Genomic DNA, 72,089 nt, shown 5'->3' with positions numbered 1-72,089 from the left:
TTTTTATTATTTTTCAAATGTATGTTTTATTTCAAGTATAATTTATCATTAATGTTTTTTAAAATTTTTTTAACATGTATTCATTTTTGAGAGTGAGAGAGACAGAGCATGAGCGGGAGAGGGGCAGAGAGAGAGGGAGATACAGAATTAGAAGCAGGCTCTAGTCTCCAAGCTGTCTGCACAAAGCCCTACGCGGGGCTTGAACTCACAGACGGCAAGATCATGACTTGAGCCGCTCAGCCGACTGAGCCACCCAGGCGCCCCTATCATTAATGTTTTTTAATCATTAGACATCCAACATCTGAAATTGAATTACGATGTATTTTGAAATAGAACCGAATTAGGTCAATACACAACAATGGTTTAGGATGTCTTTCAAATCTACTTTACATGTTTGTTTATTTTGAGGGGAGGGGAGAGGGGCAGAGAGATCAAGAATCTCAAGCAGGCTCCCTGCTGTGAACACAGAGCCTAATGCAGGGCTCCACCTCTTGAACCAAACCACAAGGTCATGATCTGAGCGGAAATTAAGAGTCTAATGCTTAACCGATGAACCACCCAGTTGCCTCAAATCTACTTTAATTCCTAAATTCCTCCATGTTTTTTTTTGTGTGTTAAAGAAACATGGTTGATTTTCTAGTAGAGTTTATGATAATCTGAAAACCCCACTAGTCTTTTCCATGTGAGTTAAAGACAGCTACAGTCTCCCTCTGCAGTATTTATGGCAACAAAAAAAGGTTAACACATTTCAGGCATTTTGACACTAGATCCTAAAACCGCTCACCACAAACTTACTATGCCAGAAGTAGAAAAAGTGTCATATTTGATATGAGGAAACCAAACTGTCCTCCTTAATTTCAGTCCATTTAATTCTTTCTTTTTTTTTTTAAGCTTCTTTATTTATTTTGAGAGAGACAGAGAGAGAGAGAGAGAGAGAGAGAGAGAACCAGCGGGGGAGGGGCAGAGAGAGCCGGGGACAGAGGAACCGAAGCGGGCTCTGTGCTGACAACAGAAAGCCCAATGTGGGGCTTAAAGTCACAAACCTGGAGATCATGACCTGAGCCGAAAAAGTTGGATGTTTAACCCACTGAGCCACCCAGGCACCCCCTTTATTTTATTCTCTGTAAAGTCCTAGGTTCTGAGGGATATGATGCTGGCAGGCATTTTTGGTAGATAGATGTGAGAGGCACAAATGTGTGGACCGTTGGTATATGCAAAGAATCTGCCTGGAAATGCTACTATAGCACTATTTGCAAGGAATGGATGTTGGCAGTTGCATCATCAGCTAATTCAGGCGGTATATAGGATCTACCACCAGGCCATTGGATTGGCCTTTTTCTGGATTATGAGTAGGGAGGGGTTTCATTTTATAACTTGAACGATAGATTATATTTGTTTACACTTACGGATATGTTTACAAGGAAACTTATGCCTTATTTCTGTATTGGAGCTCCTTGAAAAGTCTTTTGCAATCCATGTAGTCAGAGATGAGTCCTATGTTCTTGGAAGATACTTCTAATAAAAAGTATTGCGACTCCAGGGGTGCCTGTGGAGGACAGTTGGTTGAGCATCTGACTTTGATTTTGGCTCAGGTCATGATCTCGAGGTTCATTGGTTCAAGTCCCATGTCAGGCTCTGTGCTGGCAGTGAGGAGCCTGCTTGGGATTCTCTCTCTCTCTCTCTCTCTCTCTGTGCTCCTCCCCTGCTCATGCTCTCTCTCTCTCTCTCAAAATCACTAAGCAAACTTAAAAAAAAAAAAGTGCAACTCCATTTTTGATATTTCAGTGCTGCTAATTTTAAGCCTCACCCCATTCTCTTCCTCTTCTGACTGACATCTGGGTGAACTGTTTAAGTAACGCCTGGTTCTCCCTCCTTTGGCACAGGTGAGATGTTCAAACCAAACATAATATGTCCTTCTAGAACTGGCACTGCAGCCCCACCCTCTCAACACACAGACCCCAAACTTGTCTTCTTTCCCTGTTTTCTAAAACCATTTTTGAACCTTCAATGGGTAGCCATCTTGCTCCCATAAAGTCTTGTGAATAATGAACCTTTTCAAATCTCCTGGTCTGTGTAACATTGGTTACATTGGTTTTGACATTTGGACCAAATTTTGAGAGGGATGGTCATATCAATACTGAGGATACTGTACAATATCTTTTTAAAAACTAAGGAATTTTTGTTATTTGTGTCCAACTACCAGAAGACAGTCTTGTCACTCTGTTTCCAGAAACTTACCTGTAATATGGCATTTACCGTGCCTGTTCATGAGGAAGATGTAGAAATCAATATAAATTATTTTGCAGTTCTAAAGTAATTAATCAGACTTCAAGAAACACCTACCACAAAAAAAATCTCATTCAGGCTTTTGATGGAAGAGGCAGTAAAAGCTTGAAAAATGGATGAGATCGATCTACACAGATGGATATTTAAAAACTTCAGATATTGGGGCACCTGCATGGCTCAGTTGGTTGGGCATCAGACTTTGGCTAAGGTCATGATCTTGCGGTTCATGAGTTTGAGCCCCACATCGGCCTCACTGCTGCCAGCCTGTCAGTGCATAGCCTACTTCAAATCCTCTGTCCTCCTCTGTCTGCCCCTTCCCTTGCCTGCACTCTCCCCCACCAAAAAAAAAAAAAAAAAAAAGCCCACAAAATTCCAGATATGGGTGCCTGGGTGGCTCAGTCAGTTAAGCATCTGACTTCAGGTCAGGTCATGATCTTGTGGTTTGTGGGTTGGAGTCCCTCATCGGGCTCTGTGCTGACAGTTCAGAGCCTGGAGTCTTCTTCTGATTCTGTGTTTCCCTCTCTCTCTGCCCCTCCCCTACTCATGCTCTGTCTCTCTCTCTCTCTCAAAAATAAACATTAAAAAAACATTTTTAAACTCCAGATATATTTCAGTGAAAAAAGCAACATGCAGAAAACTGCACAAACTTGCTCTCATTGATGTAAATACAAACGAAAGAGTGTTTCTTTGTTTGTATATTGGTGTATGCATAAGACATTGGTGGAGGAATACTGAAGGAGCTTTTTAAAATTTATTTACTTACTGTTTAATTTACAACCAAGTTAGTTATCATATAGTGTAACAATGATTTCAGGAGTAGATTCCTTAATGTCCTTTACCCATTTAGCCCATCCCCCCTCCCACAACCCATCCAGTAACCCTCTGTTTGTTCTCTGTATTTAAGAATCTTTTATGTTTTGTCCCCTCCCTGTTTTTATACTATTTTTGCTTCCCTTCCCTTATGTTCATCTGTTTTGTATCTTAAAGTCCTCATATGAGTGAAGTCATATGATATTTGTCTTTCTCTGACTGACTAATTTTGCTTACCATAATACCCTCTGGTTCCATCCACATAGTTGCAGATGGCAAGATTTCATTCTTTTAGATGGCCAAGTAATACTCCACTGTATGTGTGCATATATATATATATATATATATACCACTTCTTCTTTATCCATTCATTCCATTCATCTATCAATGTTCATTTGGGCTTTTCCCATACTTTGGCTATTGTTAATAGTACTTCTATAAACATGCATAAACATGCTGCTATAAACATGCATGTGCCCCTTCGAAATAGCATACCTATATCTCTTGGATAAATATCTAGTAGTGCAATTGCTGGGTCGTAGGGTAGTTTTATTTTTAATTTTTTGAGGAAACTCCATACTGTTTTCCAGAGTGCCTACACCAGTTTCCATTCCCACCAGCAGTGCAAAAGAGATCCTCTCTCTCCACATCCTTGCCAACATCTGTTCTTGCCTGAGTTGTTAATGTGAGCCATTCTGACAGGTGTGAGGTCGTATCTCATTGTGGTTTTCATTTGTATTTTCCTGATGATGAGTGATGTTGAGCATTTTTTCATGACCATCTGGATGTCTTCTTTGGAGAAGTGTCTATTCATGTCTTTTGCCCATTTCTTCACTGGATTATTTGTTTTTTGAGTGTTGAGTTTGATAAGTTCTTTATGGATTTTGGATATTAACCCTTTGAAGGAACTTCTTAAAAAAATGTAAAAATGTAAAAATATATATATATATATATATATATATATATATATATATATATACAGTAAGCTCTATACCCAACATGGGGCTTGAACTCATGACCCTGAAGTCAAGAGTTGCATGTTCCACCAACTGAGCCGGCCAGCTGCCTCTAAAAGACCTGAATTGTAATGCTAGAGAGAAGCCAGAGGGAATAATGTATTTCATGTCTTCTTAGTCTCCTTTGATCTAGAAGAGTTTTGAGTCTTTCTACTTCATTTAAAATCTTTTTTTAATTTTTATTTATTTTTGAGAGAGAGAAAGAGCATGGGGGGGGGGGTGGGCAGAAAAGAGGGAGATACAGAATCAGAAGAAGGCTCCAGACTGTGAGCTCTCAGCACAGAGCCCAATGCAGGGCTCAAACCCATGAACCACAAGATCATGACCTGAACCAAAGTCAGATGATTAACCGACTGAGACACCTAGGCACCCCTGTCTGTCTATTTCATGATATTGATATCTTTGAGAAGTGCAGGGTAGTCATTTTGTGAATTGTCCTTCAGATGGATTTGTCTAATGTTCCCTCCCAATTTGGTTCAGGCGTGCCTCTGAGCAGAATCAGCAGAGAACTGATGCTAAACACTCGGTGCATCATATCAGAAGACACAGGCTGCGGTCACCATCATCACTGGAAATAAAAGCTGAGGTCACTGTGGCTGAGCTGGTGCCTGCCAGAGGGTTCTCCACTGAAAAATTACTGTTATTCTTCCAAATTAATCTTGACAAAGTTTTCATTAAACATGGGGATGGACTAAAGCCTCTCATCCATGCAAAAACTCCAAACATTTCTCTCCCGGGCCTTCTTCCTCAGGAAGCTGCAGAAGAATATAATCTTGCAGGACAACGGACTAACCTCCAAAAGAGAAGCACGTGGGAGGCTGGGAAAGGGAAATCGCCTCCAGGGAGCCGCCAAAGGAATCCTCCGGGTGACGTCTGGGAGGCAGCCCGTGACAGCTTCTCTGGATCAGAGCTGGTCAGAGGCTCCCCAAGGGGCTTCCGCAAGATCGACATGCTGGAAAGCCAGGTGCATTGGAATGAATGGAGGGCATATTTAGACAATTTTGAATATAGTTTGGAAATAAAATAAGCACAAGGAAGTGGAGGAAAAAACAAATAAATGAGACAATGGAAAATATGGGAGATTATGGGAAAATACCGTGTGTGTAGAACAGAAAAATAATCAGTACATCTTACATGGCTCACATTTGAATGGTATTGAAATATGTTATGGACTGAATTATATGCTCCTCCCCAATTCATATTTGAAGCCTTGACCCCCTAGTACCTTAGAATGCAACTGTATTTTGGAAAGAGGGCCTTGAAAGATGTAATTCAGGTAAAATAGGGTCATAAAGATGGAAACTTAATCAAGTATGACTTGTGTCCTCAGAAGAAGAGAAGGAGACACTAGGGTGAGAGTACACATACAAGAAAAGGCCAAATGTGGGCACAGTAAGAAGGCAGCCATCTGTAACCTAAGAAGAGAGTTCTTAGGAGAAACCAAACCTGTTATATACCTTGATCTTGGAATTTTAGCCTTGAGAAAAGTGAGAGAAAAAATTTGTTTTTAAGCCACCGTGAGGTGGTTTTTGTTATGTCAGTCCTAGCAAACTAATACAAAATATAAAAGTAGTAGAAAGGTAGAAAAAGAATTTTTTAAAGAAAAAACTAATTTAGGACTGTCCGAAATCCTCATTTTTCCAAGTAGGATGTTAACAGATAATGCATCAAACTCAATATGCATAGGTAACACTATTAGCATGATATTTGGATTCTAAACTGGAAGGAACAAAGGAAGGAAGGAAGGAAGGAAAGGAGGGAGGAAAGGGAGGAGCAGAAAAAGGAAGAAAGAATAAGGAAGAAAGGAGAATGAAAAAGAAAGAAAGAAAGAAAGAGAAAGAAAGAAAAAGAAGGAAGGGAGGAAGGAAGACAGCTGTGCTGTCAGATCAGAGACATTGACTTTTTCTTATCAGCCAAGTTGCTTTCCTGCCTTCTATATACCTGTATACCTCAGCTTCTTTATCTGTAAAATGTTTTCAATGCTTTTGTTAAAAAAACCTTTGTTTAATGTTTATTTTTGAGAGGGAGAGAGACAGAGCATGACCGGGAGAGGGGCAGAGAGATGGAGACACAGAATCCAAGGCAGGCTTCAGGCTCCGCATTGTCAGCACAGAGCCGACACAGGGCTCAAACTCACAAACCGTGAGATCATGACCTAAGGTGAAGTTGGACGCCTAACCGACTGAACCACCCAAGTGCCCCAATCTGTAAAATGCTTTGAAAGCCTACATCACAGAAAAGGGTTTACTGAATGTGTTAACAGATAAGTAGAGCATTCTGAATAAAAATAGTTAATAATTGCCCAAGTATTCTCTTGTAGCTGCTTCTTATATTCTTCTCCTTAAAGTATAAATGTGATACTTATATAATTATTAAGTCCTCTGTGTCCTACTTAAAGCCTGCATAAGGTAGCACCCTAGGGACAAATGACTGTACACTTTAGGGAGGAGGTCAATTCAGGAAAAACTAAAGTGATGTAGATGAAAATGTCTCAAAGAAAACTGAAGGGGTAAATTCCACTGAGGTGTGCCCTCTGGTGATAATTTATTTTATTGCATATATTCTCAAAGTACCTGTAAAGTTACACTTTCTCTACTTAATTCCTGTCGCAACCCTTGTAGATGTGCAGAGACTACAACTGAGATTACAATATGCACTTGACTCATAAGACATATTCTCTGGACAGGCAAAATTAACCTTCACCAATCAGTTTGGAGAACTGGGTGCCCAATTCCCAATATACCTACCTAAATTTGACACTGATAAGTATATAAAAATTCATCTTTGGAAATGAGAAAAATGGTTGGTAAGAAAGAAACAATTCTGTTGTCTAAGAATTTTTTCAATTTCTACTTAATTATCATAACATTTTTGTACATTAAGCATTATTAACATTCTTTTATATAAGACAGAGATCAGTTTCTGGTTTTTAAGTGATAACATTACAATACCCACCAGAATTCCTGGGCCAGTTTCAATGACTGGATTTTATTTGTTTATTTATTTGTTTATTTGCAATTTGTGTACTTCTTTTTATTTTAGGGAAAAAGAGTGAGGGGGAAAGGGAGGCAGAGAGATAGAAACAGTGAATCCCAGGCAGGCTCCGTGCTCAGTGCGGAGCCTGATGTGGCCCCCATCCCACCACCCTGGGATCATGACCAGAGTCGAAATCAAGGGGTCCAATTCCAAACCCGAGAGACTGGCCTCCTTAGCATTTCTGTTGACATTTTTCCTAGGGGGTTGGTGAAATGAGGATGTGGGGAGGCCAGATGGAGGCTACTGTTGTATTGTAGGTGAAGAATGCTGTAGACCTGATCCAGACTGACACCAATGGATTACAAAGTGGAGATATATACACTGGCGATTGATTGCCTGTGGAGAATGAGGGAGTGCAAGGAGTCTCCAGGTTCATGATTTGGACATTTGGGTGATTTGAGTTACCATCTGGAAGTAGGAAAACACTACAGAAGAGTAGGTTTGGGGAGAAATTGAAGTTAAATATTGGTCACATTGGGCTATTACACTGGATTTCATTGAGAAACCCCAGCAGAGAAGTTCAGTATGCAGTTGGAAGTCCTGACATTTATGGGATAGGTCTTAGCTAGAGGTAGTGAGTAGCCACCGCGATACAAAGTAAAGCGATTGGACTAGATGAAATCCCGATAGGATTTTGACAAAGGAACAGAGAAAGGCACATGGCCCTTTTAAATATTCTGACGCTGCACAATTGCCAAAGGGTCTTCCTCTGCTTATCTTTCAACCGGAAAAATAAACCAATGCATTATACGTGAATCTATTCCTGTTGCTTTCCAAAACAGTATAAATACACCCACACGTGGACACCCTCACACAGGCACAGATGCTATTTCTGGTTCACTCTGAAGGGAGTAACAATCAAGAAGCTACATAGGTTGGTGGAAAAAGACCTAAGCTCTTTAACCAGATTGTTGGGGTTAGATCCACCACTTACAAGATTGGGTTCAGAGCTGGCTGTAGAATGGCTATAATATTAATGTGGTGAAAACTAAGTAACTTAATAAAAACCAGGTGCTTAAAATACTGCCTGGCACTTGGAATGCACAAATGACATATCAGCTATTACTATTTTTTTTTTAATTTTTTTTTCAACGTTTATTTATTTTTGGGACAGAGAGAGACAGAGCATGAACGGGGGAGGGGCAGAGAGAGAGGGAGACACAGAATCGGAAACAGGCTCCAGGCTCTGAGCCATCAGCCCAGAGCCCGACGCGGGGCTCGAACTCCCGGGCTGCGAGATCGTGACCTGGCTGAAGTCGGATGCTTAACCCACTGCACCACCCAGGCGCCCCAGCTATTACTATTTTGAGTGGTAAATTCCTTCATCTGTGATACGGTAGAGAAACTAGATGCAATGGTTCTATCTTGATATGCAGAAGGCTGAACATATTACTCATGACACTGTCTTAAAAAATATTGTTATTTCCATATCAAATATATTTTCTGGACCAAAAGACTTAAAGAATCATGTTTTTTTGTCTCTTCCTTTCTTTTTTTAAAAAAAATTTTTAACGTTCATTTTTGAGAAAGAGAGAGAGACAGAGCATGAGTGGGGGAGAGGCAGAGAGAGAAGGAGACACAGAATCTGAAGCAGGTTCCAGGCTCTGAGCTGTCAGCACAGAGCCTGATGCAAGGCTTGAACTCATGAACCATGAGATCATGACCTGAGCCAAAGTCAGATGCTTAATCAACTAAAGCACCCTGGCGCCCTGTCTCTTCCTTTCTTAACAAGAAGCCCTTTGTCATTACCTCTTTCAGTGCTCCAAAACTATTTCCAAATGTTATCAGTAATCTGGTGTTCAGCAGTGAAGTAGTTTCTATACATAACTTTAGGTTTTTTTGATCTTTTGTGAAGTTGATCTTGCCGACTGTTCTCAGAAAGCACCTTTCAGTCTGACAGGTTAACTTTTCCCCTCTGAGAAGTGGGTGATTCCCAGATTTCTTTCCCCAGCTCTTTTCTCTGTTGACACTTTTCTTTCCTTATCCCAAGTCTCCTTACTCCAGAACAGGCTCCAACAGACAGTTACATCCTGTCGCACTGCATGGATATTCTTGGGAGCAGTGTGTGAAAGCTTACCCAGACTTCCCAATATGCTTAACAGCAAAACCTCTTGGTTAGGATAGACAGGAAGCTCTGATATGTTCTACCCAGGGCTCTTGGTGACTTTATTCACACAGAAGCTGAAAACTATCAGAGGCGTATTGCTAACTCTGGCTGGTCTTTTTCCTGATCTCATAAACACCAGCTAGGCATCTCATTTTTTTTTTTTAATTTTTTTTAACGTTTATTTATTTTTGAGACAGAGAGACAGAGCATGAACAGGGGAGGGTCAGAGAGAGGGAAACACAGAATCCGAAACAGGCTCCAGGCTCTGAGCTGTCAGCACAGAGCCCGACGCGGGGCTCGAACTCACGGACCGTGAGATCATGACCTGAGCCGAAGTCGGCCGCTTAACCGACTGAGCCACCCAGGCGCCCCAGGCGTCTCATTTTTAATAACTCATGCATGAGACTTTTTATGGCTTTCACTACATGTAAGGCCCTAAGCCAGAAGCCTGAAGTACAGAGATCGCATTTGGAGCCCCCATCATCAGAGAACTGACAGTCCAGAGAATGGAGAAACATAAGCTATATAATTTAAGGACTTCCTCAATGTGGATGGCTGTCCATTCAAGGAATAAGATAAAACAAATTGCTTCCTCAACCTAGGTCATCAGGCTCCTAAGCATTAGGATTCTTAAGTTTTTTCTTTATCTTCCCAGGAACATACTATTAATATACAAATATGTAAGCCTAGGAATTTTTTGTTTTTTTCATTTGTGTTACAATACAAACACACTATGTCCTTTGCTTTAACACTTAAGTATATCTAGAAATAGTTTTGATATTTGCATATGTAGATCTATTTCTCCTATCATTTCATTAATTTATTTAACTTTTTTAATGTTTATTTTTGAAAGACAGTGGGGGGGGGAGGGGCAGAGAGAGAGAGGGAGACACAGAATGTGAAGCAGGCTCCAGGCTCTGAGCTGTCAGCACAGAGCCTGACACTGGACTCGAACTCATGAACAGAGAGATCATGACCTGACTTGAAGTCAGACGCTCAACCAACTGAGCCACCCAGGCACCCCATATTTCTTCTATAATTTTAAAACATTCACTGCCTCCTTGATATAAAGACAAATGGGATGTACTTGTGGTAGAGGTGTTTTGTTTTTTGTTTGTTTTTTCGAAGAACCAGTCATGTAATATTGTTATTTATAAATATTAGAAATGCAAAAACAATTACAATACCTTCTGCAACTTCTCCAGGAGAAATGGGGAACCACAAATACAATATTATAATTTTAGAAAACAAGGGTAAATGTCTTATGGTAGTTGGAAAACAAAAACAAATATACCATGGTTCTTGGGATCAGAGTATCCCAAGAATTAACCCGGGATTATATAATATTCTAAATGCAGTTACAGTTACTGCACATGGGCAGAACCCCACTCCATCCGTCAAAACTTAGCTTTGGCTTCAAGACTGCTAATGCCACTAAAGGGAAGCAAGAAATTCTTCTCTACCCTCAAGGTCCTTCAGCTGGACTAAGAATTAAACTTAACATGAGACAGATTAACAGGAGGGAAAAAAAAGCGTGCACACAGAGACCCAATATTAAAAATGAAACCTAAAGAAATGGCAAAAGCAGGCACTTTTTATACATTTTAGACAAAGAGGCAGTAAATTTGTGAGGAGTTGGGGGCACCTGGGTGGCTCAGTTGGTTAAGCATCCAACTCCTGATTTCGGCTCAGGTCATGATCTCATAGTTTGTGAGTTTGAGCCCCTCATCGGACTCTATACTGACAGTGAAGCTTGGGATTCTCTCCCTCCCTCTCTCTCTTCCCTTCCCCTGCTCACTCTCTTTAATTTAAAAAAAAATTAAATTAAAAAAAAATAAAGGGGCACCTTGGTGGCTCAGTCGGTTGAGCATCCGACTTCTGCTCAGGTCATGATCTCATGGTTTGCCAGTTCCAGCCCCAAATCAGGCTCTCTGCGGTCAGCACAGAGCCCACTCCCTCTCTCTCTCTGCCCCTCCCCTGCTTGTGCTCTCTCTCTCAAAAATAAATAAACATTTAAGATAAATAAATAACTTTTTGAGGAGTTGACAGGACAAAGAAAACTTATATTTGAGAGTTTCAATTAGTAAGAAATTCTAAACAGAATTTGGGCTAAGGTAGTAAATTAGTGAAAAGTAACAAGGGTACTTTATACAGCCTTTTTGGCTCTAAATTTCCCATCTCTGGTGATAAGTATGGCTCTTTATCTCCTGGTACAGGGATGGGAGGGAATCTTTTACATGGGAGATTAATTTCCTGCTTTCAGGGGCACAGGAAGGTGTGAGTGTCCTTCTTGCATGGCTGTGTTTTAATTGGCTATTTCTTTATTTATTTTTGAGAGAGAGAGAGAGAGAGGGAGAGAGAGAGTGTGTGTGCGTGTGAGCAAGCAAGTGAGGTGCAGAGCCTGGAGTGGGACTTGTGCTCACCCAGAGCAGGGCCTGAGTTTACAAGATGTGAGATCATGACCTGAGCCAAGTCAGATGCTTAACTGACCGAGTCACCCAGGTGCCCCCCCCTTTTTTTTTTAATTTTAGAGACAGAATGCGAGTGGGGTTGGGCGGGGAGAGGGGAAAGGGGCAGGGAGAGAGAGAGGGAGGGAGAGAGAAAGACAGAGACAGAGACAGAGTGAGACTCTTAAGCAGGCTCCACAATCAGCTCAGAGCCCAACATGGGGCTCAATCCCATGATGGCCCTGGGATCATGACCTGAACCAAAATTGACAGTCCAACTGAGCCACCCAGGCGCCCCTAAGTAGCTTTAATGTGAAATAACTAATATGCCATTTGATATATTTTGGGGTGGCTTGCCCTGGCTCCTATACCACAAACACACCAAGTGAGTATCAAATGGTTTATTACTCACATAGTGAGCCTCTTTGTGGAGAGCATTGTGGCTACCAATCCAAAATGGCTTGAGAGAAGGGACAAAGATGACCCGCTGGGGGTTCTTTTGGTGGTTGAGGAGAGGCACTGGGGGTAAGAGCCTCTGCAGCAGGGACTTTCTTAATTAGAACCACCTCACCAAGTCCAGTGAAGGAACATCCAGTCTGTCCTAACAGCTTATCCAGGTGCGGGGCAGGGGGTGGAGCCAGAGGGGTAAGGGTTAAAAGACATCAGCTTCAAACATCAAAATGAACTCAGACTCTTTAATGCAAGCATTTTCCACTAACATAGGGAGAAGATGGAACAGACAGAATGATTTACAAGGTGGTTCAGGATTCATCTTTGACTAGACTTATCGTAAGCGATTTTGAAGAAGGCCCAATGGAAAAATAAGGCATAAGTTTTTCTGAAAAAAATTCACTGAACGTATATAAATGTGAATTATTACTCAAATTGTAAAACGAAATTTCTCCTAACTCATAGTCCAGAAAAATGCCAATGTGCTTGAGGTTTACTGAATCCTCTGTGCCATCCGTAGTGGTCCAGAACTGGATTTGCCAGCAGCCATTGTTTGGCACTGGTGATATAAGAGCCCTTCTGGGGAAAGACTCCTTACACACACCCAAGGACCATTCGCCTAGGCCTCTTATTTCTACCTGCCAAAAATGCCTGCCAGCATCAAATCCCTCACAACTCAGGACAGCTGGGTAAGAAGTAAATGTTTGGGGATTACGAGCACCACTCGGTTTCATCTTTTGAAACGTTGCCGTCTTCCTATCTTGCGAGATAAGAAGGTTGTGATGAGCAGTTTCGGGATCGAGGGTCAAATCGACCTGAAATATGCTGATCATTTTCTGCAGCCCAAAATACTGTGGGGGGAGACTGCAAATCTCCTTCCTTAATTTATATGAAAAGGCTGCTGGGGTCTCTAGGTGTTCGTACATGTTGTGGATACTTTCAATGCCGGTCAGTAAATCTAGGTCTGTCTGCAAACACTTCTCGGTTATTGCACTAAGCAGACTCCTGAGTGTGGAATGGTAGTCTGACATCTGGTTTTTGCCTTCAATTACTTTTTCTTGAACATGGTTCTCTTCAATTAATAACCTAATATGAATTGCACCCTGCTCCTTTCCCAAGAAATGCCTAAATTGTTCAAATTCAGAGTGCAGTTTGTATCTTCGGTTTTCGACCTTCCGTCTCAACTGAAATAATTTTGAGACTTGCATTTTTAACCCCTTTTCGGCATCTTCAACCTGCTTCTTCAGGGGCTCAATGTAGCTTTTGAGCTTCTTCCTGTGGTGGGCCGCAGCTTGCTCAATGGGCGTCAGGGGGTGGTCCTGGTGGTCGGAGGAGGCTTTGCACTGGGGACACAGCAGCTCCAGGTCCTTCTCACAGAACAGGGCCAGGACCTGATTGTGCTTCTCACACAGGGGTCTCTCGTCCTGCAGTTTCCTCTTGCTCCTGGCGCCGGGAAGCTGCCGGACAAAACCAGTCACGTGACATAACTGCGTGTTCCTCCTGAAGTTCCTGTCGGGGCAGTGGTGGAGGCAGACAGGACAGGGGAGGATGTGCTGGAGATCCTCCCAGCACTGCTGGATGCACTGGAGACAGAAGTTGTGCCCGCAGGCAATGGTCACTGGGTCTCTCAGGTAATCCAGGCAGAGGGGGCAGCTGGCCTCTGCGTGGAGCTCAGCCAGGGAGGCTGCAAAGGCCATTGCGTGGTCAGGGTGTGTGTCTGAGGAAACTCCCTTCAGAAAGGCCTGGATCTCTGGGAGCTAGGAAAGTCAGCAGCCGATGACTCTTCGGCCCTCTCTCTGTTCCTTCAAAAGCTGCCAGGAGGTGCAGGTTTCCCGGATGTGCAACACACTGTAGCCACTCGAGCCTGTTTCCGCTCCTTTCCCTTCAGCTCTGCAGCAGCTGCCAGGAGTTACAGCCCCCAATCAGTCTCTGCTTCTGGCACTTTTGTAACCTTTACTCAATGGCTGGACATCGAAGCTTGCTACGTAATCCTCTTCTAAGGAAAGAGCCACAACTCCAGGTGGTGATGGAAATCAATGACGTGGGGACACAGTTAGCAAAATCCAGATGCGAGCAAGTCTGTGGGACAATTCACCAGGTTCCTTCAAGAGAATAGTGAGGAAAAAAAGAATATATATTAAAGAGATAAGGAGCACATATATCATTGGCAATGTTTTATGAGGTTTATTTCCGGTACTCGAATACATAAAAATTAAAAAAAGATAATTGTGGTTATTTGCATAACTAATAGTGGATATTTGACGATTTAAAAAAAGGGGAATAATGTGGTTTTGTTAATGAAGATACTCTACATATACTTGAAATAGACATAGTTTAATATTTATTTATAAACCCTATGATATCTAGGATTTGCTTCACAATAATGAGGGGTAGGGAAGAGTGGGGGCATAATTACTGGGTGCATACATGAGATGTTGGCTGAACTGTGCCCTCCCCAATTCATGGTTAAGCCCTAACTCCCAGTACCTCAGACTGTGACCCTACTTTTTAAAATAATGTCTTCTTTTTTTTAAGCTTATTTATTTATAAGTAATCTCTACACCCAACGTGGGGCTTGAACTCATGACCCTGAGATTAAGAATCACACGCTCTTCTGACTAAGCCAGGCAGGCACCCCCGTAACCCTATTTTGTGGTAAGGTCTATAAAGCAACGATTAAGTTAACCATGAGGCTGGTCAGGTGAAGCCTAATACAATATGACTGGTGTCCTTACACAAGGAAGAGACACAGGTATGGGCAGGCGTACAGGAAAAGCCAGGTGAGTAGGAGGCCATCTGTAAGCCACTGAGGCTAAGGAGAAACCGAAGCTGATGCCACTTTGATCTTCAACCTCCAGCCTCTGAATTGTGACAGAACACATTTTTGTTGTTTACATCAACTGGCGTGTGGTATTTGGCTATGGAGCCCCAGGAAACTGACACATTGGGTTCATTATACTATTTTTCAATTTTATAAGCTTAACATGTTCTATATAAAAACATTTTTTAAAAGGCTAACCATTGTTTTCAGTGTGCACTGCCCCCTCCTAGCCAAGCCAGTCTTTCTCTTCCTTCTTTCAGCTGTAGCCCTTATAACTCTCCCCTCCATCCCAAAGTGTCAGATCCCTTCAGCCTGTCTCCTAGGGAAACTTGAGATTCAGGCAGACTTAGGGGTGCCTGGGTGGCTCAGTTGGTTAAGCGGCCGACTTCGGCTCAGATCATGATCTCACAGTCCGTGAGTTCGAGCCCCATGTCGGGCTCTGTGCTGACAGCTCAGAGCCTGGAGCCTGTTTCGGATTCTGTGTCTCCCTCTCTCTGACCCTCCCCCGTTCATGCTCTGTCTCTCTCTGTCTCAAAAATAAATAAGCGTTAAAAAAAAAATTAAAAAAAAATAAAACACAGGATAAAGGGGCGCCTGGGTGGCTCGATCGGTTAAGTGTCCGACTTTGACTCAGGTCATGATCTCTCGATTCTTGAATTCAAGTTCAGAGCCTGTAGCCTGCTTCAGATTCTGTGTCTCCCTCTCTTTCTATCCCTCCCCTCTCCCCCCCGCTTGCTCTCTCTCTCTCTCAAAAATAAATAAACATTAAAAAACACAGGATAAGGGGCGCCTGGGTGGCGCAGTCGGTTAAGCGTCCGACTTCAGCCAGGTCATGATCTCGCGGTCCGTGAGTTCGAGCCCCGCGTCAGGCTCTGGGCTGATGGCTCAGAGCCTGGAGCCTGTTTCCGATTCTGTGTCTCCCTCTCTCTCTGCCCCTCCCCCGTTCATGCTCTGTCTCTCTCTGTCCCAAAAATAAATAAACGTTGAAAAAAAATAAAAATTAAAAAAAAAAAAAACACAGGATAAAAATAGAATTCAATTTGGCAAGGTGAATATCTCATAAAAACCTGCTAATTATTTTAAGTGGCAATAATGGTATTAGACATCACTTAAAAAAGATCTTCTAGGTGATATACAAGGAACTGTCTGCAGATGAAATCTGAAGATGCCTAGGGATTTGCCTCAAACTGATAGCACAGGAGAATTGCTGGGACTATACGTAGATTGGAAATTAATTTATAATTGTACACGGGGGTGTCCTGGTACATGGGAGTTCATTATAATTTTTCCTACTACTATAGGTAAATGAACTGTTCTGTAATTAAAGCTTTTTTTCCTAAAGGCTAATCTTCCCTTTCTAACCTAGGCAACTTCTACTACCTCCTTTGAGCTTTCTCTCCATCTCAAAGCCCCCTGGTCCCTGCAGTCCTCTCCTCTGTGATCCTAATCCGCCCACATGCTCTTTCCATCGAACCACCTCAGCCCCACCCCCACTTTCCCTGGCCACACTCCTCTAACCCCACAGAAATCTCCGGATTGAGGCTGAGGAAAGGTCTCACTGCCTGGATGTTGTGAGGGTCTGATTTCACCTGTGTCATCTGGGGCTAGTTGCTTGATCCCCAACCCTTTCAGGGACACCTGAAACAAGGGTAACTATCCTCATCTTCCCTTTTTATTTACGTGTAAGTATAAATACAAACCGAGATCAACCTTTTAGATGTTTTGGTTTTAAATAATAGGAACTTGGCGTGACACAGAATTCCACTGTTTGTAACGCTCTTCCCTTAATTGGCTTGCTTCATTATAGATTTCCTGATTACTCTTAACATGGTCCTCAAAATTAAATTAATATTGGATAAAATCATGTTAAAATCCCTGGAACACCTAATAAATCTTGTGATTATCACCCAAAGAAATTCCGTATAGTTGATCACGACATAAAAAGAAATTGGGTGTATATGTGTCCATATGAAAGTATCAGCAAATACTTAATTGATCTTCAGTTAAGTAATCACACACATATATAAACACTTCACCAAAGTTCACCGGTTAAGAAAATGGAACCGCAGGGGCACCTGGGTGGCTCAGCCGGTTAGGCGTCTGACTTCAGCTCAGGTCATGATCTCATGGTCTGTGGGTTCGAGCCCAGCATCAGGCTCTGTGCTGATAGCTCAGAGCCTGGAGACTGCTTCAGATTCTGTGTCTCCCTCTTTCTGCTCCTTTCCTGCTCCCACTCTGTCTGTCTCTTCCTCTCAAAAATAAACATTAAAAATTTTTTTTAAAAAAAAGAAGAAAATAGAACCGCAATGAGCACGGCGTCTGGCACACAGCAGGTGCTCAGCAGAAGCCCCTGGGACTTTCCCACACCTCCCTCAGGTGGGGTCCAAGTGAGCAGCCCATGTCGAGTCACATGCACACCCACAGCTGCCCCCTTCCCCTACTGACTCCTTCTCTGAACCCACTAAATTATCCACTCTGCCGGCTACAAAATCTCTTGTAAATGAACCCAACCGAGCCCTTCCGGACCTGTCTGAAGCCTCCCAGATCACTGCAACTCGGTCAGTTCCTGCATTCCCGCCCTCATCCACCTCGGTGAGGCGGCCGGGCAGGCCACCCCAGTCCCTGGTCTGCAGCTTGCTCGCCCCGGCCCTTGCTCCTGTTCTGCTTCACCTCTCCTTCTGGTCCCTTCCCTGAGTGCCCGCTCACCTGTGGCCTGAGACACGCTTGCGTGCCCACTGCAGGATCAGGTCTTTGCTCTGTGCTGGGTCGGGAGCTGTGCTGAGTTCTTAAGGCCTCAGGGGCCGCTGTAGGCTCCACCCACCCGGGACTGCAGGCTCCTCCCTTCCTGGCCTAGCACTTAGTCTTGCCTGCTCTGCGTGGGAGGATGCAACATAGTCCATGTTTTCTGTTAACTGTTGTGTTAAGAATCTGACTCGGTTTAGCTTTATAATCCTGTAGGGAGTTTCCCATCCTTTGTCCGTTTGGGAAGACCCCAGGTGCAATCAACCTCGGGGAAATGACAGGCTCCTGACACTTCCCATCTTCCTCTCCGATTGCATCTTCTGGGCAAAAGCTAGATTTGATTGTCCTTTGTTCCCACCTCCTTCTACTCCTGTACTTAAACTCCCCTCTAATTCCATCAGTGATCAGGTTTCTGAATCCACTGAATGCTTTGAAAAATCCTCGTGTCGCTTCTCTCAATTAGATGCATGATTTGCTGAGCAGATGTGGCTTTTTCTTCATCAGCCTATTCTAATATCTTCAGCCCTTTAAAGGAGGTGTTTCCAGAAACCGTCCTTTCTCTGTTTTCTAATTCACAAACTCATTCTGTAATTCTCAACCTCCATAGGATCATAAGCAACAGACAAGCTTTCAGTAGCAGCTTCTTTCTTTGTGCTCATTCAGGAGGTAGAGGCTTTTTAAGGAGTTTGATGAATCTTTCCAAATAGTTTATACATAATAAAAGCAAATATTTATATGCTTTATATGTGTTTTTGTATAGAACATTCTTCTTTGTGTATCTCCAAATGAGAGCAACCTATATATTCAATGGCTATGTTTCATCTGTTTTTGTCCTGTATGAGCACATATATTTCTTTTTTTTTCCAATATATGAAATTTATTGTCAAATTGGTTTCCATACAACACCCAGTGCTCATCCCAAAAGGTGCCCTCCTCAATACCCATCACCCACCCTCCCCTCCCTCCCACCCCCCATCAACCCTCAGTTTGTTCTCAGTTTTTAAGAGTCTCTTATGCTTTGGCTCTCTCCCACTCTAACCTCTTTTTTTTTTTTCCTTCCCCTCCCCCATGGGTTTCTGTTAAGTTTCTCAGGATCCACACAAGAGTGAAAACATATGGTATCTGTCTTTCTCTGTATGGCTTATTTCACTTAGCATCACACTCTCCAGTTCCATCCACGTTGCTACAAAGGGCCATATTTCGTTCTTTCTCATTGCCATGTAGTATTCCATTGTGTATATAAACCACAATTTCTTTATCCATTCATCAGTTGATGGACATTTAGGCTCTTTCCATAATTTGGCTATTGTTGAGAGTGCAAGCACATATATTTCATTTTTAAAAAAATATTTATTTAAGTAATCTCTACACCAAACATGGGGCTTGAACTCATGACCCCAAGATCAAGAGTTGCATGCTTTTCTGAGCCATCCAGGCACCCCACATATACTTCATTTTAAAATGTGTTGACATTAAAAAAATTTGTTTTAATGTTTATTACTTTTGAGAGATAGAGGAACAGAGAGCAAGCAGGGGAGGGGCAGCGAGAGAGGGAGACACAGAATCAGAAGCAGACTCCAGGCTCTGAGCTCTCAGCACAGAACCTGACATGGGGCTCGAACCCACAGACTGCAAGGTCATGATCTGAGCTGAAGTCAGTAACTTAACGGACTGAGCCACCCAGGTACCCTAAAATGTGTTGGCATTTTTAAATAAAAATAAAATAAACTTTTGGGGGCACCTGGGTGGCTCAGTCAGTTGAACGTCTGGCTCTTGATTTCAGATCAGGTCATGATCCCAATGTCATAGGATCAAACCCCAAGTCAGGTTCTGCACTGAGTGTGGAGCCTGCTTAAGATTCTCTCCACCCCCCCCCCAAAAAAAACAAACCAGAAAACAAAACAAAACAAAAATAAGAAATAAAAATAAAATACAAATAAAATGTGTTGGCGTTTTAAAGGAAAAGCCTCAATGGGAAATATTATAAATATGATGAATGTTTTCTGAAGAACCCCTTTCCCCCCCCAAAAGAACCCCTTCCTTCCCCATTTTCCTAACATGAAAGAAGCTTGAATTTCATGCTGGGGGACTGGGGAAGATGGTTCTTTGGAACAGTAGTCTGCATCTCCTTGGTTTGCTTTGCTTTCCTTGCTTCTCGACTTATTGGCCTGTCCCGAGGTGAGCAGGACTAGCTTGGACCCTTTTACAGACTTAGCAAGCCAGCCAGGTCACAGCCAGCTGGCCTGCATCAGGGATTCCCTAGCAACTGTCAGGACAATTTGTTCCAGGGGCTTCCTCTTGGACTTCACTTCTTTGACTTGCCCTTGCACTAGGCTGCTGGGACAAGAATTCAACAAACTGTGAGCTGATGGACCCTAAAGTAGGGTAAGTCATTCCTGCATGTACAACCAGGAACCCCCTTCCCTTCTGTACTGGCTTTTCCTTGGGGAACAAAAGATGTTTGTTTGCATTTGTCCTGGGCACCCTGCTGGAGAGGGGAATCATCGTTGGAGTTTTACCCATGTTAGATTTGTTTCATAAAAGGGAGATATTTGGAAATTGGACTTTAATGATCTCTACAATATTAGTGACTCTTAGCTTTCTTCCTACCCTTCTGTTTTCTCCAAATAGAGGGGTTTGGTTTGGGTCTCTTAGCTGGTTTAGAAAGCCATTTAGTTCAGTTGGTGAAAATCCGACTTTTGGCGAAGAATGAATACTCACAGAGGTACTCTGGGCTTCATTTTGTTTGTTGATGCAGCTTGTGGTACTTTGGACAAAACCAACCATGTTCTTTTTTTTTTTTTTAATATTTATTTATTTATGGGGAGAGAACAATGGGGGAGAGGAAGAGAGAGGGGAACAGAATCTGAAGGGGCTCTGTGCTGATCGGCTGACAGCAGTGAGCCCGGTGTGGGGCTCAAACTCACGAAGAGAGAGATCATGACCCGAGCTGAAGTCAAACCAACTAAGCCACCCAGGTGCCCCTAAAACCAGCTATGTTCTAATTGGAAAATGGGAAATGACTAATTAATGGATCCATAAATTGTAATGCTATCTTGCAATTAGGTTTGTTTTGTAAAAAAGAGATATTTGGAAATTGGGTCTTTAATGTCCTCTCCAAAAATATTAATGAAATAAAAGCTAGATTTGGATTATATCTTGTTTGTGTATATGTGTCTGTAAGAGTTTTAAATATGAGATATTTTCTCTATTGCTCAAAATTAATTTCGAAAGGAGCTCTATTTAATTGTTTTAAAAGCAAGTGCTTATAAAAATTGGGCATTTTAAAACTCAGAAAGACAGAAACTAACCCAAATGTTTTTCAAGTTCACATAATCTGGGATGATGTTTGGAGAACTAAAATTCAAAGGTGTTGATTTAATTAAAATAGACATGTCTTTAGAGTTATCAGCATTAAATATAAAACTTTCATTTTACCAAAGTTGACTAAATGTCAAATAAACTCATGTTATCTTTGTTGTAATTTGTCAGCAAAAATGACTTCAAATGGTGGTTAATTTTTTCTGCCTCACAAAGTTTTCATGGGTAATTATGTTTTTTCACTGTTTATTTATTTATTTTGAGAGAGAGAGCCCAAGCAGGAGCACAAAGGGGGGGGGGGGCGGGTTGCAGAGACAGAGAGGGAAACAGAGAACCCCAAGTAGGTTCTGCACTGTCAGTGCACAACCTGACTCAAGGCTCCATCTCAGGAACCGTGAGATCATGACCTGAGCTGAAATGAAGAGTCACCTGGGTGGCTCAGTTGGTTAAGCGGCTCAGGTCATGATGTCACAGTTTGTGAGTTAGAGCCCTGAGTCTGTCTCTTTGCAGACAGCTTGGAGCCTGCTAAGGAATCTGTGTCTCCCTCGTTCTTTGCCCCTCCCCCACTTGTGTGTGTGCGCGTGTGCTCTCTCTCTCTCTCTCTCAAAAATAAACACTAAAAAAAAAAAAAAAAGAGTTGGATGCTTAACCCACTGAGCCACCAAGGTTCTCCTTCATGGGTAATTGTTAAGAGCAAATATGTTAAATAAATAAAAAGGTTTATAGGTAGACATTTTAATAGCTTCCAAAATCTTTGGTGACCTGAAACTTTGAAGTTTTGCTAGGTTAAATGGTAAATTCAGTTGAATTCATTGGATATATAAGTCTTTTCCAAATAAAATAAAATACTGAAACATTCATTCCTGAACATAGGTTTATCTGCTTTTTGGCTTCTTATTACAGAGAAACTAAAGATAAATTTAGGTCTGCTGGTGAACATGTTTTATGCTTTATTGAAAGTTGTACCATGAAAAAACACATTTCTAGAAATCAAGAAATATCTCCATAAATTTTCCAGAGTTCTAAAGAATTCTGGCATAATGGTTCAAAATTGGTTACTATTTAGTTTTCACTGGAGATTAAGGTTTTAAAAGTTAAAATTCCGTTAAATGTAATTGAGACTGTGAGAAATGATAAGGAAAGCAACTTTGTATGCAGGGAAAATAAGAGGTTTGTAAGAAAGCTGTAAGAATGTGAGAATACATTTTTATTGAAGGGGGAAAAAAGTGATTTTGTCCTAAATTGAGACTGATTGTTTAGAGAGGGAAGCCTTATGACAAAATCTAATGAAAAAGAAAACTGTAGAAAGTTTGTGAAGGAGAATCTTTGGAAAAGAATGGTATGTGTGCATGGTCAGGACTGAATAAAATTGGAGTAAATGAGTATTAACAGTACACTAGTAAGAGATTGGAATTTGGTTTTTCTCTCTGTTAAGATGACGTTTTCTTGGACTGTTGGTTTACTCTTAATAAGAAATTATGAACAAAGGGTGATTTTGTTTTTGTTTTTGTTTTTTAATCTACCCCAGAACAAAATGTCTATGTTTTGTCTTCATCAGGTCTTTGATTACTTAAGAAAACTAAATCTTCTCAATATTAAAGGACCTAAGTTTTGCTAACAACTAGATATCCTTCTGTATAATCTCTTATTGCCACCTGGGCTAAATAGATAATTAAACATTAAGTTTCATAATGAGCTATAATCCTACTTAGGTATGTGTTTTAATCTGATTTTTTAAAAACTTTCTCATAGTTTTTTTTTTTTAATGTTTATTTATTTTTGAGGGAGAGAGAAAGAGACCAAGTGCAATGGGGGAGAGGCAGAGAGAGAGGGAGACATAATCCAAAGCAGGCTCAAGGCTCTGAGCTGTCAGCACAGAGCCTGATGCAGGGCTCGAACCCACAAACTGTGAGATCATGTCCTGAGCCAAAGTAGGACATTTAACCGACCCAGGTGCCCCACTTTCTCATAGTTTTTTAATTAAATGTTTATTTATTTATTTTTCAAGAGAGAGAGAGCACACACACATGCACAAACAGGGGAGGGGGACAGAGAGAGAGAGAAACAGAGAGAGAATCCCAAGCAGGTTCTATGCTGTCAGCATAGAGCCCAACACAGGGCTTGATCTTGTGAACCTTGAGATCATGACTTCAGCCAAAATCTAGAGTCGGACAGTCACTTAACCAACTGAGCCACCCAAGTGCCCCTAAACTTTCTGATATTTTTAACAAACTTATGAAAAAATTCAAATTCTAAATAAAGTCTTTTTAACCAATTAGGCCTGTTTATTTTGTATGTTAAATTACATGGGAAGCATTGTCAAAGAAATGATGATAAATCTTCTTAGCTTATATTGTGTGGTTAAATGCTGTAACTATTCCAAAAATTATATAAAATTCCTCAAGTTTTAATGTGCCCTGATATAAGGTAATCACATGTACTCTTAATTGTTAAAATGCTGTGTGTCAAAAAATAACCAAATTTCTTGGGGCGCCTGGGTGGCGCAGTCGGTTGAGCATCCGACTTCAGCCAGGTCACGATCTCGCGGTCCGGGAGTTCGAGCCCCGCGTCAGACTCTGGGCTGATGGCTCAGAGCCTGGAGCCTGTTTCCGATTCTGTGTCTCCCTCTCTCTCTGCCCCTCCCCCGTTCATGCTCTGTCTCTCTCTGTCCCAAAAATAAATAAACGTTGAAAAAAAAAAAATTAAAAAAAAAAAAAAAAAAAACAAATTTCCTTATCAACTAAAATGTAATGAAATCCCATCAGATTTTTAACCATGGCCATTTTGAAGCTTTTGTCATTTACAATTATTATTTCACGCTGATACACTTACAAATGTGTTTCAGTTTTAAGGAGATTCATGAAAAAGGACTTTTGACAAACACAAGATTCTCATATCTTTAAGATCATAAAACTAGGGGCGCCTGGGTGGCGCAGTCGGTTAAGCGTCCGACTTCAGCCAGGTCACGATCTTGCGCTCCGTGAGTTCGAGCCCCGCGTCGGGCTCTGGGCTGATGGCTCGGAGCCTGGAGCCTGTTTCCGATTCTGTGCCTCCCTCTCTCTCTGCCCCTCCCCCGTTCATACTCTGTCTCTCTCTGTCCCAAAAAATAAATTAAAAACTTTGAAAAAAAAAAAAATCATAAAACTAAACTAAGAATTTCCGGAATTAATGGAAAAACTGCATTCAAACAGAACAAGAGGGGCACGTGGGTGGCTCAGTCAGTTGAGAGTCTGACTTCGGCTCAGGTCATGATCTCACAGTTTGTGGGTTCAAGCCCCACGTCGGGCTCTGTGCTGACAGCTCGGAACCTGGAGCCTGCTTTGGATTCTGTGTCTGTCTCTCACCTGTTCACACTCTCTCTCTCTCTCAAAAATAAATAAACATAAAAAAAAATTTTTTTTAAAAAGAACACGAATTAGTAACATTAGAACAAGAATTAGTAACAAGAATTAGTAACAGGAACAAGAATTGAGAAAGATGATTATGGTTTTTATTACTTTTGTCTGAAACATTGACAGCTCTCTAATGTTTGCTTTTCCAGTTTAAGGAAACTGGAAAGTAAACACATTGACATGTTGATGATTTCTCCCTACCTGAACCATCCAGAATTCAGAAACTCTCAGTGAGTATTCTTTCATGGCAATTATAGTCTTTTGCTTAAGTTCAATGAAAATCTTCTCCTTGTAAAAGAACACCATTGAAAACATTGGTAAGATTACCAAGGCTTTGACTGGAATGTCATATTTGAGAGGCATGCAGAGAGTCAGATATGACCAGACAACTTTAAAGAAATAAAGTTGAGTTCGGGAGCCAATAGAACCCCTCAGAAATTTTGGCTTGATACATTGCTTACAGAGCTCCCAGCAGCCTTACCAAGTGAGTAAAGAAGATAACTTCTTGGCAAATGCAGGAATCTCAGGGTATTTTGGAGACCTCTAGAAGGGAGGAGTTCACCCAAAGCTATAGGTATGGCAAGTATTTGGCTTGGCTTCTGGCCTTGGGAGGCTATTAGAAAGTTCAATCTGAAATTGCTTATTCAAATGTTCCGGCAGGGGTGTCTGGGTGGCTCAGTTGATTAAGCATCAGGCTCTTGATTTCAGCTCTGGTCTTGATCTCACAGTCGTGGGATAGGAGCCCTGTGTCTGGCTCCACAATGAATGTGGAGCCTGCTCAGAATTCTCTCTCCCTCTTCCTCTGCCCTTCCCCCAGTGGCACATGTGTGCCCACTTTTTCTCTCAAAAACAAAAAACAAAGCAAAACAAAAAAACAAAAAACATTCCAGCAAAGCAGAATGAAAAGACCTATGTGGTATTCTCGCCACACTTATGTAAATAATTAGGCCAGGTGTATTAAAATTAAATTTATTTTACAAATAAGTTAGTCTTAATCTGGCTATCTGATAAATATGAGGGTGATTTCAGAGAGAAAAATTATGTTTCGAAAACATACCTTTGTGGATGTTAGAGGATGTTAGATTCTAGTTCTGGTTGTCTTTGAGTGTTGGTTGTTTGCCTATTAAACTGGGTTAGAACCTGAATTCTTCTTCCTACTTATCTAGCTATGACTGTCCAAACTAAGGTTTCCAATTTTCTCCCTTCTCTTGACTTGAAATCACTGAGAACTAAAACTGCTGTCTTTCCTACACCCCTGCAAACTGAAGCTGGACAATGTGAGAGAAATATCAGAGAAATTGTTGCAATAGCTCCCATCACTCTGTGGGCCACTCAGAAGGATCACCAGAGTCATTGGCACTATGAACCAGAAAAATCCGGCAGATTATGTCTGCCTGCACTCACTCCATCTGAGGATGCTTTGAGTGCAGCACCTAAAAATCCTTTTATTGGCAGCATTTAGACTCAGACACTAGATTTATAATTTGCTCCATGCTGTGTTTTTCTATTGTTTCCTTAGAAATGCCTCTTATTAATTACCCAGGTGCTTGCTGAACAAGGCAGAGTCTATATGATAGCTAACACCACCTGCTGCACTTACGTTTTTTCCTCAGAAGAACCCATATTGACAAAATTAGACAACAGACTACTTGCCTCCAACAAACCTTGGAACGTGAATCAGAATAGGAAACTGGTTCTCAAGGCCCTTTCCCTGGATTCCTATAAGAATTTATTTGATTTTAGGGGTGCCTGAGTGGCTTAGTTGGTTAAGCATCTGATTCTTGATTTTGACTCAGGTCATGATCTCATGGTTTGGGAGTTCAAGCCCCACATCAGCACAGAGCCTGCTTGGGATTCTCTCTCTCCCTCTCTCTCTGCCCCTCTTCCTTGTGCTCTCTCTCTCTCTCTCTCTCAAAATAAATCAATAAACTTATAAAATAAATAAATGAACTTAAAAAAAAGAGAATTCATTCAATTTTAGGGGGACAAATGCCTCAGGTTGCTTCTTTTTTTTTTTTAATTTTTTTTTTTCAACGTTTATTTATTTTTGGGACAGAGAGAGACAGAGCATGAACGGGGGAGGGGCAGAGAGAGAGGGAGACACAGAATCGGAAACAGGCTCCAGGCTCTGAGCCATCAGCCCAGAGCCTGACGCGGGGCTCGAACTCCCGAACCGCGAGATCGTGACCTGGCTGAAGTGGGACGCTTAACCGACTGCGCCACCCAGGCGCCCCCCTCAGGTTGCTTCTAAGACCCCAATGGCAAAAAGAGCGTTCTGGAATATTTCATAAGTCTGGTCAAATTGTTCTATTCCACAATTGCCTCTCTTTGACCCTGTCCAACAAGAAGCAGTCAGATGAGAGATGATGTCCCCTTGTCCTGATCCTTCAAGATTATGGAACAGAACGTTGATGTTGGGGAATTATAACTTAGCATGACTAACTCCACGTTGCTTCTGTTTCCCTGCTGCTGTGCCCTGGAGCTTAGAAACTTCTACTTGGCCCTGCATATAGACATGTTGCAGCTAAGATTTGCAAACTTCTGCTTTTCACCTGAAATATATCTCACCCAAGGAGATAAGGGAGTACATGTAGAAATGACTATGCTATATTTAAGATTCACAGAAATGATATGACTAGATTCCTCTACAATAAGGTCAATTGACTAGAGACAAAGAACTTACACACCTTCCTCAGATATAATCAGAGGTCAGTCATCTTTTGGCTCCCTCCCCTTCCCACTTTTCCTAACATAAAAGAAGCTCAAATTTCATGCGGGAGGGAGATGGTTCTTTGGGACAATAGTCTGCCATCTCACAGGTTTGCTGGCTTTCCAGATAAAGTCACTTGCTTTGCCCCTGGCATCTTGCCTCTTGACTTATTGGCTTGTCATGTAGTGTGAGCAGAGGAAGCTTGGACTTGGGTGACATAGCTACATTTTACTGACTAACCACGTTATATGTGCTGTTTCAAGTGTTTGTCTAAAAATCTAATTGAAAAATAAATAAATAAATAAATAAATAAACAAACAAACAATTGAATCTCTGTAGCTAACTTCTGAAGCAGCAACTATTATTATCTTCAATATACAGAACTGAGAAATGAGCTTACAATGGGTAACTTAGGCAAAGTCCAATATGATTGTGTTCTTATAAGAACAGGAAGAGGCATTGTGGATGCATGGGTACATAGAAAAAGCCATGTGAAGACACAGGCATAAGCAGGCCATTGGCAAGCCAAAGAGAGAGGCCTCTGAAGCAAACGAACCCACAACACCTTGATTTGGACTCCTGGCCTCCAGAACTGGGAGAAAGTAAAGGTCTGTGGTCTTTTGTTTGACCGCCTTGATGATTAATACAGGTATCGCCACTCTTTTGAATGCTGCTTAGCTGAATGGTGTGAATGCTATCACACTGTAATTTTATCTTATTTTTATTTATTATTTTTTAAGTAAAATAGCTATTTATTCGGCTCCTTGTCATGCCAAAATGTTTTGTGCATATACCACTATAATTAGCATGTCCTCTGTAACAGGTAAAATTGTACATCAAATTATATTTCATGTTACCTGATTATATAAAAAATGTAAAGCGAAAATGATTTATCAATTCCTTTTAACGTTACTAGTAAACAATTCAGCAGTGGAAATGAAGCACAAAATCTTTGTAAAAGATGACACAGGGAAAAGGGTGCCTGGGTGCTCAGTCGGTTAAGTGTCTGACTTCAGCTCAGGTCATGATCTCACGGTCTGTGAGTTCCAGCCCCGTGTCGGGCTCTGTGCCGACAGCTCAGAGCCTGGAGTCTGCTTCGGATTCTGCGTCTCCCTCCCTCTCTGAACTCTCCCTGCTTGAGCTTGGTTTCTGTCTCTCTCTCAAAAATAAATAAACATTAAAAATTTGTTTTTAAAAATAAAAAAAATATGACACAGGAAGAGCAATAATGTAATTCTCATTTAAATTGTCATTATTTGTTATGAATATACAAAGACAAATTTCTCAAATGTTATATTCACTAAGATTCTGGCAATAGCTTCATGTAACAAGACACAGCATCCCAGGCCTGCCACTCATCTTGTTTATGGTAAGTCTCAGCTTCAATACGAAGCTGTCTAAAGAAAAAAAAAAAGTCAAAAGCCTGCTTTTTTACATGCTAAGTATCTCGGGAAGCATGCCATTAAACACAGTATGGATTTTAGGTAGCAAGAATAAGGAGTTAATAAAAGCTAAACCCGGCAGCCTAAACAAAAGGCATACAGAAATAAAATAACGATCACCGGGTGCATAAAATTTTCCTGACTCGTTAAAACTAACAGCATAAAACATGCATTTTAGAACATTTCGCTGTCAAGTGCAAAAAGTACCAGTGTCTATTTGCAATGATTCCTCTCCAAAGCCAGAGCATAGTCAAAATTAATTCAAATGCTGTAACACATTCTAATGCTAAAAAAAATACAGTATCGGGGCACCTGGGTGGCTCAGTCGGTTAAGCGGCCGACTTTGGCTCAGGTCATGATCTCGCGGTCATGAGTTTGAGCCCCGCGTTGGGCTCTGTGCTGACAGTTCAGAGCCTGGAGCCTGTTTCAGATTCTGTGTCTCCCTCTCTCTGACCCTCCCCTGTTCATGCTCTGTCTCTCTCTGTCTCAAAAATAAATAAACGTTAAAAAAAATAAAAAAAAAATACAGTATCATTGAAGCGGAGATAAATCCCAGAGCTTTTGGGGCTTTGTCGTGCTGCAAAGGGCTGTCACTCTGGTTCATTGAAAGCAGCAAATGACAAGAGTCCAAGGATGTCTAAGGGCAAGACTGCTGTACCCACAGCTCTGACCTCCCCATGAAGCGTGGCTACTGTGTCCACAAACATAGGATGTACGAAGAGAAAAGGCACGCTATTCTGCTAGCTAAAGAGAAAGATTGCGAACCACCCCTCCCCACCCTAAAAGCTCCTTCCCAGGTAAAAAAGTATTTAAGAGGAGAAAACTAAAATATGCTTATCTACAAAGTAAGGATTTTGAAACATCAATGTAATCCCTATTTCAAAATGTTAACTAGAGTCATCTGATCATTTCTGATTATATCTTAATGATATATCCAGATTCGATTTCTGTTGATTTATCATTAGATACTTCTAGTCAAAAATATTAACTTTATCCCCAAATATCTTAGCCAGTAGTGCAACTGCAATGTATTATCTCCCAGAGTCGTTAAGCACTGGAAGAGAAAAAAAACAGATGTTCAAGCAGCAGGCAACAGTTACGGCCCTTTCACACAACGGCATCTGAGTGGCTACTGAACAGTCCAGGAATAATTGTAAAGACAAGAAAATTCATGCATTTTAGTAATTATGTCATAATTTTCACAGTTGAAATTTTCTTAGACATTGCACTTTGTAAGGGAATCCTGATTTTTCTTAATGTTATGGTGAGTCAGGACTTGAACTAGGAGCCTTCTTTTTCTTCTCACAGTGTTCCTTTAATGTTTATTTACTTTTGAGAGAGAGAGAGACAGACAGCGAGAGGCAGAGGGGCAGAGAGAGAAGGAGTTACAGAATCCGAAGAAGGCTCCAGGCTCTGAGCTGTCAGCACGGAGCCCGACGCGGGGCTCGAGCTCACGGACCGCGAGATCATGACCTGAGCTGAAGCTGGATGCTAAACCGACTGAGCCACCCAGACGCCCCTTCTCACTGTGTCTTATGGTTCTTTTTCTTTTTTGTTTTTTCTTTTTCTCATTCTTCACTGCGTTTCTTCTTTTTTGCTCATACTTCTTATTTATTTATTTGCCGGGATATTTCATTTATTTATTTATTTATTTATTTATTTATTGCTGGCATATTTTATTTTATTTATTTATTTTTAAATATAATTTATTGTCAAATTGGCTAACATATAGTGTGTACAGTGTGCTCTTGGTTTTTGGTGTAGATTCCCATGGTTCATCACTTACATACAACACCCAGTGTTCGTCCCAACAAGTGCCCTCCTCGATGTCCAGCACCCATATTACCTTCTCCCCCACCCTCCCATGCTAGTACTTCTTCAGTATGATCTGATTCTGATAAGGACTCAGATGATAAAGGTGTATCTCCAGGATACATCTTTCTTTTCCTGCTGACTCCTTTAATGTCCTTTCCTTTCTCAGTTGGATCCTTTGACTTCTTTTTCTTTGTTTAAACTATCCTTACTGTCCGATTCCGTTTCTGACATGGAGCTTTCGGAAGATTTACGGGAATGGTTCTTCTTTTTCTCTTATTTCTTTCTCCTTGTTTTTCATCTTCATCTTCAGCATCTGAAGAACTGCTGGAAGAATCAGAGCTTGGTGAAGAAGACGACGAGTACCTACCAGATTTCTTCTTTTCTCTTTTCTTTTTCTGTCTGTTTTTGGATGAGCTCTCACTGCCACTTAATAATTTTTCCCTGTGTTTTTCTAGTTCTTTCTTCAAGTTCTCATTCATTGTTTCTTCAAATTCAGCCAATGTCTTAGGGTCTTTCTTTTTCTTCTCTAGCTGTTCTTTTCTTTTCATTTTTTTAATATTTATTTTTGAGAAAGAGAGAGACAGAGAGAGCACACGCGCACACGCACAAATCGGGGAGAGGCAGAGAGAGAGGAAGACACAGAGTCTGAAGCAGGCTCCAGGCTCTGAGCTGTCGGCACAGAACTGGATGCGGAACTTGAACTCACGAACTGTGAGATCATGACCCGAGCCGAACTCAGATGCTTAACTGACTGAGCCACCCAGGTATCCCTCCAGCTGTTCTTTTACTTCTTCCCAGGTAGGCCTTGATCGATTCAGATAATCTTGGATTGTTGGCCCTGAAGACTGGATTGGATCCCTGATCTGGCCACTGCTATCGGGCCATACAGGCCACCCAATCGTCCCGCTTCCCCAGGGTGCAGGACTAAACACACGGTCAGACACCAAGGGAGCCAGAGAGGCGGCCAAAGTGGGTGCCCCGCAGGTCCTCTGTCACGCTGCAGTTTTAAATTATAATCTCCTGATTACTAATGAACTTCATCGTCTTTTTATTTTTTTGTGGAGTATTAATGATTTCTCTACTCTGATATACCTTCTATAATATACCCATTTTTATATCAGGTTTTGTCTTAGCTCCAGCTGCTATAACAAAATACCATATGCCAGATGGCTTACGCATTTACTTCTCATAGCTCTGGAAGCTAGAAATCTGAGATCAGGGTGCTAACATGCTCTGGTTTTAGGGAGGGCCCTCTTCCTGGCTTGGTGATGGCCAGCCACCTTCTTACTCTCTGTGCAAATGGCCTTTCCAGGTGCAACAGGTTTCTCTCCTCTTATTGGAGGACTAATCCCATTGTGAGGGCTTCACCATCATGACCTTATCTAAACCTAATTAACTTCCAAAAGCCCCACCTCCAAGTACCATCATATTCCAAGTAAGGGCTCAACATTTGAATTTTGGGGAGAAACACATGTTCAATCTATAATAGGTTTTCTTTTTCTTATAGACCAATAAAAAATTTTGAAATGTTCTAGAAATTGGGGCGCCAGGGTGGCTCAGTCAGTTGAGCGTCCGACTTCGGCTCAGGTCATGATCTCGAGGTTTGTGAGTTCGAGCCCTGCCTCGGGCTCTGTGTTGACAGCTCAGAGCCTGGAGCCTGCTTCGGATTCTGTGTCTCCCTCTCTCTCTGCCCTTCCCCTGCTCATGCTCTGTCTCTCTCTGTCCCAAAAATAAATAAAACATTAAAAAAAATGTTCTAGAAATGAATCTTTAATCATATACACTGCTGATATCATCTTTGATTTATAGCTTCCCTGTTTAGTCTTCATATATATATTTTTTATGAAAAAAATTAATTTGGTAGAATGTGTCCATTCTTTCCCTTAGAGATTACTTCTTCTCTTCTATTGAATATATTATTCCCAGTCAGAGTTAAAGAGATATTCTCATTCATCAGTGAAATGACTGCCCCCACCCTACCCCAGTATATGCTGGGTACATCTGACTCTGGCCAGGGCTGTTACATTGAGAAAAATGGAAAGCTTTGACTTTACTCACATATGGCCAACACATGAGGCCAACTGTTGTTTCCATCAGGAAACAGCTACCATTGAAAAGATAGTTTATTATTTACATTTGTCAAGAGGAGAGGGCATACCACATCATGCAGAGTCATGCAGAATTACCAGGGTTAGTCAGGAGGCAATAGAAAAAGCCTAGGCTTGAGCCTTTATTGGAGTTTTCAAGGGAATGAATGGGTGATGCAGCTGAACAGGTTTAGGATTGGTGCCTTCGGATAGGGGTGGTTTCTCTTTGTCCAGTACCTGGGGTGATTTCAGGGGCAGTGTTCAGAGCTTCAAGAGCCCTAATAAAAGCAGGCTTGATGCTGGACTGGTCTCAGAAGTGGTTGGTTTACATATCAAAGCCAGAGTCTCAGGCAAATTGTTTGTTCTCTCTAGGGATTAAGTAACCAAAGGAGAGGCAGTCCCTTCCTGGATACACACACACACACACACACACACACAACGGAATATTATCCAGTCACTAAAAAAAGATTTAGTGACATTTGTATCACATGTGACACATTTGTGACAACATGGATGAAACTTGAGAGCATTACGCTGTGTCTGAAATAAATCAGATGGAGAAAGGCAAATACTATAGGATCTCATTTACAAGTGAAATCTTAACCAAAAAAAAAAAAAAAAAATCCAAAGTCATAGAAAACAAGATCAGACTTGTAGTTACCAGAGAAGGGGTGGCGGGGAGGGAGGAAGGTGGAGGAAGGTGGTCAAAGGTACAAACGTATAAGGTACATAAGTGCTGGAGATGAAATGTGCATCCTGATGACTATAGCTGACACGGCTGTAGGATATATTTGAGAGTTAAGAGAGAGTTGATGATAGATATTAACTAAACTTACCATGGTAATCAGTTCATAATATATGTAATATATTTACATAATATATGTAAATTATGTTGAATACCTTAAACTTATATAGACTATAAATCAATTATATCTTAAAAACTGGGGGAAAATATGATTGAAATGCTGACTACTAGAGAAATTAATTATATTTTTATAAAAAGAGTTCTCAAAACTTTTATCCTTTGCTTTCCTAAAATAACAGAGTTATGAGTAGTAAAACAGCACACACATCTATTCCATAATTTAAGATATAATTATTATGAGTTAATCACTGGTCATGTAGTATGAAATATGAGACAAGTAGACTGAACACTAAAATATATGCCATTTTGGGGTATCTGGGTGGCTCAGTAGGTTGAGCATCCAACTCTTGATTTTGGCTCAGGTCATGATCCCAGGATTGTGGGATCAAACCCTGCATTGGGCTCCATGCTGGGTATGGGAACTGCTTAAGATTCTCTCTCTCTCTCTCTCTCTCTCTCTCTCTCTCTCTCTCCCCCTCTGCCCCTCTTCCTTGCTTCCTTGCTCTCACTCTCATAATATAATATAATATAATATAATATAATATAATATAATAAATATAATATGATATAAAAATGTATGCAATTTAAATGAGTAAATTTCTTTTTTTTTTAATCTTTTTTTTTAAATGTTTATTTATTTTTGAGATGGGGGGAGAAAGAGAGAGAGAGAGAGAGAGAGAGAGAGAGAGAATGAGCAGGGGAGGGGCAGAGAGAGACAGAGACACAGAATCTGAAGCAGGCTCTAGGCTCTGAGTTGTCAGCACAGAGCCTGACATGGGGCTCGAACCCGTGGACCGTGAGATCATGGCCTGAGCTGAAGTCAGATGCCCAACCAACTGAGCCACCCAGGCGCCCCCTAAATGAGTAAATTTCAGGAGAAAAACAGCATTATAATTTTTCTTTTACTCAAATTTTATAAATTTTGCTAGAGTGTAAATTTGACACCTATGAATTAGTTAGGAAGATTAGTCACCCAACTCTGCAAATGTCTTAGTTATTAAACTTAGCTACTCAGTTCTGTCTTGGTTTATTGTGTGAAAAGAGAATTTTGTCAGCCCTTTTTGGAGGATCCCATACAACTGATTCAATTTCCATTTTGTGAAATACACCCTCCTAATCTCTTTCTGGGATTCTTCTATACGAAGTGAGTTTTTAAATAATGGTCTAAACACTTCCAAGTTCTTCCTGATTTCCATTTCTCCAACAAAGCAGAAGGCTGAAGACTTCTGCCTAAATCTGTGTCTTCCAACCATTGTCAACATGGACTTCTAAGACACTTAACAAACTGTTGAATTTACAGGACACGTGTATATATAACATGAGGTGAAGTCATAAAGTACATTTACTGGCATTGATAAAACGTGAATGGTAAATAAAACATGCTCAATTTGAAGTCTTTGCTTTTAGAACTGCAAAATTGCAATTTCTAGTTGATTCCCTTGTCATTTCCATGAAACAATACAAATTCTATATTCTCATTAGTTATTGATATAGAAGAATAAAAAGTGACTCTCTTGATGTTGAAAACATAAAACACTAACTCTTGAAATCATGTTATCCAAAACATAACAGAGATTATACATTATCTTAAGGACATTCCATAGTACAGAAAGAAAATATAACAACATACAGGGTTCCAACGAGTTCACAACTCATCTGTGATTTGACAGATAGTAAGAGAGTTTGAAGTAGGTCCAATAGAGATGTCAGGCCAAAGTTTTTGTGTGAAAGTATCGGTGAAGGTATAAATATAAGACCTATATTACTCATATTAAAAAATGAGACCTCTCCAACTCATGATCCAGAAAAAGCCAGTCCATGTGTTTTGGACCCCCACTTGAATCCTGAGTTTGCCAGCAGTATCTCTTTGGTGATAAGGATGTAAAAGCATTTTTTTTAAATGTTCATTTATTTTTGAGAGAAAGAGAGAGAGAGAGAGACAGAGCATGAGTGGGGGAGGGGCAGAGAGAGAGGGAGACACAGAATCTGAAGTGGGCTCCAGGCTCTGAGCTGTCAGAACAGAGACTGATGCAGGGCTCCAACTCACAAACCGTGAGATCATGAGCTGAATCAAAGTCAGATGCTTAACTCACTTAAGCACCCAGGCACTTCTGCAAAAGCATTTCTGAAGAAGAGTCTGAACAAACCTATGGAAAATCCATAGGGCCTCTTTCTATCTGCCCCTCAACATCAAACCCTCCAAAATTCAGGACAGTAGGGTAAAAAGTAGATGTGTTGGGATTATATGGAAAGTTTGTGTCTTTCCATATTTCGTACTTGTTTTGTCTTCTGACATAAGTCTATGGGCAGTTTTAGGATCTAGTGTTAAATCCACCTTAATGTGTTGATAATATTTTTTCAGGACAAAAATGTGAAAGAGATAACTCTCTTTAATTAATATAAAAAACTTCAGGAGTTTTTAGGTTTTTATGTCTGTTATGTATGTATATGTCCAATACCTATCAGTAAATATAAGTCTGCCTGGACACACTTCTTTGCTATTTCACATAGCATTGTTGTTTGCCGGGAGCCTATCCATCCAGACTTCCCGATGGCACAGCCTGAGTGGTTGGCAGAAGGGCAACGCATAGCGATCCTCCGAATGGGAAGCTACTGGTATCCCTTCTCTTCCTCATCATGGCCATCCCCATGGTCCAACTGGCATTGATGATTCAAAATAAACCAATGGGGGCAAACTCGGGGATATTTTCTGGGGATGACCCCCAGGACAAAAAAGAAACCTTATATGCAACCGGTACCACCCCTGCCTACCCGTCCCCTACCTAAAGGAAAGATAGCCCCATATATTTCCCAGCCAAGGAGGAGGACTAATGGGTTAAAAATCCCCATTCCGGCAACAAAGGAATGTATCTATGGATACAAGTTACTCCAACCTCTAGGCCCACTTGGCCCCCAGGAGGCTTTCAAGATGGTAACTGGACCTGGTGGGTTAGGGTACAGAATGGTTCATTAGTTCCTAGGTATACATTGTCTCTCTGGGAGCGCATAAGGCTGGGTTCCCAGGGCCCTCTTGGCTCCCTCCCAGCACCCCGGACCAAAGGGAATACTTTTGGTCCTTGTACCGCAAATGGCTCAAAGGAACAATTAAGAAGTCATGTCTCTGTAAATGTTCCACTTGAGGTGTTGAGAGTTAGAGGACCTTTCACGAAAATAGCGAAGCAAACGCTTTATAAACTATAAATAAATGTAGACACATGATGAAAATAATATGAAGAAATTAATCAATAAGCAAAGCGCAGGAGGGAACGTTACAAGAAAATAACCATGATGTTCCTTAATGGGTGATTGCACAAAGGAACATTTTTAGAATTAGGTAAAGCTGAGAAACATAGATGACCGCTACAAGGAAATTGCTAACAAATATAATGCCACGTTTGCCACAATAAAGCGGCCAGTCTAACAAGCTGTTATTTTGTTATTTTTGTTATTTTGTTATTTGTTATTTTCGTCGACCCCGCTCATCCTTCGGGAACCCCTGGACCTGCTGGAGCTGGACTCTGGCAGTTGTTGTTTTGTTTCGTTTTCTTTTTCTTTTAGGATTGGAACTATGATCTGAATAATGGCCTTTGTTTTCAATTAGTTATTCTTCAAGATCCTTCTTTTCCATCAAAAATAAATTTTAAAAAAGGGCATCCTATTCCTCTTCCAGTAAAATGCTGTAGTTCTTCATATTCAGAGTGTAATTCCCCCCTCTACTTTTTCACCTTCCACCTTAAGGCAAGTACTTTTGAGACTTGGATTTCTAACTGCCTTTCAACATTTTCAACCTGCTTCTTCAGGGGCTCACTGTAGCCTTTGAACTGCTTCCTTGTAACCAGCTGCAGCTTGCTCAGTGGGTGTCAGGGTGTGGTCCTGGAGGTCAGAGGAGACCCTGCACTGGGGACACAATAGCTCCAGATCCTTCTCACAGAACACAGCCAGAATCTGCACTTCTCACACAAGAGTTTTGTTAGTGGAAACTGGGTTTGCCTCTTGGTGGGTATTGAGCCAAAAGACACAAACAAGCCAAAGGATAAGGAAAAGAAAGGGTTTTACCTGCAACAAGAGAACACCAGGGATGTTTCCCAAAGCCGTGTTTCCCCAAACAACAAAATTAGGGAAGTTTTAAGTTAGGGGTTCATGCATATTCATGAAGGGGCTGGGCAAAGGAGAGTTCAGTATAGAAGTTGGGCAAAAGTCTTCCCCCTGTTGCTCTTTATCTCTCTCTCAAGATAAATAAAAATAAACTTAAAAGAAAAAAAAGAAGAAAGGATTGGGGCAAAAGACATCCTAAATTGACAGAGTCCAGGTCCTAGCTGATTGAAGTTACAAGGGCCAGCAAGGGTCAGCGTCATCAATTCTCTGCTCCAGTTAGTCTGGTATTTGAGTGTTCAAAGGGGGTTAAATCCTGCAAAAAACGACCCAAGAACATGTGTTAGATAAATCTTTGCTTTTGAAACTGCACTGGGAGTTTTTACCATTGATTTATCATCTCGGTTACGGTTAGGTTATTTCCCAGCTAGGTAGAGACTGTTTTTGCATTTTCTTTGTTCCCTTAAAATCCTTAACTACTGAGGTTTTTGCATTTCTTTGTAATTCCGACACCTCCTAGGAAGTTCCGCAAGAAGTGTGCTCGAGCAAGTCAGGCAAAGATCATACAATGGCCGGAGGCCTAAAATGTCCTTTCTTAGGTCTCAAAGCCAAGTCTCCTCTTTCTTTTTCCAGGGACCCCTAACTCTTTCCGCTTAGTCTCTCTTCCTTTTTGTTCCTTGTGGTGGGAAGCTGCTTAACAATATCATACACGGGACAAAAGTGGGTGTTCCTCTTTAAGTCCCTGTCAGGGCAGTGGTGGAGACAGATGAAACAGGGGACATGTCTTATAGGTCTTCCCAGCACTAGTGGATGCAGGAGCCACAGAAGTTGTGCCTGTGGTCAAGGGTCATTGGGTCTCTCAGATAATCCAGGCAGATGGGGCAGCTGGCCTCTGCTTGGAGCTGCGCAGGTTGGCTTTATAGGTCATTGTGCAGAGTGGGTTTCTTTCTGAGGTTTCCATCTTAAAAAAGGACTGATTTCACAATATATGTGAATCAAACCTCATGCTGTATACCTTAAACTTACACAGTGATGTATGTCAATTATTTCACAACAAACTGGAAAACATTTTCAAAAACGTCAGGGGCTGGTGAGGTGGGGCTGGTTCTCCAGGAGCTAAGGAAAAACGAGAAGCTGGTGAATCCTCAAATTCTCCTTTTGAAATCAGTACATAGTAAGCTACAGTCCCTGAAGTTTGGTTCTGCTCTTTTCCTTTATTTCCAGAGGAATCTTCCCAAGAAGAGCCACAGATCTCCAGATAACTAATCTTCCTGTATTTACTGGCCCACATGAATTGAAGGTCACTATGGAGTCCTGTTGGTCAGAAAAGAACCCAAATTGCAAGTACTATATTGTTCCTAGGGACAAGATATTCCCTTTTTATTTTTATTTATTTATTTTTATTTTATTTTTTTAAATTTACATCCAAGTTAGTTAGCATATAGTGCAACAATGATTTCAAGGGTAGATTCCTTAATGTCCCTTACCCATTTAGCCCATCCCCCTTCCCACAGTCCCTCTAGTAACCCTCTGTTTGTTCTCCATATGTAAGAGTCTCTTATGTTTTTGTCCCCCTCCCTGTTTTTATATTACTTTTGCTTCCCTTCCCTTGTGTTTATCTATTCTGTGTCTTAAAGTCCTCATATGAGTGAAGTCATATATTTGTCTTTCTCTAATTTCGCTTAGCATAATACCCTCTAGTTCCATCCACGTAGTTGCAAATGGCAAGATTTCATTCTTTTTGATTGCCGAGTAATACTCCATGGTATGTATATACTACCTCTTTATCCATTCATCCATTGATGGACATTTGGGCCCTTTCCATACGTTGGCTATTGTGGATAGTGCTACTATAAACATTGGGTGCATGTGCCCCTTCGAAACAGCATGCCTGTATCCCTTGGATAAATACCTAGCATGTGCCCCTTCAAAAGAGGATACCTGTATCCCTTGGATAAATACCTAATAGTGCAATTGCTGGGTCCTAAGGTAGTTCTGTTTTTAATTTTTTGAGGAACCTGCATACTGTTTTCCAGAGTGGCTACACCAGCTTGCATTCCCACCAGCAGTGTAAGAGAGCCTCTTTCTCCACATCCCTGCTGTTGTCCACATCCACATCTGTTGTTGTCTGAGTTGTTAATGTGAGCCATTCTGAGAGGTGTAAGGTGGTATCTCATTGTGGTTTTGATTTGTATTTCCCTGATGATGAGTGATGTTGAGCATTTTTTCATGTGTCGGTTGGCCACCTGGATGTCTTCAAGATAGTCCCTTTTTAAAAGGATGCTCATGGGCACCTGGGTGGCTCAGTCAGTTGAGCGTCCGACTTCAGCTCAGATCAGGATCTCACTGTCTGTGAGTTCAGGCCCCATGTCAGGCTCTGTGCTGACAGCTCAGAGCCTGGAGCCTGTTTTGAATTCTGTGTCTCTGACTCTTTCTGCCCAACCCCCCCGCCCCCATGGTCTGTCTCTCACTCTCTCTCTCTGTCAAAAATAAATAAACATTAAAAAAAAATTTTAAAGGATGTCCAGTGAAACATTTATTCTTCCTTCGTGACATGAACAGCACTTCATGTTGGCAAAATAATAAGGAAAATTACTACCAAAGATATATTCCACTAGTTTTTAAAATAAGGTAGGGGCAGGGCACCTGGGTAACTCAGTCGATTAAGTCTCCAACTCTTGATTTTGGCTCAGGTCATGATCTCAGAGTGTGTGTGTTTGAGCCCCGGGCTGGGCTCTGTGCTGACAGCGTGGAGCCTGCTTGGGATTTTCTGTCTCCCTCTCTCTGCCCATCCCCTGCTCATGTGCTCTCTCTCTCTCTCTCTCTCTCTCAAAATACATAAATAAACATTTAGTAAAATAAAATAAGGCAGGGGCACCTGGCTGGCTCAGTTGGTAGAACATCTGACTCTTGATCTCAGGGTTGTGATCAATTCAAGCCCCATATTGGGCATGGAGCCAACCTAAAAATAATAAAATAAAATAACATAAAATAAAATAAAGTAAAGTAAAGTAAAATAAAATAAAATAAAATAAAATAAAATAAAATAAAAATAAATAAAAAAGCAGAAACCATTATTTTACAATCCCAAATTTATTAAAAAGTTTAGGCAATGACCAGTATGCCTACTAACATCACAAAAAGTGAGGAAAAAACTAAGAACAAAACAAGCATTATTGACCTCATGAAGAGAGCACATAACAGAGTGAAAAGATTTTCCTTTAATCAGGAACACAAATACCTGCACCCAAAAATATTGCTGTGAAACTTCTTTAAAATTAAAATTGTCTACTGAATGTCATGAAAACAATTCATGTGTGAAAATGGCTACACAGTGACTTCATGTGTTCTGGTCCATTCCCTGGAATCTGGACATTACCTGGAACAGCTTCTTGTGCAAACCTTCCAAATAACCTACTCATATGAGAATATATATTGCATGAGTTTGGGTATATGTATTTAAGAAATGGGAGCATCCTGTGTATCCTGTAAATTTTTCTTTGAATATTTTATCTAGGAGGTAGTCCATGTCCTCACATACAGTTCATTCTATTTTTTTTTTTTAATTTTTTTTTTCAACGTTTATTTATTTTTGGGACAGAGAGAGACAGAGCATGAACGGGGGAGGGGCAGAGAGAGAGAGGGAGACACAGAATCGGAAACAGGCTCCAGGCTCTGAGCCATCAGCCCAGAGCCCTACGCGGGGCTCCAACTCACGGACTGAGAGATCGTGACCTGGCTGAAGTCGGACGCTTAACCGACTGCGCCACCCAGGTGCCCCAAGTTCATTCTATTTTAAAATGTGTTGCACACTTGGGTAAATGTCTAAATGGGAAATATTAAAAATGTAATAAATGTTCTTTGGAGAGCTTTAGGGTGTGCTTCCCCCTCCATTGCTATCCCCCCAATATGTTTTCTTCAACTTGTTAGCTAAAAATACTCACTGGTTTACATGTATTTACTCACTGGTTTATATCTAAAGGCTACTGAAAGATACAAATCAACAGCCAATGAAGGGATGAATAGGGCAAGATTCCAAAAGAGCTTCTGTCCTTTCAGAGTTTGGGGCCCAGCATGGTGGCTGGTGAACCTCTGGCTTACCAACCTGCAAGCTTTCCAAACTCCCCTCCTTCTTTGGGTTTTTGTGGAAGCTTCACTGCTTCGCGATTATTGGTCATTGGTGACTGATTCACGCTCCAGCCTCTCCCCCCATCGCCAGAAATCAGGGGTGGGACTGTATATTCCAACCCTCCATCCTTGGTCAGTTCCTCTGGCAACCAGCCCTGCCACCCCAAGATCTTTAGGGAATTTCTAAAAGTCACCTCGCTGCCATAAAATCAGTTATGGTTGAGCTTGTTATGAATAACAAAACACCCATTTCACCTTTACACGCTGAAGGAACTGAAGACAAGAGACTAAGCATTACAACAGAAGATACTTCCATTACTCTTATCACCCGCAAAGGTACAAGTGTTTCAGGGGCTGTGAGACAGAAACCATGCACAAAGACCAAAAATATATATGAGAAGTATATGTGGGACATCTGGATGATGACCACATGACAGTAGGCTATTCGTTTGAGAATCCAGCCGTCTGATTTCAATTGAAAGTAATACCTTAACTTTATTATTTCTTCTGCAAATACCTCTTTCGGTCCCACTTGGGTGCTAATTTATGAGTTCAGAAGTACTTAGTTACTGATCCTTCAGCCTTGAAGACTTTATCAAGTTGTCCAACTAATTCACCTTAAGAAGAACTTCAAGGAGAGACCTGGGTGAGCCTGAGTTGGTGGGGCATAATCCTCCTACAGGGTGGGACAGACCCACCCAAGCACTCACTGAGATGCAAATTGATCCAAAGAGGATTGTTTTTTCAACGCTAACTACACCCTCACCTACGACAAGTAATCTCAGTAATCCCACGCTAGATGAAGTGGTTACAGCAGAACTCCTCACTCCTTCACAGTCTGGGAGGAGGGTGGGGTATCGAAGATTTTAAAAACCGCCTGCTGTATGGTTTGGCCTTATTTTGGCTCTCAAGTTTGTCACAGGAATATAAATATTAGCAACTCGAGTTAAATTGGGACTAATGCCTTTAATCACTTAGCCTTACAACCTCCAGCTACCCTCAGGATCTCTTCCCATTCTCCCCCTCCAGCAGGGTCATCGAGCATGCACATGCGCAGGCCCATAGCTGCCACCACTTCCGGGGGAACAGGCCAATCACAGCACGGAACAAATGTGAGTCTCTGACGCAGGAAACCGCGCTCTGCCGGGGGGATGTTGGGGTCGTTAATCTGTGGCCAGCCTGTCTTTGAACCGTGTGCGAGTGCGCAGAGCCTTGCTTGAGCCGCTGAACCGCTTGCTGCAGGTAAGCAGGAAGGGCCTTTCATCCTGAGGCTTAGCTGAGCAAGGGCTTACTGGGCCTCTTCTGGGCTCCATATGTGGGGGTGCTTGTGCACGACTGGGTCTCTCAGATTCTTGCAAGACTCTTTGAGAACTACAGGAATCTCCTTACAAGTGCCCCCCCCCCCCCAATTTTTTTTTTTTTTTTAAAGAAATACAGGATCCTGGGCCTGCCTCAGCTTAAATCCATGTAGTCGTCATGGAGGTGGTATGACTGCGTTACATGAGATTTTTACCGGGACGACAGTTTTCAAGTTGCAAAGTGGCCACGTGATCTCCAAAGAAGGATTGTTGGGGTGTGAAGGTAAGAACCTCCAACCCACAGTGCCAGCACCTCCCTGACATAGTCAGTGTCATCCTTTGCTCCTCATTTGTAGGCCTTGTAGGTACGGAATTTTCCTTTTTTTTTAACTGTAAGGTGAGGCTCTGGTATGTTAAACATCATTTCAAGTCGCAGGGGTCAAATCTTGAGAGCTGAGGATCTACTACAAATTTAGTTTATTAGCCTAACATTTTTTTTTTTTTATTGAGTTCATACTAGCCAATATTTTTCAGCAGCCACAAGAATTAGAGAAGGTAATACAGCTTTGAGAAAAAATAGAGAAGAATTCAGACCATGAACCATAAACTCCCATGTCATTAACAAAAAAAAGAATGTAAAACCACAAGTATGATCTGTGCTATGACCAAAAGATGTGTGGAGCCAGGAAATGAGAGTATGCCCCAGATGTTGGTGCCCTCTAAGTCTTATTATTCATACAAGTAATGAAAGAGGCTTGCTGTAGAGTTATGGAACTGATTGAAGGGATAGAGTAGAAGGCAGTAGTCACAATAGCAGGCTCTTTGTAGCTTGCACTGGGAAAATGGCCCCAAAGGTGTTTATTTCATCTCATGGCTTGAGTCTGGAAGGGGAGTTAGAGTACATAAGTATGTGCAGAGGGGAGGACCCACTGGGAATCTAGATCTGTGCAGGAACACCACCCACGTCCTTTTTATTTTAAATGAAATACGCTTACCGACTTAAGCTCAGGTCATGATCTCACGGATCATGAGTTTGAGCCCTGTGCCAGGCTCTGGGCTGACTGACAGCTCAGAGCCTGGAGGCTGCTTCCGATTCAGTATTTTCCTCTCTCTCTGCCCCTCCTCCACTCACCTTCTGTCTCTCTCCCCTTCAAAAATAAACGTTAAATGAAATACTCTTAAATTTTTTTTTCAGGGGCGACTGGGTGGCTCCGTGGGTTAGGGGTTCGACTTGGGCTCAGGTCATGACCTCACGGTACGTGGGTTCCAGCCCCGAGTCAGGCTCTGTGCTGACAGTTCGGAGCCTGGAGCCTGCTTCAGATTCTGTGTCTCCCTCTGTCTGCTTCTCCCCCGCTTGTGCTCACAGGGGAAAAAAAAACCTTTTTTTCATGTTTATTTTTGAGAGAGCGAAAGCATGAATGGGGAAGGGGCAGAGAATGAGGGAGAGAGAATCCCAAGTAGGCTCGCATATCAGTGTAAAGCCTTACCCGCGGCTCAGTCCCATGAACTGTGAGATCATGACCTGAGCCAAGATCAAGAGTCGGCCTCTCAACCGAGTGAGCCACCCGGGTGCCCCTGAAATATTCTTTTTATTTATTTACTTATTTATTTTTAATGTTTATTTATTTTGAGAGAGAGGACGCATGAGTCTAAGTGGGGTGGGGGCAGAGAGAGAGAGGGAGATAGAGAATCCCAAGCTGTCTTAATGACGCTCAGTGCAGAGCCTGACACAGGGCTCTGGGATCCCACGACCCTGGGATTATGACCTGAGCCAAAATCAAGAGTTGAACACTTAACTAAGAGCCACCCAGGCACCCCTGAAATACTCTTATTTATTTTATTTATTTTTTAATATTTATTATTTTTGAGAGGGAGAGAGAGAAAGTGAGGAAGGGGCAGAGAGCTCGTAGGGGCAGAGGATCCGAAGCAGGCTCTGTACTGACAGTAGAGAACCCAATGTGGGGCTCAAACTCACGAACCATGAGGTCATTACCTGGGCCAAACTTGGGCCGAAGTCTGACACTTAACTGACTGAGCCAGCCAGGTGCCCCAAAATACGGAATTTTAAACAAAGATTAGGGATTCTCGTCGTGACAGTGTTATTCATGAAAAGTTAGACTGGAATATCAGAAAAACTTGAAGACACATTATCACTACTTTATGTTTCTTTTTATTGTGTGGGAGAGGAAAATTATCCCTCTACCCCTCTAGGTTCTTGGCTGAAACCCCATCTGTAATAAAAGGCAAATTAACAGGAGAAAATAATTTTTTTTTTAATTTTTTTTTTTTTTTTTTTTAGCGTTTATTTATTTTTGAGACAGAGAGAGACAGAGCATGAACAGGGGAGGGTCAGAGAGAGGGAGACACAGAATCTGAAACAAGCTCCAGGCTCCGAGCCATCAGCCCAGAGCCTGACGCGGGGCTCGAACTCACGGACCGTGAGATCATGACCTGGTCCGAAGTCAGCCACTTAACCGACTGAGCCACCCAGGCGCCCCAGGAGAAAATAATTTAATTATGTACTCCATCTGTACATAAGGGAGATTCACAAAGAGATGAGACTCAAAAAAGGTAGCGTGAGTGTAAGTGGGCAGCTCATCCTGAACTAAGGAAAGAGATATAGGTCTAAGGCTTCAAAGGGGAGGAAGGCAATTCATAGGACACTGAAAAGAGAAAGTATCTGGTAAATGAAGTTTGCCCCGCCCAGGTGAAAAAGTTGTCTAGTAATAGTTCTCTTCTTGGCACAGGCCCCCATTCTATTGTAAATTGCCCTTTCAAAAGGGTAGCTTCTGGTCTGTTTTTAGAGCTTCTGTGTCTGCTATTTCTCCAAATAATCAGTTCAAAATCATCCTTATGATTTGGCATCCTTATGCCAAAGAGGCATATTTTTGAATGACATATAATGCCATCCTCCAATCGCAATATAATAAAAAAAAATTTTTTTAATGTAATAATACCTTGCTGCTTCAAAATTAGAATCTGGGGCGCCTGGGTGGATCACCTGGTTAAGCATCTCACTCTTGATTTCAGCTCAAGTCAAGATTTCTTGGTCATGAGATCAAGCCCTGCATCGGGTTCTTTTCTGACAGCATGGAGCCTGCTTGGGATTCTCTCTCTCCCTCTCTGTCTACCTCTCCCCCGCTCACACATGCACTTGCTCTCTCTCTCTCAAATAAATAAACATTTAAAACAATTAGAATCTATTCAAACTTTCTCTGCCGAACCACCATGAGCAGTTAGCATCTTTTTTACTCATTAAAGGGGAAACAATAATAAGATATATTAACAATAACAATAAGATATATAGTGGTTTTTAGACTAAGACAATGTTATAGTATATACTTTAATAGATTACATGATATAATAAATATCTAGGCAGTTGGGTCAGATTTCTAAGAGCTTTCTTCACTTTGAAACTTTATAAGATTTTCTAATAATACTTATGTCTATGGGTTCCCAAGACTACCCTACATTCAGACATTGCTACAAGGACTCCGGGCTCAGAGTAAAATGTACTCACAGCTATGACTGATTATAGTGAATGGATACAAAGCAAAATCAGCGAAAGGAAAAGGTGCATGAATTGAAGTCTGGAGGAGACCATGGCAAACAGCCAACAGTTCTTACCCAGTTAAGTCACATAGGACTCATTTAATTCCTTTAGCAACAAGTTATGATAATGTGTGAATTGTCTATCAGAGAAGCTCTTAGATGCTTATTTTTTCTTTGGAAACAGGTCATGAGGTCAGCCTCTGCTTAGGATGTATCAAATTTCCAGATTATCAGAAGGAATGCTGGTAGCTAGCATAAACCACATTAGTTATACTGATACTTTAGGCTCGGTGAGCCATTGTTATCAGAGAAGGATGGGAACCCTTCCAAAATCCAAGTTCTCAGATAGAAGCCAAGGGCCAACCTTGCAAGCAGGCCCTTCTAAGGACAGCAAGCAGTCTTAGGCCTATTATGATCACTCTTTTCTGCACAATAGCACTTACTGAGCATCTGTTCTGGTCAGGCAGTGCCTGCCACCCCCATGCGCTTAGATGTATTCACCAACCTGAAAGTTCTCCAACCTGGTTTTTATCTAAGTCTCATTACATTTACGTGGTTGATTAAATCACTGGCCTTGGGTGATTACCTTGATCTCATCTGTGCCTCTCCTCAGGAGGATACAGGATAGGGCTGATGGTTCTGACCCACTAATCATCCCTGGATCTTTTTGGTGGCCTGCCCCTTCTGCAGCTATCTAGGGGGTCCTTAGCCATCACTCAGCTCATTAGCATACAGAGCCCATCCTTATCACTATGGGGTGAGTCCAAGGGTGTTAAGAGCCCTATGTCAGGAACCTGGGACAAAGGCCAAATATATATTTCTTTCTTTTTTTTTTTTTTTTCAACGTTTATTTATTTTTTGGGACAGAGAGAGACAGAGCATGAACGGGGGAGGGGCAGAGAGAGAGGGAGATACAGAATCGGAAACAGGCTCCAGGCTCCGAGCCATCAGCCCAGAGCCTGACGCGGGGCTCGAACTCACGGACTGCGAGATCGTGACCTGGCTGAAGTCGGACGCTTAACCGGCTGCACCACCCAGGCGCCCCCCAAATATATATTTCTTATGTCACCCAGAAAAGTGTAGTGTGCTTAATGGCTTAGTATGCTAGTAGTTGATAGCATTTAATATTATGACTTTGGATAAGCCTGTTCAATTCTCATAAATTTAAGTTTCACAGCTGTAATTGAAGATTTTAACTCTCAAGTGTCAAGGCTCAGCATTTTACCCTACTTGAAACGAGTAAGTTAGCCTGTTGATGTTTCATGGTTGCTGCCAGATGACACACTCCTGGGTCAGAGACAAGACTCAGTTACCACTGGCACAGCCAATAGCATGAGCATCAGGTTGGTGTCAGTTTCCCATCTCTCCCAAGTCTCACCAGCTGGATGCTGTGTACACTGTGGGTTTGTGACACAGCCAAAGAACCCTGAGTTTGGGGGATCCACTTTTATAGCAAGCATGTTCTTGGGGCGCCTGGATGGCTCAGTCGGTTAACTGTATAATTTCGGCTCAGGTCATGATCCCGCGGTTCGTGGGTTCGAGCCCCACATCAGGCTCTGTGCTGACAGAGCCTGAAGCCTGCTTCAAATTGTCTCCTCCTCTCTCTGCCCCTCCCATGCTCATGCTCTATCTTTCTCTGTCTCTCAAAAATAAATAAACATTAAAAAAAAAAAGCCATGTTCTTGGTCTCCTACAGCGCTCTGCATACCATGTTGAGGATTTTTTTTAGAGTTTTTTAGAGGATTTTTTTTTTAAGTTTATTTTTTTTTGAGAGAGAGAGAGCAAGCAAGGAAGGGGCAGAAAGAGAGGGAGACAGAGGATCTGAAGCAGGCTCTATGCTGAACGTAGAGATCTTGATTCAGGGCTCAAACTCACAAACCGTGAAATCATGACCTGAGCCAAAGTCAGATGCTTAACCAACTGAACTACCCAGGCGCCCCCACCATGTTGAGGATTTAAAGTGCATTCAGAAGCTGGAAGATTTTAAGCACTAGAAAGAGATGTTAGGAGTTGTATATTCAAAGAAAGTTCTTATTACTTGAATTGCGAATGGATGCAGAATGCAAGAATGGAAGCAGGCTGACCAGGTAGAAGGGTAGTACCATAATCCTCTTGAGCTGAACACAGCTTGGGCTAGGGTAAGCTTCTGTACTAGGTCCATATATATCTTAATAGTTGGCAGATGATGCACAAATAATATACAGGAAAATCAATGAGTATAAAAAGCAAGGGATATAAGTGATTTATTATATGCCCCAGTGCTTTACAAAATGAACTACACAACTTCCCTTTGATTTAAACATCTGGATGAGCCTGAAGGTGATTTTTCTAAAACTTTAACACTTTAGAATAATAATAGATTCACAGGAATTTTGAGAAACAGTACAGAGAGGTTTCATGTATCTATCATCCACATTCCCATGTTTCCAAATACTATATCAAAACCAGGAATTTGATCTTGGTCAAATGACTGTCTAGTTTTATGCCACTTATCACATGTAGATTCACATAGTGGCCACCACAATCAAGTTATAGAACCCATTCCATCACTAATGAGTGTCTTTCATGCTGCCTTATTATAGACACACCCATCGCCCACATGATACCAAAACCGTGCCACCCACATTTTTTTTTTTCCTTTTTAGAAAGTGCAAGGGGGGAAAGGCAGAAGGAGAGAGAATCTTAAGCAGGCTCCACACTCAGAGTGGAGCCCGACACGGGGCTCAATCCCACAACCCTGGGATCATAACCTGACCCGAAATGAAGAGTTGGATGCTCAACTGATTGAGCCACCCAGGTCCACCACTTTTTTTAAGTCATATTTAAGAGTAACATTCAAAGATCACAACTCCTTCAGTACTAAAGTACATATTTGCTAAGAGTAGGATATCTTCTTATGTAGCTATGAGGCAATTGTTGAATTCAGGAAGTTTGATTTTTGCTACTGTTGTCTAATGAATAGTCCATATTCATATTTTTGCCACGCTCTGTCCACTTTAGAGCAATGTATATGTCTAGCTAGACTCTAGAAAGCTAAGATCACAAATTTAACTTGTTTCTTTAGTTTCTTAACGTAGAAGAAACTTCAGTGCCATTGTATACAGTTTAAGACCATGGACTTGTGGAACGTTCTGCGGTTTGGATTTTAGTGATTGTATCTTTGTGATTAAATTTAGGAATTGCTTTTTCCTTTTTTGCAGGGGGAGCATAAATACTCCGTAAGTGATGTTTTTCTCATTGCAGGCCATCAGTTTATCCCTTCATTGGTCAGGAGGTATTCTTTAGGATTCTGCATTATAAAGGCACTTATTTTTCATATAATTGTTAACAGTGATATTTTGAGATTTTTGTGAATATATCATTACCCAGGAAATTTCGCATAATAGTTTTTGCAGTTGTTGATGATTCTTGCCTAAATTAATTATTATATTGTGATAGCACGTCTAAGAGATTTTATAACTGAAAACTTTTCTCACTCATAGGAATGAATGGTTGCTTGCTTGGACCCGTGGCTACTTTGTTGAAGAAGAAAGTCATTAATCTTAAATTTAGGTGAGTTAATCCGTGAGAGAGCTGCAATCAGTGAATCTTTCTTGCCCTCAAGCTACAGGACAGGACACTACGCAAGACTTCAGTGGCTGCCATCAGAAGCTGGGCCAGTGGAACCTAAAGCTTCGAGGTCTGGGGGAGATCTACTCGCTGGGTCTTGAGCTTACGGCAGGCCTTGCCAAGGGGAACATTCTTACCCACCACCTTCATTCTCTGCTCAATGGAGTTTGTAACAGCCCTGGTACACCTCCAGGAAGAGTCTAACTGCCCCATCTGTCTGGACTACTTGAAAGACCCAGTGACTATAAACTGTGGGCACAACTTCTGTCGCTCCTGCATCAACATGATGTGGAAGGATCTAGAAGATACCTTCCCCTGTCCTGTCTGCCGTTTTTGCTTTCGTAACAAAAACTTACGGAGCAACCGCCAGCTCAGTAATTTGACTGAAATTGCTAAACTACTGCAGGTCAGAAGGAGCAAGAGAAAAAGGCAGGAAGAATATTCCGTGTGTGAGAAACACAATCAGTTTCTGACCCTTTTTTGCGGGAAGGACCTAGAGGTTTTATGTACACAGTGCAGCCTCTCTGTTCAACACCAGAAACACTACATTTGCCCCATTAAGAAAGCTGCCTCTTATCACCGGAAAATTCTAGAATATAGCATTGAGCCCTTGCAGAACAATGTGGAACGAGTTGAAAAAGTGATTTCTCTGCAAGCCAGCAAAATTGTGGAACTGAAAAAGAAGGTAGAGTATAGGAGAGAAGAAATCATTTCTGAATTTGAGCAACTTCGATTGTTTCTGCAAAATCAGCAAGAGGCTCTTCTTAGGCAGATGAAAGATGAAGAGATGGACATTTTAACGAAACTAAATGCCAACCGTGTAACATTTTCAGACCATGTTTCCACATTAAAACATCTGCTGAAGGAGGTAGAGTGCAAGTGTGGGCAATCGGAACTGGAGTTACTGACACATGTGAAAGGTATCTACCACAGGTATCAAAACCTAAAACGTCCTGAGCTCTTTTTATTCCGATTAAAGAAATACGGACTTAGCCTTCCTCCACAATACTCTGGCTTGGGCAAAATTATCAAGCCATTTCAAGTAGATGTGATTCTAGATCTTGAAACAGCACACCCTCGGCTTATTGTCTCTGAGGATAGAAAAACTGTGCATTATGGAAAGAGAAGAAAATACCTTTGTTATAACCCAAGGAGATTTTACCTCTGCCCTGCTGTCCTGGGCTCTAAGAGATTTAGTTCTGGCCGGCATTACTGGGAGGTCATAGTGGGAAACAAGCCTAAATGGACGTTGGGAGTGTGTCAAGACTGTTTTCCTAGGAATTGGAGGAATCAGCCAGTAGCTGAGGGTGGGTTCTGGGCAATTGGGAGATATATTGAAAGCATTTATGTTATGTTGGGTCCTAAGAGAAGCCAGCTTCTGCCCACAGTAAGACCCACTAAGATTGGCATTTTTTTGGACTATGAATTGGGTGAGGTTTCCTTTTACAATATGAATGATAGATCTCTTCTCTATACTTTTAATGATTCTTTTACAGAAGCTGTTTGTCCCTATTTCTATGTTGGAATAGATTCTGAACCTCTTAAAATCTCTTCAGTAACAGATGATGAAAGATGAAGTACCTGGGAAAGAAACAATGCTGTTTCAGTATCTAGGGATAACTAGTAAATTTAGTCTCAGCAATTCTGGATTCTTGTGGTTTACCGCTGAAAACCAGAAGAGATTTTTCTCCTTCATTTTAAGCAACTATAAAACATGAGAGTAACACCAATTTTATAGATGTTTATAGATGCTTTTAGTTTCTAAGATAAAGTATTTGAAGATTATGCTAGTTAACAAATTTAATAAAATATTTCTGTTGAAATTACCTATAATAAGATGTCTTTATTTTTTACTTTTTAATGTTTGTTTATTTTTGAGAGAGAGAGAGACAGAGTGCGAGCAGGGGAGGGGCAGAGAGAGAGGGAGACACAGAATCTGAAGCAGGCTCCAGGCTCCGAGCTGTCAGCACAGAGCCTGATGTGGGGCTTGAACCCACAAACTATGAGATCATGACCTGAGCAGAAGTCAGATGCCTAACAGACGGAGCCACTCAGGTGCCCCAACATGTCTTTTAATTCTAGTCATTCCTTTACAGTTAAATAAGTTACTTTCTTTTTTTTTTCTTTTTTTTTTTTTACATTTATTATTTTTGATAGAGACAGAGCACAAGTGGGGGGAGGGCAGAGAGAAGGAGACACGGAATCCGGAGCAGGCTCCAGGCTCTGAGCTGTCAGCACAGAGCCCCAGGTAGGGCTTGAGCTCACAAACTGAGATCATGACCTGAGCCTAAGTTGGATGCTTAACCAACTGAGCCACCCAAGCGTCCCTACTTCCATAATTCTTAATAATCATATTCTCCTCTCTTTCTTTCTTTCTTTCTTTCTTTCTTTCTTCTTTTAAATTTACTTATTTATTTTTGTGTAAGAGTAAGTGCCAGCGGAGGGGTAGAGAGAGAGAGGGAGAGCGAGAAGCCCTAATCCCAAGACCATGATATGATGACCTGAGCCAATATCAAAAGTCAGATGCCTAATTGACTAGGACACCCAGGCTCCCTTCTCGTCTTTACTGTGTTTGTTACCAGTTGACACAAATGACTGTATCTATAGATACTGAGATTTTGCTCTTTAAAAGCCCTTTCCCTACACTCATTTATATAGATTATAGATAATCTATGTCCCAGTGAACATGATTCTGCATCTCATGTTGCAATCTGAACAAAGTATCCTATGTGTATAGCTGTCTCTTTCCCCACTATCCTGGGAATTGCCCTCTGTTCTAGAATTCCTTGGTTTAATCCCATGTCTCCCTGCTTGTTTTATCTTTAAATTTGGGGTGTCATCTTTATGTTTTAAAATTTGGGTGATTTGGCACATTTCAAAACAATTTTATTCTACGTATGTTGAGGTGACAGTTAACATTTGAAGTCATACAACCTAATTTTCAAAACATACTATTGTTTTTGAGAAGTCTCATACCATCTGATTCTTGATACTTTGGCTACCATTGTTTTATGATTTTTAAAGACCTTTTTTATTCCTAGTTGGTTTTTTTTTTTTTTAAGTTCATTTATTTATTTTAAGGGGGGCATAGAGCAAAGGAGAGAGAGGATCTCAGGCAGGCTCCGCACCTCCAGCTCAGTGCCCGATGTGGGACTCAAACTCAACGAACCGTGAGATCATGACCTGAGCCAAAATCAAGAGTTGGATACTCGACTGACTGAGCCACCTGGGCACCCCTATTCTTAGTGTTTTGAGCTTAGTCCATTTATTTTGCTGAGTGGTGAGATACTTGGTCAGGATTCTCCAGGGAAATAACCAAACAGATGTGTATTTTTAGATTAAAGATTTATCTTAAGGACTTGGCTTAAATGATTATGGAGACTGGCAAATCTATGACCACCGGCATGGCAGATTTTAAAACCAGCAACCTGGAGATCAGGGAAGATTCTATGCTGCAGTTCAAGTACAAAGGTCATCCCATAATAGAAATCTTTCTTGACTCACGGTAGGTCAGACTTTTGCTCTATTCACCCTTCAATAGACTGAATGAGACTCTCTCACATTAAAAAGTCCACCAATTTAAATGTCAATCTCATCCAAAAACACCCTCAGAGAAACATCCAGAATAATGTTTGACCACATATTTGGCACTGAGGCCCAGCAAAGTAACACATAAAATTAACCATCATGGATATCTTCAATTTGAAATTGTACGAGGTGAGAAAAACTAAGATTCCTATCCTTGAGCAGTGTACTTCCTAGAGTAGAAGAAACAGATAATCAAATAATAAATATAAAGAATTGATAAAGCAAGGTAGAAGCTAATAAAGCTCGATGGGTAGGTACAGAGCATGGGAGTACTGTGGGTGGGGGAGGGTGAGCTACCTGAAGTTGGGTGGTCGGCGTAGGTATTTAACATTTTTTCTTTAATGTTTATTTTTGAAGGAAAGAGAGCAGGAGCAGGGGAGGAGAGAGAGGGAGACACAGAATCCGAAACAGCCCTCAGGCTATGAGCTGTCAGCACGGCCTGATGCTGCACTCAAACTCACAAACCACAAGATCATGACCTGAGCTGAAGTTGGTCGCCTAACAGACTGAGCCACCCATGCACCCCTGTGTAGGCATTTTAGAGAACATGGAATCAGAGCAGAACTCTGGATGAGGGAAGAGCAGTGGTGGAGCATTGCAGAGAGACCGGCTGGAGCAAATGTTACGGAGAAGGGATTGGCAGAAGGGACCTGGGCCAACACTGGAGCCTGTTAGTGGAGTAGAATGAGTGCAAGGAGAGTCTAAGTGAGGTCAGAGAGGTGAGTTGTGGGGAAAAGGGAGAAAAACCAGCCTTGGTAGGGTCACATAGGCCATTTGAGGTGTTTTAGTCTGTGAAATAAATGGGAGTCCTTAGAGGCTTTGGTGGTGGGAGAGAGTAACTTTACCAGACTTTCCTGTTCAACAATCTCTCCTCTCTATCTACATTGGCCTACATGCTCTTCCTGGAGCATAGCAGGTTCTTTCTTTTTTTTTTTTTTTTCAACGTTTATTTATTTTTGGGACAGAGAGAGACAGAGCATGAACGGGGGAGGGGCAGAGAGAGAGGGAGACACAGAATCGGAAACAGGCTCCAGGCTCTGAGCCATCAGCCCAGAGCCTGATGCGGGGCTCGAACTCACGGACCGCGAGATCGTGACCTGGCTGAAGTCGGACGCTTAACCGACTGCGCCACCCAGGCGCACCTCTTTCTTAATATTTCTTAATGTTACTTGTTGAAGAATTAGGGACACCTGGCTGGCTTAGTTGGTTGAGGGCCAACTTCAGCTTAGGTCATGATCTCATGGTTTGTGAGTTCAAACCCTATGTCAGGCTCTGTGCTGACAGCTCAGAGCCTGGAGCCTGCTTCGGATCCTGTGTCTCCCTCTCTCTCTGCCCCTCCCCGCTGACACTCTGTCTCTGTCTCTCTCAAAAATAAATAAACATTCAAATTAGACTATGTAATTAACATTGTCCCTGCTGGCTTGATTTAATCACAGGTAATAAACTTCCCAACTCTATCCAGGGTGGCACCTGGGCCAGACCTTGCCCTCCCTCTTGGAGGGAGGACCCACCACTCTTTGGTGGGTGGGGTCTCCATGACTCCACCTTGCTAGTAGGATATTTACATATATGCAATGGTCACATCACTGACCCAGCAATCTCCTGCAAAACTGTCTTCTGAGAACTCTTTTAGAGACCGGCCTCACAGACCTCCCATAGTCACCTGCTCCAGGTAAGCCCAGAGATGGTATAACGTAGGTACAGGAGGCTGGAGCATGGTAAGACTGGTGGCGTCCTGATGCCTCTTCTGTATAGTGCCTAAGATCAAACCTTAAGGCAAAGCAAACTTGGATTCAGGTTATTCTTTTTTAAAGTTTATTATTTATTTTGAGAGAGAGACAAGTGGGGGGTGGGGGAGAGGCAGAGACAGAGAGAGGGCGAGACAGAAAATCCTAAGCAGGCTCTGAACAGACAGTGCAGAGCCTGAGGCCAGGCTTGAACTCATGAACTGGGAGATAATGACCTGAGCCAAAACCAAGACTCAATGCTTAACTGACTGAGCCACCCAGGTGCCCCAGGATTCAGGTTAAGAACCATTCTTGTATTATGGTTTATTTTATTCAATGACCCTTGTCCTAGGTCATATAAATACTGCTAAAAATACAGACACCATGATCCCAGCCAGTCCTAGAGGTTCCCAATATCTGTGTGACAAAGCCTCCAGAGGTGCTGATCTGAAACCCAGTGTGGAATCCTTTCCAGGATCTTAGTGAGGGGTGGTTTGTGAATAGGTGGGGAGTGGAGGGATGAGAGCTATGGGGCCAGGATCCCTAGTACTCAGGTCCTGTATAAACTTGATCTTCCTTAATCTCACCGTCTGCTTACAGATGCGCAGAGAGTATAAGCAGGTTTGGCCAAAGTCACTAAGTTCTTAAGGGAGGCCCAGAAACTTGGCCAAGCTTAGTCATTCAACAGCTCTAGCCTAGGACTTAGGAGATACTTGCAGATACAGTCATCATGGGGATAACGTGGAGATTATAGATCTGTGGGGAATGTAGATCTCCAAAATGCACATTAATCTGCAACATCAGAGTTGAAAGAAAAATCATGGTACAGACTCTGGTGTTGTGGCAGTGGTGAGTGAGGTGATCCAACATGGAGGTCACTTCTCAGCCTTTTGGCCTCCTTGAGATATCAGTAACAGCTTCAAAGAAAAAGCTCCATGCCCTCTTCTCAGGATCCTGTCCTAACAAGTACTCACTACTTGGTAGCTCACCATTCACTTCAGAGAGTATTGTGTGTGTGTGTTTCTCAGCTTTTTCTCACACTGAATTCCTGATTCCCAATTTCATTCTGTGCATTATGTGAAAAATTAGTTTTCCAAGTTGGCAGGGTCCTCAGAGTAAATTTGATCTAGTCCAAATCCCATCTACTATGTACAGAGTTGGATATAGCTTCCAGTTGAGAAACTCAAGTGAAAAAAAAATTTTGATATATTATGAATTCAGTGCTGTCAGAAATGCCTGTGGTTTAAGCCAAAAAATACCAAGTTCTTTCAATAGATTTTTGACTATTGAAATGATTGAAGTGGAGATTTATACTTTGTTTACCTGAGTAGAGGTGAGGATATTAGAGATGAGGATATTATATAACATTCCCCAGGTCCCCCAGATAGTAGGTGACTACAGAGAAATCTCACCCAGGGCCAAGAGATATAGTCCACACGTTCTCCACAGTCCCATTTAGTCCCTCTTTGGTTGACGTGGGTGTAGGTGGAATCCTGGGGGTGGAGAAAAGACTCAGTGGTTGCTTTAAAGGTGGCAGTGAACAGGGCAATGAGATAAAGGGTAGCCTATTTTATATAAAGGAATATTTTATCATCCCCAGGAAGGAAAACACACTTAAAAATTATGTCTGCCTTCTGCCCAAGAGAATTGCTGACCTTGGCTTCACATCCCCTGGGCTGCCGAGGACAGCTGGCTGCCCAGCTCATCTGTGATCACCTGCAGGTGGTGAACAGAGCTCCTCTGGGCATCTACGACTGCACCTGAGGCCAGTGGCCTCCTGGGACAGCAAGGCTGCCCTCCTTTGACAAAAGGACATCCAGGACAGGAAAGGACAGTAAAATCTGAGGGTGTGCCTGCCTCTCACGGGAGGACTCCTGCAGGGCACCACCTCCAGAAGAGCCACGTCGGTCCAGAAAGACGTTTATCTCGGCCCAATGGCAGCGTCGTCAGCCCTGGCAGGACTCCAGGCACAAGCCAACTGCCCCATCTGTCTGGACTACCTGAGAGACCCCGTCACCACCGAATGTGGGCACAACTTCTGTCGCTGCTGCGTCCGGCAATCCTGGGCTGATCTCAGCGACAGCTTCCCTTGCCCCGTCTGCCGCCACCCAGGCCGAGAGAGGCACTTGAGGAGCAACGCCCAGCTGGGAAGGGTGATCGACGTCGCCAAGCTCCTCCACATCAGCAGGAGCAAGAGGGAGAGGCAGGATGAGAGGCATCTGTGTGAGAAGCACAACCGGGTCCTGACCCTCTTCTGTGAGGAGGACCTACAGGTGTTGTGTCCCGCGTGCGTGCGGCCCCCTGACCACCGGGGCCACCGGGTGAGGCCCGCGGAGGAGGCCGCCTCCCAGCACAGGCAAAGGCTCGGCAGTTACGTGGAGCCCCTGAAGAGGCAGCTGGCAGTCGTGCGGCAGCTGGTAGCCACCCAAGACAGGAGACTCTTAGAGCTGGGAGAGACAGAAGTTAGCCTCTGAGTTTGAGCACCTGAACCGGTGTGTAGACCGGCAGCAAGAGGCAGTTCTGTCGAGGCTGGCCGAAGAGGAGAAGGACATTCAGCAGAAACTCTGTGCAAACATAACGGCGTTTTCAGACCACGTTTCCACCCTCCGAGGTCTCCTGAAGGAGGTGGCCGAGAGGAGTGTGATGTCAGACGTGAAACTGCTGACGGACCTGGGGGGTGTCTGTGGCCGGTGTGAGCATCAGGAGCCCCCAGCTCTCTACTCTTTCCAGTTAAGGAGAGAAGGCTGCAGTCTCCCCCCGCAGTACTTGGCTCTGCAGAAGATCATACAGAGGTTCCGACGAGAAGTTACCCTGGATCCTGAAACAGCACATCCTCATCTGCTTGTGTCTGAGGATAGGACGTCTGGGACATTCGTGAGGGAAAGGCCAAGCGTCCCTCAGCATCCAAAGAGACTTCTGACGGATCCCGTCGTCCTGGGTTCCGAGGGCTTCGACGGGGGCCGACACTACTGGGAGGTGCAGCTGGGTGACAAGAGCGAGTGGGCCGTGGGGGTCTGTGAGGACCCCCTCTCCTGGAAGGGACGGCGGCCCCTGTCAGGACAGAACAGACGCTGGACCGTTCAGCTGCAGGATGGTGCCTATGTGGCACAAGGGGCTGTTCCTGTCACTCTTGTGTTGAAGGAACAGCCCAGAGGGGTGGGCGTTTATCTGGACTGTGAGTTGGGGGAGATTTCCTTTTACAGTTTGAACGACAGGTCTCACATCCATTCGTTCACCGATGCGTTTTCTGAAGTACTAAAGCCTTACTTCTGTGTGGGGCGGGACCCTAAACCTCTTACCATCTGTGCGGTAAGGGATCTTGAAGGATGAATTGAGAGTGGGCTTCATTCTCTTTCTGTAATTTATGGACACTGGGTGGAATATTGGACAACTATCAGTGAATATAACACCCCCCAATTTTTTCTTTCTTGATCGTTGACTCTTTTTATTAATACAACTTGTATTTCTTTTCCGCATGGACATTCTGGAGAGCAAAGAGGAGCCCAGAGCTGAGCCAAAAGAGCACCTTGAGAGGGTTTTAGTGACCTGCTGGCCCCTCCTTGTGTTCCTTCCCCTCCAAATAGGGGCCACCTTTTCTCCTCTGCCTCCACTTGCTTGTTGGCTCAATTATGATTGTTCTCTGCCACCTTCCAGATTGCATTTAAGACAGCTGGAAATAAAAAGCACTTACAATAGGACAAAGTCAAATGAAGATAAAAAATGATATCAAACTATTAGTTGGAAGATGAGGGAAACACACACTGGAAACTTGGATAGAAAATGGTAATGGGAGATAAGTAAATCTCTATTTCAGTCCTGTTTTCACTGATGATAAATACTGATTTGGTATGAGTAAGGGTAGTGCAGTGACTCTTAGCCCAGTGGGTGATTGGTTTTTCCATGATTATTGAGCATTTACTAGTGCCAAGCCCTGTTCAGGATATAGAGATGTCTAACACTTTTTAATCCCCATCCTCAAGGTGCTCACAATTTAATCTGGTCCCGTTATAACTGTATGTACTGAGCATAGTCGTAAGTTTCTCTGTGTCTGATCCACCCACAGGCTCTTCTATGTTATGTGTCATGCTTCATGTAGTTGATGATATCTACCCAAAATTATTGGACTAGAGATGTATGTCCAAGCCAAAGATAGCCATCAGGCACTGGACTCAAGGGAAATCAAATATTCCTAGGGACATTTGATGTGAGATTGCCTGTTATATTTCTTCTGTATTGCATCAAAAATATTTTTTTTTTTTTAATGCTTATTTGATTTAAGGGCACCTGGGTGGCTCAGTCGGTTAAGTATTCAACTCTTGATTTAGACTCAGGTCATGATCTCACGATTGGTGAGATTGAGCTCCGTTTCGGGTTTTGTCCTGACATCTCAGAGCCTGCTTGGGATTCTCTCTCTCCCTCTCTCTCTGTCCCTCTGTTACAGAACCAGGTCGGAACGCTGGTGGAAAAACCAAGCAGCACTCAGAGATCTTGGTGGATCAAAGATTTATTTAACAGCAGCGGGCTCAGAGGAGACCATTTCTCCAAAGATCTGAGCTCTGAATGAAGGAGGGAGGGTAATTTATATCCCCTTCCATATCTGTGGGGGGTTTTGCGGGTGGCAAACAGGGCAAGAAGAACCCGGAAGAGGGGTCTCTAAGCTAGAGACCAGAGTTTGTTTTAGTCCCATTGGCCATCTTATGGTGTAAAACTTTATTCATTTTCCCAACATTCCCCCCTTTGATGCCATTTTATTTTATTTATTTATATGCTATTTTATTTTATTTTATTTTATTTTATTTTTGAGACAGAGAGAGACAGAGCATGAGCAGGGGAGAGGCAGAGAGACAGGGAGACACAGAATCTGAAGCAGGCTCCAGGCTCTGAGCTGTCAGCACAGAGCCTGACGCGCAGCTTGAACTCACAGACTGTGAGATCATGACTTGAGCCGAAGTCGGACACTCAACCGACTGAGCCACCCAGGTGCCCCAATGCCATTTTTAAAATCTTTTATTAGGGGCGCCTGGGTGGCGCAGTCGGTTAAGCGTCCGACTTCAGCCAGGTCACGATCTCGCGGTCTGTGAGTTCGAGCCCCGCATCAGGCTCTGGGCTGATGGCTCAGAGCCTGGAGCCTGTTTCCGATTCTGTGTCTCCCTCTCTCTCTGACCCTCCCCCGTTCATGCTCTGTCTCTCTCTGTCCCAAAAATAAATAAAAAACGTTGAAAAAAAAAACTTTAAAAAAATAAAATCTTTTATTAGGCATCACTTTTCAGCTCTAGGGGTTAGTACTCTCGGAGGGCTAAATTTGGCGAGCAACAGTGTTTTCAATAAAACGTACCAGGGTATTTAGTATACAGGGGCCGATGGTCACAAGTAAAATTATGGAAAGGAGGGGCCCTTCTAGGGCAGGGAGCCAGGATGCCCAGTGTGTGAGATCCCATCCTCTCCATTGACCGATATTTTCCTGTTGTCTACGTTGAATTCTTTCCTTGAGTTCTTTAACCTTAGTCCTGACTATTCCCGATTTCTTTACAAAATAGCAACATTCCTCCCCCAGAAAGATACAAGTCCCTCCTTTTTCTGAAGTGAGGAGGTTGAGGGCTTGCCTGTTTTGGAGGGTCACTGCCACCAGGGAGTTTAGTTGGCTTTGTCAGGTTACCAGGGAGTCTGCCATCGGTTCCATGTCCTAGTTGGTTGGTGCAGTCTCTATTAGCCCAACAGCAAGAAGCAAGATCACGGCTATGACACCAGTAAGGGGCAAGAGCTGGCAGAGTTGCATCCGAACCTCTGGGCTCAGTCCACACGTTGATTCCTCAAGCTTCTGCTGAACGCAGGCCAGCCAGTTTCTGGGGTGTGGCTGGAACAGGGCTGGTAATCCCAGGGGCCAGTGTCTTTTTGAGGGTCAGTTTAAGCGGGTTGACTGGATCTGGATCACTTCGTCAGGCTGAGGGCTCCTCTGAGTTGGCCTTCTTAACTCTGGAGTGATGGACCCTTGGGGTGATACCTGAAACTGAATCCTCTGTTTGGTTATATGTCTGTAAAGTCCACCTCCAAGTCTTTGAAAGGGGCGGATTTCTGGTAACTGACAGATCAGGTTTAGGGAAGATACGGTTTGCATATTTAGAGATCCATCCTGTTTCCCAGTTGTTTAAATAATCATATGCCCATGGGGTCTTATTATTATCCCCACAGAATAACAAGCACAGAAGATTGCTTACACATGAAATACGGTGACAATTTTCTGAAGTTTACCTCAAGTTGTCTAGTTTAGGTAAACAACAAACATTTAAAGACAATCATAACTAGAATTTAACATCCATAATGGTGCATTGTTGAAATATAGTTTTTCTCTCGGAAAAAAACCCTTTCCAGAGATAGCCAAATTGAGGCCAATGCATTTGTAGAACAAGTCCAGTCTTTTATTATTATTATTATATGAAATTTATTGTCAAATTAGTTTCCATACAACACTCAGTGCTCATCCCAAAAGGTGCCCTCCTCAATACCCATCACCCACCCTCCCCTCCCTCCCACCCCCCCATCAACCCTCAGTTGAACAAGTCCAGTCTTAACAAACCTGGTCTCATCCATTTACATAAGCTCAGCAAGAATAGCGATTGATCATGAGGATCTTTTAAAGCTTGCTTTCCTGGAACCTTTTATAAAGAATCTCCAGGTTGAACTTTTATTAGCCTCTTGAGGCCAGAAGCCAAGCCAAATACTTGCCATCAGACAGGCCTCCTGTAGAATTGGGCAAATTCCTGTTCATGAGGTCCCCAAGATATCTCCTGAGGTTCCTGCAACTGCCAGGAAGTGACCTTCTTTACTCACCTGGTGAGGCTGCTGGGAACTCTGTAAGCAAGGTATCAGGCCAGCATTTCCAAGGCGCTTTATGGCTCCATGTTTCATAAAGCCAACCTTAGTTCCTTAAAGCTGTCTGCTCGTATCTGAGTCTATGAATGTCACTCTCAAATAGACATTCCTGTCAAAGCCTTGGTAAAATAACCAGTATTTCCAATGGTGACCTGGTACAAGATGAACAGATTCTTAATGAACTTATGCAAACAATTGTAATTGCCATGAAAGACAGAATACTCACTGAGAGTTTTTGAATTTCAGGGAAGTTATGTAGAGAGCAAAGATAAATGCTTCAGTTTACAAATGAATACTTTATGACATTTCTGTATATCAAAGATATCTTAAGAGAAAGTTTCCTTAATCTAAAAGAGCAAACATTAGAGAACCAGCAATATTTTCAACAAGAATCACAAAACTGTAATCTTCCTCAGTTCATTTAATCCCATGTTCCTAATTCTTGTTCAATTTGAATGCAGATTTTTAGTGCTGGAAATTCTTACCCATTTTAGTATTAATCTTAAAGATGTCAAATACCTGGATTTGTCCACAAAGTCCTTTTTATAAATCTCCTTGAATAAGAAACACATTTTTTGAGAGAATAAGAGCAATTACAAATGACAAAATCTCAGAAATCGACATTGTTAAAGATCTGATGAGAGTTCATTATGATGCAATTGACAAAGAAATTCGGTTATTTCTGTGACACATAACACTTCAAGTAATCGGAATATTAAGTGATGACCTTATACCAAAACATTAAAACTTTAGGAATTGCATATATATTTGGGCAGTTACAGCATTAACCTGTGCAATACAACCTAAGGTTTACCATTGTACGACAGTGAGTTTCCAAGTAACTTAGCATCCCAAATAACAGGGCCTAACTGGTCAAAAAGACTTCCTTTACCATTTAAATCCTTGAAAGTTTGTTAAAACCTTAGGAAGTTATAATTACATCCTAAATAGGATTACAGATCATTACAAATCTTAAAACTTTATTTATTCAACCAAGGTGGCAATAAAAGATCCTAAAGGTGAATGTATAGCATTATATAGTTGTTACCAAAACCTAGCTCCTTTAACATTGAGAAGTTTTAACTAAGTAATCAAACACCTGATAAAGATGAAACCTGAAACTTTGGTTTTCTTGGAAGACAAACCTTTGTTTGCATTGTCTTATCAAGAGCAGATCAACAATCCAAGAAAACTTTGTCATTTGAGCAGAGAGAAAAGCAGAATTTCAACTTTATACCAGTGTACTTTTAAAATCCTATTCATCTCAACCTTAGTCCATCATGACCACACATAAAATTCCTTTCCAAAGATTTCCCCTTCTTGAACCTTCTACAACTTTCCTTTGCCTTCAAACTTTGTCCCAAAGCCATTTCTCTCCAAATAACCAGTCTCATTGAAGACAGAATTACTTTCTTCTACCCTCGACAAAAATGTATTTTCATTCCTTATATCTTTCTTACATACCTCCTACTGTGGGACCCAAGGAATTTAACAAAAATCCCCTACCCCTGGACAAGCAGAGCAAGACTAACTCCATTTTGTGCTACACCCACTGTCTCATGTGTAACCCCCACATGACCTACTTATTGCTTAAGACACTCCCCCACCCTAGTCAAGCCGCTGAGCACACCCTTACTGGAAACTGGCTCATATAGGAATACGGAACCCCTAACCGCCAAAGAATGTAAACCCCACCTTTTGCCCGCCAAACTTGAGCGCCAATTCTGACCAGAGTGATAGGCTAGTTCAAACAGTTACTATAGGATAAATTGTAATTCAATTGGCCACCTGCGTGTGGACTGACATGAATGTGCAAATTTCTGTGTGTGTTACAATCTCATTGGCCACTGGCCCCTATAAAACTGCTACGCCTCTTAACCTAGGGGTCCAAGTCCCTGCTCCGCTGTGTCGGGTATACTTGGGCCCAAGATCGAGCCTGCAAATAAACCCTCGTGCGTTTGCATCGGTATCAGCTCCTTGGTGGTCTCTCGGATTCGAAATCGGGGGCATTACATTACTTTCCTACATACAGGGTTGCTTTCCTTATTTCCATCTGTCTTAAGTACACTTAGCAGAATTTTAACTCTTACAAAACCTTAGTCTCCAATTGAGGACTTAGTAACCAACTCAGAGGTGTTTACACCAGAACTTTTTTAGATGGTAAATTCATGAACCAATTAAGTACAAAGCATGTTTTCCAATAGGTCCAAATAACCTTAATTTCTCTGCAATAAGAAGTTAAAAGCACAAACCTATGTCCAGTAATCAAAGCTTATCGATTTATTCTATTTGGAAAAGACCTAGATGTCCAAGGGGGTGCACTTTGCTCCTTAACCTTGAGGATGGGAGGAGGAGCCAATGGGGCCTGAGGCACTGAGGAGGGTATAGGAACCAGTTATGTAGACCACACCCAAGTTGGTGCAGAAACAGCAGGGGGAGGGGAAGGCAGAAGAGGTAAGGTGCCAGTAGAAGGCAGAAATGGAAAACTTAATTCAAAACCTTAACTCAGACAGAGGAGCAGACGCCATGTTTTTTTCCCCCCACCAAAGTGGAAATATGAAGTCCACACACATGAGTGAGGGGTGGGGCAGAGAGAAAAAGAAGAAAGGATCTGAAGTAGGCTCCATGATAACAGCAGAAAGCCCAATGTGGGGCTCGGTCCCAGAAACCATGAGATTGCGACCTGAGCCAAAGTCTGACGCTCAACCAACTGAACCACCAGGCACCCCTCAATTGAATTTCTAAAGCATGCAACTCTGAGAACAGGCATTTAAGAAAAAATTGTTTAAAAGGCACTACTGTTAATAAAAAGCAAATGTTGTGCATATCTTGATAACAATGATTTTGCTGAAATAAAGGCAAGAAAAAAATGTATATAAATATAATAAATTACATATGACATTATTTGTTACTCATTCAGAGACAGCCTATCTACAGAATACCAAGAAATGAAATCATATATATGCTCTTCTTTCTGGCTTCTCCATTTGGAATTGTGCGAGTCAATCATTTATTCCTTTTTATTGCTGATAGCATTCCATTGCATAGATACACCTCTAATTGTTTATTCATTCATACATTGATACACAATTGGCCACAATGTGTCTCTCCATGGTTGGTGAGAGTTGCTTTGTTTATAATCTATCTCTTGCCCTTGCATTTATTGACAATGACCTAAAGATCAGTAGGGGAGTGTAAACTCACCTATAACTAACTCAGGCTCTGGGGCACCTGGGTGGCTCAGTCAGTTAAGCGTCCGACTTCGGCTCAGGTCATGATTTCGCGGTCCATGAGTTCAAGCCCCGCGTCAGGCTCTGTGCTGACAGCTCAGAGCCTGGAGCCCGTTTCGGATTCGGTGTCTCCCTCTCTCTCTGCCCCTCCCCTATTCACGTTCTGTCTCTCTCTGTCTCAAAAATAAATAAACGTTAAAAAAAAAATTAAAAAAAAAAACTATCTCAGCTTAGTATTGGAATATAGACTGGCCTTAGACTGAGAAGCAAATGATCAAAACCCCAATAGAAAAGTGTGCAAAGGGGCGCCTGGGTGGCGCAGTCGGTTAAGCGTCCGACTTCAGCCAGGTCATGATCTCGCGGTCCATGAGTTCGAGCCCCGCGTCGGGCTCTGGGCTGATGGCTCAGAGCCTGGAGCCTGCTTCCGATTCTGTGTCTCCCTCTCTCTCTGCCCCTCCCCCATTCATGCTCTGTCTCTCTCTGTCTCAAAAATAAATAAAACGTTAAAAAAAATTAAAAAAAAAAAAGTGTGCAAAGGTAGTACAGTTCACACACACATACAGAAGGTACACGGAACTGTAACAAGATCGCAGTGTAATCTGCACTATATTCTTTCCAAATATGCTTAACCTGAATTAAGCCTCTAGAGCTAATTTTCAATTTACAGGAAATACAGGGTATAGAGGGACTGAAGAATGCCATGAGGAAATCATCAGTCAATCAAGAATGTGGTCCACTTTGCTGACTTACAGAAAGAGGTAAACCGGAGCAAATTCAAAATTGTCAAAAAGATGAGTTTATTTGGGAATAGCAAGGAATTGCAGTTTGGTACATACAAACTATAGCAAGCTAAGGCAAACCTGTTGAGGGGTTGGGTGGGCTGTATTTACGGGCAGGGAATGTGAAGAGGAGTGAGTTTTGTTAGAGTCTGTGAAAATGAAAGACACAGGAGGGCTTTGAAAATTGCCCAAGCAGAGGAAACCAGTCCAGTCATAAAACAAAGCTCAATTCAGTTTATTTTGTGAGATCAACCCAACCTGGGTCATTTCTTGTTCATGTCTCTGAAAACCCTAAACAAGACTTCCCAAGGTTGATATGAGGCAACCCCTGAGCAGCTGCCTATAATGTAAGAAAATGCCAATATTATCAGTTTTCTGTAAATCAGGCATTTATGGGAAAATAGCCTCTCAGTCCTGAAGTTTGGTTTTCCTGAGGAAGGTTTTCCATTTTCCGGTTTGTATCATCCAGTTCCATTTTATTTTATTTTTTAATTTTCAAAAAGTTTTTTTTAAATGTTTATTCTTGAGAGTGTTGCATCCACACGACTCCTGAAACACAATGCTATGGGCACCAGTGACAGTCACAACAAAGTTTATTACAATGAGAGGCAAGGCCAACCGATCGGGACCCACACTCTTGACCAGAGTGCGGTCCCGAACAGCCGGGGTACAGAGTTTTTACAGCTGACCACATCGTCTTATCAACACCTGGGAACAAAACAAAGAAATAGTTCCCAGATGGGGGTGGAAACAGTTCAGACCTGCCCTTGCCCCAATCCAATCAAACACTAATCCAGTTGACTTTCCTTGAACTTTTGTTCCCTTGATCCGGAGGACAAGGCTGTTATCTCTTAATCTACACTGTTAAAACAAAGCTGTTATTTGTTAAGGCTACAGGTTAGCCCAACACTACAATTTAACCCTTACAGAGAGAGAGAGAGAACGAGAATGAGCAGAGAAGGGGCAGAGCAAGAGAGGGACACAGAATCCGAAGCAGGCTCCAGGCTCTGAGATGTCAGCACAGAGACCAGTGCAGGGCTTGAACTCCAGAACCGTGAGATCATTACGGTTAAACAGTTAACTGATGACTAAGCCACCCAGGCGCCCTTCCAGTTCCATTTTAGATTGAAATTCTTTTACACCCCAAAAGGCAATTAGGCTGGACTTTTCAAAAGGTGAAGTTCTCTTGAAAAGATAAAAGGGGCAGGAAAATTGTTCCAGATTCAAAGAGACCGCAGAAACATACCGACCCAGTGCAATGCACTAGCCTTAATGGATCCAGGGTTGGGGGGGAAGGTACAATGGCGTTTGGGAGACTACTGCAGAGGCTTTAAAACCGAACACTTAGGGGCGCCTGGGTGGCGCAGTCGGTTAAGCGTCCGACTTCAGCCAGGTCACGATCTCGTGGTCGGTGAGTTCGAGCCCCGCGTCGGGCTCTGGGTTGATGGCTCAGAGCCTGGAGCCTGTTTCTGATTCTGTGTCTCCCTCTCTCTCTGCCCCTCCCCCGTTCATGCCCTGTCTCTCTCTGTCCCCAAAAAAATAAATAAAACGTTGAAAAGAATAAATAAATAAAACCGAACACTTATAATAATAGTGGAATTTTTATTTTCATGTTTATGATAATGGTACCCCATTTAGTAGAATATCCTCATTCTTAGGAGGTTTATGCTTAAGCATTGTGGTGAAATATACTTACAAATGTCACAAATTATTCTTAAATTGTTAAAAGGTGTTTGTTATACTATTCTTTCAGCATTTGGGTGTGGTTTAATTTTTTTTTTAATGTTTATTTTTGAGAAAAACGGAGAGAGGAAATTGTGCGCCTGAGCTGGGAAGGGGCAGAGACGGGGGGTGGGGGGGTGAGGCAAGCAGAAGATCCAAAGTGGGATCCTCACTGACAACGGAAAGCCTGACGTGGGTCTTGAACCCACCAACCCTGAGATCATGACCTGAGCCAAAGTTGGAGGCTTAACCAATTGAGCCACCCAGGCACCCCTGTGGCTTAAATTTTTTAAAGCAAGAAGTTGGGAGGGGGTGCCTGGGAGGCTCAGCCTGTTAAGCTTCAACTTGGGCTCAGGTCATGCCCACCATTTGTGGGTTTGAGCCCCACCGTATGTGGGGCTGTTTGAGTCTGTGCTGAGAGCTCAGAGCCTGGACCCTGCTTCAGATTCTCCCTCGTTCTTTGCCCCTCCCCACTCCTGCTCTCTCTGTCTCTGTCTCTCTCTCTCAAAAATAAATAAAACATTAAAGAAATGTAATCATTGTATTCACAGGCCCTCGGCTTGGTTTCTGATTCATAACGGGCCTTCATAAATCTTTGCCAGTACATAAATCCTGGCCCCCCTTTATCATCTACCACCTTGGGAAGGCTCCATCACCTCCCTGAGCCTCAGCCGACTCCTCAGTAAACACCCAGCCGCAGGTGAGGAGGAGGAAGTTTGGAAGGTTCTCCACCCCACTGCATACCTCAAGCACTACTCGGCATCATCAGAATAAGTCTCCCCGCCCTTCCCACATCTGCCCTCCTCGGGACCTGCTCCTCCCCCAGTCTTCTCCCTCGGTCCAGGGAACCCCTTTCTCTCAACAGCTCCAGCAAAAACCTCATGGCTTTTCTGCTTGACTCCCCACAGCCGGTCTGTCAGATATCCAGCCATCCCTCCGCTGCGCTCTGTGCTCGCATTCTGGCACGCTCTCCTGGGGACGCCTGGGAAGCCCCTCTGCCTGCTCTGGCCTGCAAGACTCCCAGCATCTGACTTTCAGCAGGCCGCCTGCCCCTTGCCGGGCCCTCTGGTCAGCGCTCCACACAAACTGGCCTTCTTGCCTTTGCGTCCCCCCACCCCCACCCCCACCCCGGGCCCTTTTCTGCCCCTGAGAGGCCTGAGAAAATTGAAACTTAAAAGCTTAAGTTATGGGAAACTGAAACCTAACCAAGCTTAACCAGCTTGTTCCGCTTCTGTACAATTGCTTGGCATGCCCATGTATTCCTGATCAATCATTATTGCCTGGCACATCCGTGTACTCCTGATCAATCATTGTTGCTTGGCACATCCGTGTATTCCTGATCAATCATTGTGATACCCGTACCCCCGGTTGTGGTCTGACCTAAAGGCAGGAACCAATCGAATACTGTTAAGTGTCCAACTTTAAACACCAACCAATTGCAACTCTGTAACTGTGGAAAATTCCTGATTTCCCCATGACTTGTTTGTACCTGTCTATAAAAGGGGTGTAAAAACCTCTCTCAGGGCCTCTCGTCGTCACCGGCAACGAGTGCGCGGAGGTCCAGGTTCGAACCTGCAATAAATGACCCTTGCTGCTTAGCTTTGACTCTGGACTCTGGTGGTTCGTTTTTGGGGGTCCCTTAGACTCTGGGCGTTTCACCCCGATCTCCCTTCATTTGTTCACCGCGCCTGGAGTGTATGTCCTGTTCCCTTGGCCCGGATAATCGCTGCTGAGACTGGACTTCACTTGGCCTTAGTCCCCTTCCCAGGGAGGAATTCAGGGGTCCTTCATAATAGTAACGGGAGCCTGTCACCTGCTGCCCAGTCTACTGTTCTGTGGCACCTAGCACGCAGCACACACAGTGCGGTGGCTCAGGTAGTGCCTATCCTGAGACTAGATTACAAACGCCCTCATGGACGATAAAACTCCATGGAAGCAGAGACTGACTTCATCCAACTCCGTCTGACCAGAGCCAACCTATGCTAAGGTGCCATAATTGTTGGGAAAAGGAACCCGTGAAATGTCGTCACAAGAAACAACCCAGGGCACTTAGGAAAACAACGACCTTTTAGAGGGAAGATCTTTGACCCCTGGAGGGAAAGGACGGAGACTTAATCGTCAGAGGGAATCTGAAGATGTCCGCAGGCAACTAAAGTGTAGACTTACCTTGACAAGCTGCCTGGCCCACCCTGATTTATTTCCGTGGGCGAGAAGACGTTCTATCCTGGCTCCTGCCTCACTCTCTTGATCAAATCAGCTGCAGTTTTTTCCTTCCTGCTCACTTTGGCCACATATCCCTCACGTCTTGTCTCCACTCCCTCTTTCCTTCCTCCCCACACCCAGGGCACCTATAATCACTGCCTTAGGCTGACTGGGATTATAGAAAAAGCAAGCTGTTTGAATGGGAGTCCATTGTTACTTCTTACTCCCCCCACCATGTACCTGATTGTGGTAAATGGTTTAACCTTCCTGATTGACAAGGATTCAGGGACAGGGGTGAAACTCATCTCCTTTCTGCCTTGTCTGGAAGCTAAAGGAAGAATGTAGAAAGATGTATTTTTTAACAGCATTTATATCTATGTACAAGAAAATACAACAAAATATTCTAAAACAATCCTTGGATTGGGGAAGATTTTACAACCTTCGGCTTTTTCGAACAGTCACTCAAAGAGGGGCATCCCCCTGTACAGGGCCAGAAGCTGCTAGAAGTCAAGTTAAAATCTGGTCGTCTTTTTTTTTTTTTTTTTAATGTTTTATTTATTTTTGAGACAGAGAGAGACAGACCATGAGCGGGGTATGGACAGAGAGACAGGGAGACACAGAATCTGAAGCAGGCTCCAGGGTCTGAGCTGTCAGCACAGAGCCCCACATGGGGCTCAAACTCATCAATTGTGAGATCATGACCTGAGACAAAGTCGGACACTTAACCGACTGAGCCATCCAGGTGCCCCAAAGTTTGGTCAAGTCTTGAGTGAAGTTATTGGAATGGAGTGTCCATGCCAATAGTTTCTCCAGTTCTTGCCATACAGAAAAATATGTCTGTATATTCAGAATAAGATTATTTCTGGATAATGGAATTATTTAATTTTTGTGTGTCTGTGTTTAGGTATTTTTAAACTATGATATTAGGGGCGCCTGGGTGGCGCAGTCGGTTAAGCGTCCGACTTCAGCCAGGTCACGATCTCGCGGTCCGTGAGTTCGAGCCCCGCGTCAGGCTCTGGGCTGATGGCTTGGAGCCTGGAGCCTGTTTCCGATTCTGTGTCTCCCTCTCTCTCTGCCCCTCCCCCGTTCATGCTCTGTCTCTCTCTGTCCCAAAAATAAATAAACGTTGAAAAAAAAATTAAAAAAAAAAAATAAAAATGTCGATACTACCCAAAGCAATCTACATATTCAATGTATCTATCAAAGTAACCCCAGCATTCTTCACAGAGCTACAACAAATAATCCTAAAATTTGTATGGAGCCAGAAAAGACCCTGAATAGCCAAAGCGATCTTGAAAAAGAAAACCAAAGCAGGAGACATCACAATCCCAGACTTCAAGCTATACTACAAAGCTATAATCATCAAGACAGTATGGTACTGGCACAAGAGCAGACACTCAGATCAGTGGAACAGAATAGAGAACCTGGAAATGGATCCACAAACGTATGGCCAACTAATCTTTGACAAAGCAGGAAAGAATATCCAATGGATGAAGACAGTCAGTCTCTTCAGCAAGTGGTGCTGGGAAAACTGGACAGTGACATTCAGAAGAATGAACCTGGACCCCTTTCTTACAACATACACAAAAATAAAGTCAAAATGGATGAAAGACCTAAATGTGAGACAGGAAGCCATCAAAATCCTCGAGGAGGAAGCAGGCAAAACCTCTTTAATCTTGGCCACAGCAACTTCTTACTCAACACATCTCCAGAGGCAAGGGAAACAAAAACAAAAATGAACTACTGGGACCTCATCAAAATAAAAAGCTTCTGCACAGCAAAGGAAACAATCAGCAAAACTAAAAGGCAACTGACAGAATGGGAGAAGATATTTGCAAATGACATATCAGATAAAGGGTTAGTATCCAAAACCTACAAAGAACTTCTCAAACTCAACACCCAAAAACCAAATAATCCAGTGAAGGAATGGGCAAAAGACATGAAT

General features: G+C 42.5%; 3 protein-coding genes and 1 pseudogene across 3 annotated transcripts; 2 read left to right on the top strand and 2 right to left on the bottom strand.

Annotated features, from left to right (window-relative positions):
- Positions 1-12,463: 12,463 nt before the first annotated feature.
- On the bottom strand, positions 12,464-13,849 carry LOC122468855 (putative tripartite motif-containing protein 75). The gene has a single exon (XM_043555746.1). It carries the CDS (start codon positions 13,847-13,849, stop codon positions 12,464-12,466), a length of 1,386 nt encoding a protein of 461 aa, XP_043411681.1.
- A 16,269-nt stretch (positions 13,850-30,118) lies between these two features.
- Positions 30,119-42,630, bottom strand: LOC122468844 (annotated as a pseudogene).
- On the top strand, positions 41,228-51,859 carry LOC122474853 (tripartite motif-containing protein 60-like). Its single transcript, XM_043566135.1, has 3 exons — positions 41,228-42,809; positions 42,997-43,148; positions 49,900-51,859. The coding sequence occupies exon 3, from the start codon at positions 50,187-50,189 to the stop codon at positions 51,600-51,602; it is 1,416 nt and encodes a 471-aa protein (XP_043422070.1). The 5' UTR covers positions 41,228-42,809; positions 42,997-43,148; positions 49,900-50,186; the 3' UTR covers positions 51,603-51,859.
- Positions 51,860-57,275: 5,416 nt separating this feature from the next.
- On the top strand, positions 57,276-58,671 carry LOC122468837 (putative tripartite motif-containing protein 75). The gene is given in 2 exon segments (XM_043555738.1): positions 57,276-57,790; positions 57,792-58,671. Coding segments are annotated over 2 exon segments (1,395 nt in total).
- Positions 58,672-72,089: the final 13,418 nt, after the last annotated feature.

Source organism: Prionailurus bengalensis, chromosome B1, assembly GCF_016509475.1.
Source record: "Prionailurus bengalensis isolate Pbe53 chromosome B1, Fcat_Pben_1.1_paternal_pri, whole genome shotgun sequence".
NCBI classification, from domain to species: domain Eukaryota; kingdom Metazoa; phylum Chordata; class Mammalia; order Carnivora; family Felidae; genus Prionailurus; species Prionailurus bengalensis.
Note: the sequence above shows the minus strand (reverse complement) of the source record. Positions and strands in the feature narration are given on the sequence as shown.

What these genes read in the sequence shown, in the direction of transcription:
- LOC122474853 (XM_043566135.1), top strand. Translation starts at nt 50,187, where the DNA reads ATGGAGTTTGTAACAGCCCTGGTACACCTCCAGGAAGAGTCTAACTGC.
- LOC122468855 (XM_043555746.1), bottom strand. Translation starts at nt 13,849, where the DNA reads ATGGCCTTTGCAGCCTCCCTGGCTGAGCTCCACGCAGAGGCCAGCTGC.